The sequence below is a fragment of the Sinocyclocheilus grahami genome, unplaced genomic scaffold (genome assembly GCF_001515645.1).
Source record: "Sinocyclocheilus grahami isolate Dianchi unplaced genomic scaffold, SAMN03320097.WGS_v1.1 scaffold295.1, whole genome shotgun sequence".
Classification (NCBI taxonomy): Eukaryota; Metazoa; Chordata; class Actinopteri; order Cypriniformes; family Cyprinidae; genus Sinocyclocheilus; species Sinocyclocheilus grahami.
In genome coordinates this window covers 13,204-79,760 of record NW_015505474.1, presented here as the reverse complement: position 1 = coordinate 79,760, position 66,557 = coordinate 13,204, and the positions used below count along the sequence as shown (strand labels likewise).

The window sequence follows — 66,557 nt, the reverse complement described above, 5'->3', positions numbered from 1 at the left end:
TACTTTTTTGCCCCACTGTATATATATATATATATATATATATATATATATATATATATATATACACCAATATTTTGACAAAATCTAAAAAAACATATTTTTATAAAATAACTTATTACAATTGTTTCATTATATAATAATTATATAAATAATTGATAAGTCTTTCAGTCTTTTAAAAAATTTTTTTTATATATATATATTTTTTTTTAAACAAAAAGCAATGAAAAAGTACCATGATATCAAACTTTTTGGACATGTACCATGACAATACCATGTTTTTGTAGGATTCACACCATAGTAGTAACAATGTACCATGTTTTCAGTCATTTAATATAATCAGTCATAAATTTGAAATGTAAAGTCACATTTTATTAAACCATACTATGTTGTTTTAGGAAATGTACCTTTATCTACATCTAACTACCATAATTATTACCATCTGATACCACCACATTATCCATCATGTAAACATGTCCAAAAAATTTAATAAAAATAGCATGGTACATGAATAATGCGGTAATAATATAGTAATCATCAGAAAACATTTACATTGGTTAGTTTACATTAGTCAGCTATTAAACTAAAATGAAACCAAGAACAAAGAGTGTTTATGTTGAATGTTTAAAAAGACACTTTGAAGAGGAATCTGAGCTGAAAGCCAGTGTTTTTGTTTTGTTTTTTCTGATGTCTGATGTTATTTCTTTTATTGTGTCTGCAAACGTGCAGGGCTTTACATCTGTTTGCACACATTTTCGTTATTTTTTTCAAAAGCCAAAGCAAAGATCAAAAGATCAAAAACAAGTGAGAGATGATCTTCAGGGCATGAACACATCATTAACATGCTTGCACCTGAGCCTGACCTTCAAGGTTAAAAACACACACATAAACGAACAGAACAAACACATGCACTTGCAGGGATAGTGAGGTTTACAGGTCACGCTTACAGAAGCACACATACACACACACACACACCTGTCTGTTTCAGTGTGTCAGTGTTCAGCAGATGTCACATGATGTCAAACAGTATGTGGCTGATCATACAGATTAAACCCGCAGGTCCATCCGTCCAGATATCCTCAGAGACGAGAAGCACACCCTGAGATGATGCCATTCATGAAACACAGGAGCTACAACACATCAACACATGAACAAAGGCATGTGTGACTGGAATTTAAGTATTAAATAGATAAATAAGATAGGAAATTGTGTTTATATATTTTGATATACTACACAAAATCAACATTGTAACAATACACAATTTGATATTTTAATTTATATTTTTTTATATCATATGAAAAAAAACTATTTTATTTATTAATATTAAAAATAAAATATTTTTATGTGATATAAATAAAAATCTAAATATTTATAAAAATGAATTTATTTAATTTACATTATTCAATAATTAACGTTTAACTATTTATTTTTTAAGAAACAAAACATGTATGTATATATATATATATATAAATTTATATTTAAAGACATGGTCAACACAGGTAAGAGTCGGACAATGGCAGACAGGTATATAGAGGGCAAGACTGAAGAGTAATCCGAAACGCAGGCGATGGTCCAGGCGAGGGGTAAACAGTATCCGAACAGGGTGAGACGAGAGGGGTAATCCAAGACAGGCGATATACTTCAGGGCAGGCAGAGATCATACAGGCACGAATGGCTAAGGCAATAAACAGGAATAAACTAGACTTTCACTCAGAAAACTCGGAATGGCTCCGTAAAGCAGCTATCACTAGGAGAGTGATAAACGCAGAACAAAACTCGGCGTTGAATGGTGGTGTGAGACTGATTTATATAGTGTGTGTTATTGGTAGCAGCTTTGTGTGATTGGTTTCAGGTGAGCTTGCGATTAGTACAATGGAGCATGGGAAATGTAGTCCAGGGTGATGTGTAACAGTCTGTGTGGTGTGAGAGTCACTATAATGGGAGGGCAACATCTGGTGGCAAGCAGACGGAAGTTCATGGACAGGATTCGTGACAACTGTACTGACCAATCAGCTTTCAAGACCAGAGCTATCAGTTTTAAAATAAAATAAAAAAATTGTTTGTAAATACAACATCTTAAAATTCCAAGACAGAAAACGTTTTGATGCAACACAACTAAATACTTTTCTGCGCATATAATAAAAAGGCTAGTTTTAAAGATAGCTCTCAACAAGCCCCAAATGTCCCTTCCAGAAATAATATGAGCTTTTTTTTTTCAGATCTCCAATGAAGATTTCGGGGCTCGGAGAGGCGAACAGCTGTGTTTCTGCCCTGATAAATGACTCATTTAAATGAGTTTCATTAATGATACGTAGGAGTCTTGTTCAGCGCCACGCTATGTTTTGATGTACAACAGCCGTTATGACAGCAGGGGTTTGTGCGGCACTCCGTGAGTTAATGGAGTCAAATGGAAATTATTTGAAGGCTAACACATCTCTGAATGTAAATCTTCCTTGAATATTCAAGTTAGGCTCGTCGTATGTCGTCCAGCTATCAAATTATATATAAACCAAATTGCCTCATAAAATAGGACATGGAATAATAAATTAATTATTTGGCATTGATATCTCTTCCCGCTACTGAAACACATGCTAGGTTGAAATCGCTAGCGTGTGACTAAGTGTTTGACGATGTGGCCTGATTCGCGACCAGCTTTTCCGGTTTCTGTGCTGCTTAATTTGAGGGTGGTGGAGGTTTCAATGAAGGATTGAATGAAGCTAATCTTATTTCAGATCTGCGCAAACAAACACGCCAAAGCAAAGCCCTGCCCGAGGCAAACCGAGACTCAATGCTTTAATCATACAGATACTGTCACAAGTGCTATTTAACGGACAGATTTTAACATCCTTTATTAGAGTATATCCATTGCTCACAAACTTAAAATCAATGGAAGTTAGTCTTTGAATTTAGCACAAAGTGCAGCTTAAGATGAATGCTAATCTGAACACTAAACCAGTATTACTAAGACTTCAAACATGTTTCTTAACACCTGGGTTGATAAAATACCCAAGATATAGAGTAGAACTCTATTAATTCCACTAATCACTAGGTTAGAATTATGAAAATGTACCATATACAGTACCATAGCATTTCTGTCATATCTTTAGAAAGCTCATAGTAATTTATTATGGTTAGATCAATGTAACTAGCCCCTGAAGCTACAGCTAGTTCATGCTAATTAAGCTACAACTTGCATAAAGTAGTTGGTAACACTTTTCAAAATTTTTTAAGTACATGTAAATACACTGTAAGTACATGTAAATACATGTACTGTAAAATAAAGTGCAACCAATGTTTCACTTATAAAAATCACGGTAAGATCAATGCAACTGGCTTCTATGAAAACAAAATATGATATTTGGAGATTTAGCTTTTGAAGCTACAGCAAGTTCATGCTAGCTCATGCATTTCACATAAAGTAGCTGGTAACACTTTACAATAATGCTTCGTTTGTAAGATCATGGTTTGATCAGCTATCACATGAAATAATATATGAAATATGATATTTGGAAACCTAGCCTCTGAAGCTACAGCTAAATCATGCTAGCTCAGCTACATTTTACATAAAGTAGCCTAGTGGCCCTCTTGTTTAGATTGTTAACATGAGCAAACAATGAAAAATACTTCTAAAGCATGTATTAATCTTAGCTATTGTCAATTTCAACATTAACTAATAAAATCAAAACTTGTATCTAGTAGCATTTTGCAGCCGAAAATATGCAATCACTCAAATGGTTGATTTTTAAAAAATGATACTATCTAAACAAAATGATTTAGACTTAGCAATCCAAATAGACTGCAAATGACATTCCTGTGGCACGCATTTGATTTCTGCCTTAGTTTACAGTAAAACAAAAACATTTTAGCATTTTGTTATGCTCATTGGAAATGAGCGAAATGTTAACTTTTGAGTCATACATTGGGGAAAAATTGGTGTAGGATTTATTTTGAAATAATATTAACTCAGAAATTGCTAGTAAATTCACAAATAATGGCAAATAACAATGTTTTGAATATGGAAATGTATATTCTTGTAAAAACTACTTTTTATTTACAACTTTACAGCATAAAATTTTCTATATTGCATGATAAAACCAGTTTTGCTGTGTAAAACCACAATATCTCTCTATTGGCTGTGCACCTACAAAACAAATACTTCAGCATTTCAATTTTCATACGCCATCTTCAAGTACTGGATAACAAAATGCTACGTGCTCATGTGACTCAGCGAGTGAATTTCCATAATACGAGGTGAATTACGGTCAGAATTTAGTTCCCCTCAGAACTGAGTAGTATTTCAAAGGGCACTTATAAACCAGCACTCGAAAGCCGGCAGCTATTTCATATAGAAAATACAGCTTATCACCGAAACGCAGACCTGTACTCTCTTGCACACTCACTTACGACTGCTAGACGCCTCGGAGGAATGTACATTTCCCTGTGTTAAATTAATCTGCGGCAGCGTGCGGCATTTACTCAGAAAACAAAGTGAACTGAAAGGAAAAAAATGCTCTGATTTGATAAAAGTCTGATGTTTGCCATCATTGAGGCAGCTCTGGGAATGAAATGATCAACATTCAACATCACTAGCGCATTTTAACACTCAAATGAAAAAACACCAGACGGAAGAAGAAAATACAAATATTAGATATATATTTTGATTACAAATCTATCAGCCTGTTTTAGGACTAGAATAACCAAATATGTCCAGCATTGCTCTTATGTGCTTGCCTTTGCACAAACCCCATGAGCTTATGTTGTATCCATCACTGTCAGGACTAATTATTGCACTACACTTTTCTGTGAATCTTACAAACATACTGCAAGCTTCTCTCTCTCTCTCTCTCTCTCTCTCTCTCTCTCTCTTTCTATCATTATGTCTCGTTTTGAGGTCACAATGGCTGTCTTTAGTTTTAACAACCCCCTCTTTTATGTCTTGTGACCTTAAGGTGCCATGCGGATGCATTTAAAAGGCCATATTCCACAATTTAAGTCCACTTTTGATGCAAGTCAAGGTTTCTTGCACCAAAAATGAAAAATCATAATTAAGTTTCACATGACCATTTTCCAACCTCTCTCTGACTCTTAGAACTAAACAACCTGTTTTAGCTTACAATTTTATTATATAGGCTAAATTACCTGTATTGTGATTGGTTTAACCTTATCAAATACCCTGGACACTTTCTCAATTCTTTCTGACAATATATGAGAAAGTGAGAATGTTTGTCAATAGAGTACAAAATAATTGTTTTGTGGTAAGAAAGAAATGTATCGTAAAAAAATTTCCAAAAACGGTGTTATATTTTCAGGAGTTTGTCATTAATAATAACCAAAATAGTCATAATAATTTAATATTTTACTACTACTACTACAACAATATTTACTATTACTAATAACCATAATGTATATTATGATAAAAAAAATCTAGGTATATTTTTGTTATTAATAATAATAGTTTGTTCTTAATCATAATAATAATAATCTTTATTGATTATTATTATTATTATTGAAAGAAAAGTACAGAAATAGAGACAATTATTAAAATGAAAATAAACAGTTTTATATTTTTGTCATTAATAATAGTTTGTTCTTCTTCTTATTAATAATAATATTTATTGATTATTATTATTATTAAAGAAAATGAAAGAAAAGTAAAGAAAATAAACGTTTAAATAAATAATAAATCAATTAATCAATCAATAAATATTATTCACAAATTTGAAAAATATGACACAATTTTTCAACAAATGACAAAATAAATAAATAGATAAACAACAAACAAACACACATTTTATATAAGTATCTGTTAAAACTAAAAAAGGCACCAAAAATACCGTGGTATTACATGTCTGTTTAAAAGCATATTCTTGGAAGTACTTTGGAGTATGAATTTCACATGAATTTCAACTCAAAGTATTATAGTATTTGCCTGTTTGCCAATAAGGACAAGTACCATGTAAAAAGTACCATGGTATTACCATATGATACCATCCCAGTACATTTTTGAAGAGCTCTTTCATTGCAGCATTCACGGTGTCTTTATATTTCCTGGCTGTACACCCTTATGAATTGACAATGTAACTTATATTTCTATTTTTATTAAATTGTCAGCTGTACCGAGAGAAATTCACCCTACATTTCACTCTCAGTTAATAAAGTTTCTTATATTACAGGCCTAAAGTTCTCCGTGGTCCACGGGGAACGGCTGTCCGCTTTGGAATCGATTCAAGACTTCTGGAATCCGGCCTGCGCTGTATTGATTCACCGGTAACGCCGTAATGACTGTTCTGGCAGCAGATTTGAAATGCCTCAATGGTGCTTTGGGATGCCGGTCATTAAAAACATGTTGTTTGATTAAAATCAGGAAATGTTTTTCAACTGTACTGTGGTTTCAGAACAGGATCCAAATGTGAGATACAGTATGTTAGAAATGATCTCCGAACACAACGCACACACACACAAATGGAAATGCAACACACATTTCCGCCACCACTGAGGTGCGATATCATGATGGCAGTGAGTTTGTCACAGCACGGTGCAGGTAAGTGTGAGGATCTGTGTTTTGCTAACACATTAGCTCTGTTCCAAAACCTAGTGAGCTGCTTTGCTGTTTACAGCCTACAGTACATAGACAACCGAAAATGCAGCTCATAAACTGTTTGGGATGCTAAACTAGTCAGTCTACCTTAGTTAGCATTTAGCATTGAAGAAAGCCTTCTGTTAGTATGAATGGAGGAAGAAACAATTTGGTGTAGGATTTACATTGTTACTTAATCGCTAAAGAAAAAAAAAATTGTGTAGAAACAATTTTCACTCAAAAATCACTAATAAATTTCAGAAATAATTACAAAGAAAGACAAGTATCACATTGGATTAAATGTGAAATGTTGAAGTTGAAATATTCTATAATATATAGACAGAAATAGTACTCGACTAACAAAAAGTAACCAAAAAACTCTTGCAATTAATAAAAAGCAGCTATAATTTTGCTAATGAGGTGTTTTTAAATATGTAATTATTAGACAGAATCTTTTCAAGTAGTAGTATTAATCTACGGTTACACTTTACTTGAAGGGGTGTGCATAAGACTGACATGACACCTTCATAATCATGACATGACACATGTCATGAATATGAAGGTTTTTATTCATGTTTATGACAACTGTCAGTAAGTGTCATTCGCTCAGTTATGTCATTTTAATGCAAAGATTACATTGTTTGAGATGTCTTTGTTATGGGCTATGGTTAGGGGTAAGGGTAGGGGTAGGGTTAGGTTAGGGTTAGGTCAAATAATGTCATATTTGCATTAAAAATGACATAACTGAGCGAATGACACTTAATGACAGTTGTCATAAACATGCATAAAACCTCCTTCATATTCATGACATGTGTCATGTCATGATTATGAAGGTGCCATGTCAGTCTTATGCACACCCCTTCAAGTAAAGTGTTACCATCTACTATAGTAGTATTTTGCCACAAAAAAGGCCGTAAAATGACCTGCACACTGTGAATCAGTGAACAGTTTTTTGAAACGGTTCATGTAAATGAACAAATTGATTCACTGAAATGAATCAAACTCATTCAATACAGTGAATCAGATTCAAATGAGTGTTACCATCTACTATAGTAGTATTTTGCCACAAAAAAGGCCGTAAAATGACTTCTGCACACTGTGAATCAGTGAACAGTTTTTTGAAACGGTTCATGTAAATGAACAAATTGATTCACTGAAATGAATCAAACTCATTCAATACAGTGAATCAGATTCAAATTAATCAGTGAATTGTTTTCTGAACCAGTTCTTTTACATGAACTGCCCAATCTTACCAACAAAGTGCATGCAGAGTGTTGGGAAGTTTGATTCATTTTACTGAATCAGTTTGTTTGCAAACCTGTGCATCCAATTAGAAAAAAAGGCATTTTTCACTATATTACTACAATTGTAACTTGATACTGAAAAAACAAACAACCAAGCAACTGTTATCCTACTAAAAAAAATGAAAATTAAAAATGCTGCCTTGGCAACTAGCTGAAATAAAATAAGTAAAAAAAAAAGGTGTTCTTTTATTATTATTATTTCAGTTAACATCTATTTTATTTCCAGTAACTATTTTTTTTTAATGGTTTTAGTTTTAGCTAACGATAAGAACTCTAGCTAGTTGGTCCACAACAATAATTCAAATGGTTTGGCTAAAATAAAGCAATAAAACTCTACTTTCTAAGCATTAACTATACACAGCAAGCAGAAATACTCAGTAAATCAGTCCATATTTACTGTCATTTCTATTCACTTAGTTGGCCATATTGGATTTATTTTCTCAGCTTGTTGCAATGCATTCTTTGCTTTAAAATGCCAGGCTTTGGAACACAGCTAAAGTGTTACTAAAAAAGACAAAACAGGTCAGGCGGACAGAACCAGAAACAAACAGTCAGAGATGTTGGACACCAGGGCAAACGAAGGACGATTGGTCTGACAGTAGGAGTCAGATTACTGACAGACTCACTGGTACAGCAGTGCGCGGGTGTGAGGAGTGTGTGTTGTGTCAGTGCGCTTACCGCCTGCGTCTCTATTTGTGCTTGATTACACACAGCATGCCCACAGAGGCCATTACCACTTCTACAATTGCACACAAACACACTGAGGCCTTTTCTTCGCATTCGTCACTCTATTCCTTGCTAGTCTGACAAAGAATAATATTGTGAAAATTGCATGTTTAGAAGACGGCGTCATTATATCAGCTGCGGCCGGTAATGTCATATCAAGGCGGGTAAACTAAAGTGTCTTCTCATCTCCTGTGGCGCTATCAGAGGGTTTCAATTCACACAATCTACATATGTTTTCCCTGTCAGAGATGCTATCAGAGACTGGGAACAGAGATATGCGTATGTTTACTGAGCTAACATTGATTCTGTAATTGTACCTGTTAGGTTTGTAAACATGGGTGGAGTTAGCTAATAAATCTTTATTAGCCGTGCTTGCTAAAACTAACATCACTAGTACTATTGCTTATTTTTATGGGTTTAAATAAACTTGTTTATCTCATTCCACACCGTTTGTGCTACAGACATGAAATATACATCCAAACTTTATGAATTTCATTTGGCGGCCGACACTAAAACAACGCAAAAAATCTCATAGACAGACATACTTGAGCCATATCTAGAGACTTTGGACTTGGGTCATGCCTAGCAACCACCCAAAACACCCTAGCAACCCCAAAGCAATGCCTTGGCAACAACCAAACCCTACAACCCTAGCAGCCATATCACCCTGCAGGCCAAGACTGGTTGCCCACTGAAGCTAAGCAGGGTTGAGCCTGGTCAGTACCTGGATGGGAGACCTCCTGGGAAAACTAGGTTGCTGCTGGAAGAGGTGTTAGTGAGGCCAGCAGGGGGTGCTCACCCTGTGATCTGTGTGGGTCCTAATGCCCCAGTGTAGTGACGGGGATACTATACTGACAAAATGTCTTTCGGATGAGACGTTAAACCGAGGTCCTGACTCTCTGTGATCATTAAAAATCCCAGAATGTCCTTCGAAAAAGAGTAGGAGTGTAACCCCAGCATCCTGGCCAAATTTGCCCATTGGCCTTTGATCATCATGGCCTCCTAACCATCCCCATATCTGCTGATTGGCTTCATCACTCTGTCTCCTCTCCACCAATAAGCTGGTTTGTGGTGGGCGTTCTGGAGCACTATGGCTGCCGTCGCATCATCCAGGTGGATGCTGCACACTGGTGGTGGATGAGGAGATTCCCCCCTTCTTATGTAAAGTACTTTGAGTGCCCAGAAAAGTGCTATATAAATGTAAGGAATTATTATGCTGGCAAGCTAGCTTTGCGCAAGACTGTACTTAAAAAAATGGCATAGAAACAATTTTCACTCAGAAAATGCTAGTAAATTTCACAAATAATCACGAAGAAATGACAAGTAACATTGGATTAAACATGACATTTTAAAATTGAAAGACTACAACAGTATTTTCTTGTTTTTTTCAAGTTCTAAATAAAACAATATAGTGCTTACTTCACTTCTAGATAAACTTTCAGCATATTTACGCGTAAATGAACCACTGAGAGACTTCCTCTAATAAACTCTCGGTTTCTGGTGGCTGACACACTCAGAATACGCCTCTGGCAAACTGGCACCGTCCCGCACGTGCAAGTGTCACAAACCTGCCAAGAGAAATGCAGACGCTGATGATGTCTGACATTAGCGAACTCTTAACAGCACTGCTAATTACATGGAAATGCAGATCACCGCAGGCCTGTTTAACCCCGCGGCTATAATAGCTATAGCTGGAAAAACTACAACTTTATTCGAGTCCAGAGGAAGTTTTATCCAGCATGGACACAGATGATGATGGTGATGATATATCAATTAAGGCAGCGACTAATGATCTGAATTTGCTTGTGAGTGGCTAATTACACAAGGATACTTCGGTGCAGATTCTCTGTCAGTCAGAAGTCATGTGAATTTTTAACCATTACATTTGTGCATTTACATGAATGCTTGCTTATATACATGTGTGTGTGTGAGTGTTTTTCTATTGGCAGATAATCAACTGCAAAGGCAGCAGTGCAATTAAAGTGACAAATTGGCCGTGAGCATAAAGAATCTTCCCTGCATGTTCAAATTCTCCAGGGCCAACTACACCCGGGAACACACACACACACACACACACACACCATCTGAATGACTGCACATTTAATTGGTAGCCATGCTAATTGCAGACAGTACATCATTTTCACCGTGTCCTTTCAAGGGCCCAAGGCCTCGCAGAACATTAGCGGGTGAAGACCATGACAGCAGCACCACACCTCGAGAATTACCACCTTCACTTAAAACCCTTATAAAATCATTCAGTGACTTATTTATAAGGTGGATGTTTACTTATTTATGAGCACAATACAGAACAATACCCGCACACACCTGAATGAACTGTAGACAGGTTCACTGGGGACATCAAAAATTATGAAGAGAGAAAACTAATGTCGTAAAATAAAAAACATTCTGTGGGTAAATGGAAAAACAATTTTATAAGTAAGGACTGCATTTGACAATTATTTTGAGAGAAAGTATTATAATAAAAAATAAAAAAAATACACTGGGGATAAACAAGCAAAATTCTATATAATAGAATGTAAATATTATAATAATAATATAATAAGACATAAAAAAATAAATACAATTAAATTTAAATTTAAAAATTATCTGGGGGGAAACAGGAAGAATTTAATAAATAAGGATCTCAATTTAAGAAGCCATGAGAAATAAAATAAAAATGATATGGGGGTAAACGGGCAATAATTATAAACAAACATTGCAATAAACAATTATTTTGAGAGATGTAATAAAGATGTAATAAATGTAATTGGGGGTAATTAGATGACGAACACCTTCACCTCCAGCTCCCACACTCACGCCATCCTGAGAGGGGCTGAAAGAGAGAAAGGCAAAAGGCTAGACTTATGTGGAGATAGAAGGTTTTACTGTAAAGATTTAGAAATTTAAATATATTCTGGAGCGATGCTGTGCTAAAAAGTTCAGACTGACAGTTATCACAGTTAATGGATGTGTGTAACGGGTCATACCGCCAGTTAGGGGTGGCACACATGAGCACATCATTCAGAAGAAAGATTCGCCGTTCTTTTGTCTTAATGATCTCCCCACGATCGTTATAAACGGTTTCCACAACGTCATCAGAACGAATCAGATAACGGCTGCCGCTGCTCAGCAGCTGAGAGACAGGGAGAGAGAGATAAATGGAGAGAGAAGCAGAAACAGCAATAAAAGGACTGAGCTGGGAATAAAAAATTTAAGGGTCCTACTTTGTCACAGATATATATATATATTATACACACACACACACACACACACACAAAATGGTCTATAATATCTCTGAAGTCAATGTCATAACACTCAGTTTAGATGAGCCTGAATGTATGCCAGGAGTCACATGACTGAAGTCAGCAATTAGTGATTAGCTTCTACAGTACAGCTCTACTGAGATGACTTACACCACTTATACATTATATATATATATATATTATACACACACACACACACACACACACACACAAAATGGTCTATAATATCTCTGAAGTCAATGTCATAACACTCAGTTTAGATGAACCTGAATGTATGCCAGGAGTCACATGACTGAAGTCAGCAATTAGTGATTAGCTTCTACAGTACAGCTCTACTGAGATGACTTACACCACTTATACATGAGTAAATGCGTTTGAATGGTGCCTAGTTCCTATTTAAGACCAAATAAGAGTCTTTAACAGAAAAAGAAAGAAATATTCAGAAACTGTATTCAGCATTCTTGAATCCTGTAAATGGCTGAAAGGATGTACTATAGAATGAGTCTGGATTTAGACAAAGATCAGTGTGGAAAGATCAACGCTAGCATAATGCTGGTAAACAGCAACAAATCTGTCTTTCACTCATTTTCCCTCGCTGTCATTTTGAAAGGAGAACATCATAACAGTCCTATTTCTGTCTCTCTTGCGTTCTTTCACAAATGTACCTCATTTTATAATCGTTCTTTCATGCTGCCATCTGTATTTTCCATCCACAATTTTTCTTTTTTCTCGGTAATTGTTGGTGCATGAGGAATGCAGTAGTGTTTACATGCATAAAAAAAAGTTTAGTTTATTTATGAATGTCTCAGATTTAGGCCTGAAAAAAACTGCAGTTATATAAAAATATATACTTTTATCATTTACAATTTTACAATTACTTTTTACAGTTAGTTCTCATAATATTATAATATATTAATTTACATATATAATTATATTTTATATATATTATAAAACATACAAAAAAATTATATTTTGCTGCTATTATAATTATGGTTATCTCTAACATTCCTATTATTACTGTTTTTATGAGAGTGGCGACTTCTGTAATTTTTCTGTTTTTTAACAATGACAATAAAAGCTCTCTCTCTCTCTCTCTTTCTATCTATCTAAAAATGTATATGTAGAGTTGAATATAAAAATCAATTACTATAAAAATTCAATTAGTTTGTAAAAAATTATATACCAAAAAACTACCTACCAACGACTAACTACCATAAACTAACAAACAAACAAATAAATAAATAAATAAATATAAACTTTCATATTTTTTTTAAAACTAAAAGACACCAAAGTTATATGGGGGCAAACAGAAAACCAATATCAATTTAAAAAAAATTATTTTGATAATCAATTAATCTCAATAAGTTCTTAATAAATTATATATATTTAAATAATTTATACATATTTTCTGAGGACATTAACTGTACCGGTTGATCCATCAAAAAAGAAGAAAAAAAAACTTAAATATAAAAATCAGCTGATGTCATATTATTTAACATTATTAGACTATCAGAAATCAAAGAGAGAGAAAAAAACAGCTGCAAAACAACAAGAATGTCACGCTCAACTTGGAGGAAAACAACTAGGTTGTTTATTACAAGAGTAAATCATATGACTCATTTGCTACGGAAGAATCCGCTAGACTGTTTTAACTGGGTCCGCTAATTTGTTCGAAAGAAACACGCGATAAACGAAGTAGGCCTACGTAAACAACTGATCAAAAAATCTTCTACGTTTCAACAAACAGTGACATGTAAAACAAAAAAGACCTAAATGTTCACAATTTGTATTTTACAGGACTCCAGGATGTGGTGGTGAATGGTAAACAGAGACGGCAGGTCGAATCGTGCCATGAATGTTCCCTGATGGCGTACGCGTTTGTGATGTGCCGTTTCCTGAGTGAAGGGTATTTTTAGAGGTGATCTGTGTGTGAGTTTCACAGCGTGTCCTCTGTAGCTGCTGTCACACACGCCAGCCTCTGAGGAAACGCTGGATTTGGCCTCCATTACAAGTTCATTTCAGATTTGCAGACCTGGTTCTACTTGTTCAAACTGGTTGAGATTAAATTTAGGTTCACGAATAGGTCACCCAAAAATGTATATTCTATCTCATTTACTCACCCTCATGTCATTCCAAACTCGGTTGTTTCTTCTGTGAAACACAAAAGGAGAATTTCTGAAGAACATCCTCACTATTCTTGCTACGGATGCTCCACAAGGACAGCCCCTGGAGAAAACACAGCACATATTGCAAGTATTAAAAGTGATTTTATTTTTATAATAACAAAATGTCCAGGGCAATCAGCTTCTCAGTGACATTTGGCTGAGATGGTTAGATTTACTGCCAGGGGAATCAGATGGAGAGAGTTCTGTCTCAGCTCTCTTGATACAAAAAGAGTTTTAGCATAATTTATTTGTAGAATTATTCCCAAACATACCTTAAAGTCATTAAATCAAACCTTCCTTAACGTATTACAGTGCATGATTCATTAACTGACATTATAAAGAATCAAATATTTGAATCTTTCATCAATATGAAACTGATTGTTCAGTGATTCTTTCTGCATATTATCGTTACACCAGTAACTATCGTTACGTTAGAAACGAAGCAAAAGACCGGCTCATGTCATTCATTCAAATGATTTGTTCCACAACACTGATTCATTCCGTTATGAAACGCACGCTTCGAACTAGTAAACTAGTTAAAATTCACACTGTAACTAGCAAATTTGTTTTTAAAACATTACCTAATATTAAGTTCTTAATTACTGAACTATTGTACAAAAGCAGTGCAAAGGAAATGTCTATTTAATGCAGTATTGAAATGTGGAATAAGGCATAAACAGACTATTTATAATAACTATTTAATTATGAATAAATAGCTGATTTTTTGATGATGTACTAAATTTGCTATCCTTTTCCGGACCCTGCGGGAGCATCGTTCACTCAGGGTGAACAAACATGTGGACATATGTTCACACACACACACACACACACACACGCACATATACGTATACACAAACTACGGCAATAAAGACCCCATGACAGAGTCACAGCATGCAGGCCTGCGGGCCCCTGACAGGGTGATTAAGAACACTGCGTACATATTCACACACACACACACACACCAAATACACACTTCCCTCCGGAAAAGCTTAAGAAATAAGCCGCACCTCAAGACCTAGAATGTGTGTTTGTGAGTTTCTGCAGTTGCAAAACATTCCTGCAAATCTAATAGGCAATAGTTTTTCTTATTTGGAATAAAATTCTTGAAGATCATGTTTGATGTCGGTGACCCACATACACAAACACACTGACCCAGACAGTACCAAACAGTTTCCAGCTGGCACAGAGGGCCAAAATGCCACAATGAACCGCATTAAAGTGAAAATCCTCCACCTATCAAAAGTACACTTTGATCCAGTCTCACTGTTAATGGTCACATGCAGCGTCTGTAAAACACAGAGACTTACACACAGTTATTCTGGCCACACAGGTAGATAAAGAGACTCACTGAGAGCAGTTAAAAGCTGTTAAAGTGGCGGCATGTGAGAGCAGTTTACTTGACGTATACTGTTTAAGAGAAACTTCAAATAGTCACAGAAAAAAGTGCAGGATATAGAATGAGTGCCAACCCTGATGAAAACGACAACTTAAACCAGTTTAAGCTGGTTTGCTGGTCTTAGTTGGTCTCCCAACTTGGTCAGGCTGGTGGACAGAGCACAATATTATACATTAGTGTTAAATTTTACATTTTGGTTTTGTAGAATGTTTTACTTCATTGGAATGGTACGAAACTTGGTAAAGGTTTTGGCACTTGCTAAGTGAACACTAAATGAACAGACACACACACACACACAAGCACACACACAAAAATCATTGTTATGATTCGAAAAGGTTAAATGGTACTGATAAAAAGTCACTCTCGCACTCCTCGAGGTAAAAAATGACCATAATGGAAATAAATAGAAAGCAAATTTTATCTGGTGGAAACGTTTGGTATAAATCTTCATTTTTTGCAATATCAACCTCAAATTTGGAACACATCTTGATTTTCATGCAGTTTTAGAGCAAAACACGTTTTGAATTTTTTTTGTGCATTTTTCATAAGAATAAGCTCAAGCCTCTGAAACCCCCTCTCACTTTGGCTATAATCTGTGCTCCAAAGCATTCAAGATTTATTTTTAAGTTGGAAATTTCAAATTTCAAAAGGTCTTTGCTAAAAATAGTGGTAACAGGTAATACTGTAAATGGATTTTAACTACTGCATAAAGATAATTTAGTACCATAAAATTCCCCACGCAAGGCACACCAGAGTGTTAAATATACATATTTTGTAAATAGTATTGAAAGGCTAAGGCTAAACTAAAACTATCAATATATATGCACAGCTGACTGTAAATGCCCTAATATTAATTATTTAAATAAATAAACAGATAAAATAAAACACACACATTTTTGCATATGTGGTTTACGGGGACTCTCCATAGGTATAATGGTTTTTATACTGTACAAACTGTATTTTCTATCGCCCTACACCTAAACCTACCCCTCACAGAAAACTATGGCAATTTTTAAATTTCATAAAACATCTAGTATGTTTTTAAGCCTTTTGGTTTATGGGGACGCAGGAAGTGTCAGGTTGAGATTATTTATCTGTTGGCATTTGATAGAATCCATGATGCCATGTATCTGAATCAGACCCACAACATTCAAAATCCAGCAGTATATTTAACTGTGGGCATGGGGTACTTTTATCCCTGTTTGCACCAAACACATCTGGTGGGTTTGCTGCCAAAAAGCTCTTTTTTTAGTTTCATCTGACAATGGAAGCCAGTCCTGTTTGAAGTTCCAGTCTTGTCTGACAACGAAATATCCTGGAGATTGTTTCTGGATGAGCGAGGAGGAAACCCACCCGAACAACATGTGGTGATGTAGGAGATGTTTGATTTTTTTTTTTAGGCTTTCTGACCCCAAGACTCAACTAATCTCTGCAATTCTCCAGCTGTGATCCTGGGAGAGTCTTTGGCCACTCAAAGTCTCCTCCTCACCGTGCATTATGACAATTTCGACACACGTCCTCTTCCAGGCAGATTTGTAACATCTTTAGTTGATTGGAACTTCTTAATTATTGCCCTGATGGTGGAAATCAGAATGTTTCAATGCTCTAGCTGTTTTCTTACAGCCACTTTCTATTTTGTGAAGCTCAACAATCTTGTTCTGCACATCCCAACTACAGTATATTCTTTGGTTTTACTGGTGATGGATGATTAAGGGAATTTGGCCTTCATATTTATAATCCTCATATTTATAATCTTGTGGAACAGGAGCTCTGTATATATATATATATATATATATATATATATTATGTGCTGTATATATATATATATATATTAGGTGCTGTATATATATATATATATATGAATATTATACATTTTAAAAAACTGTGTATAAAAACTATAATAACCCTGTGTATAAAAACTATAATAATATTGGAGTGTGTAGGCAATCTTAAAGGTGTCGGGCAGCACAGCAGGGTGGGTATTGTTGAGGCTTTGCGCTGAGGGGGCCGTTTCACATTGAAAGGAAAACAGCTCAACAGAGGCTTTACAGCTGCTTTGGAGACATAAATATCTCTCTCTCTCTTTTGCTTTCTTTCTTGTTTTGCTTGCAGTTAATCACGTGCACTTCTGCAGACAGCTGGCCCAAAGCCAGACCTTAGAGAAATGTGTATGTAACCTGATCCGCTTTACAAACGTGTGTATATATATGCATATCCATCTGTGTGTAAGTGTGCGCACATACTTCAGCTCCTCCGTTCTGTCTGAACATCTGGATGGAGAACAGCCTCTCTAGCTGGCCTAAGGTCAGATTTCACATGTCGGTTTGGGGCGGTCATATATGTGTCCGCTGGTCCAGGTAAACACAGGCTCGGTCTCTCCATCTGGTTCCAGTAAAGCTGACGTCTGCACTGTACAGTGAATGATTACACCTCCACTGAGGGCAGCGGTCCAAACACAACCAAAAACATGACGTAAAGCACATGGTTGTAATCAGATCTTTTGGGCAAGACCTATTCTGTCTCATTTTCCCAGAGGAAATCAGGTAAACCGTGTTTTACAGGTGATTTAAAGCCTGTCTGAGTTAAAAGCGCCTGTTTTTTTGCTTTTTTACGTTTACTTTCGTAAAAACTGAAGTGAATTACCTACTGTTTTTCAGCTAACGGCATCCTTTCAGAAATCTAATCCAGTCGAGAATGTTTATGATTACGTTGTACACATTTTACAATGCAACATTTATTTTATTTTTGTCGTAAATAACACTAAATATGGCTCAGGTAGTGTGATAACTTCATTATAATAATAATAATAATTGGATTTGTTTTTATGGATGCACCAATATTAATATTATGGCTGAAACCAATATTGAAATTAAATATGAAAATACATATAAAAATTCTAGACTCTAAATAACTAATATATACATATAATATATAAAAAAATATTTTTTATTTTTTATTTTCCACACATGCTACAAGGGAATAGATATTCATTTTGAGATTACCTTTCACAGCATTTTTGAATTTATTTTATTAGTGTAGAATTAGATGACAGCACAGGCAATGTAAAAATAAGGGAAATGAGCATGCATAATTATAAAATATATATTAAATAATCATGTATGTGTAAATAAATAAATGTATGTGTGTATGTATGTATGTATATATATATATATTTAGCAGAGGAGGCAATTTTCGAGACACATTTTTCCACTAAAATATTTTCCATTATATGACCATGTAGAGCAATCATCACCATCACCATCATCATCATCATCATCTTATTTTCATCATCACAACTGCCATGCTATAATAGACCCCAGCAGAGGACATTGTAGGATGAATATACAACCTCTCACTTTCTCAAAATGCAAATCTATAATGATGTAAACCTTTTCATTAGATGTTTATGTTATTTTATTCATGCCACGTCCATAAATGTACATAAAACACATCTTGCTTCAACAAAAGTGGCTTTCTTTTGTATGGGAGATGCAAATGATCCTATAGTATATTTCAGTATATTGCTAAACTTTTGGTTTGAAATATGATCCAGACACAATCCTGACAGATTCCCGCACATAATTTAGCACAAATCGCATATCGAATGGAGTCCATATAGAAATGATTTGGTCTCAGAGAAAGAAGGCCACCCTTGACGCTGCTGATGTTCAGAGATGTCACACAACAGGCAGTTCACTTTTTTCCAGGGTATAAAGTTGTGGCATTCCGGCCCAGATATGTCATAAATGTGATATTTTGAAGAAAATGTCATCTCTTAACTCAATCCAGTTCCACTTCAGTGACTGCGGGTTGCTTCCAGATTGGTTTGCTAGATGATTCTGTCAGTCTGAGTAAACATTACAAAGAATGTCTGACGCCCCTGAGCCAGAGCTGCAGTGACTGTGGGTGGGTTTATGACAGGACTCTGGACTCTCATTGGTCAGCAGCTGATGAACTAGGAGGAATGCTGACACACTATTGGCTGACGAGTCGAGCGCTTCAGAATTGTTGAAGCCACAGGCGAGACTTGCTGTTGACATACAGTACAGTTCAGAATGTGTTCATTTCTGTGTGTTCTCAAACACATAACAGACTATCAAAATTGATAATAGACTATCAAAACTAACCGTTTTGTGAGTGGGAAAAATATATAAAAAATATTATTATTAATACAATTAATAAGCATAGCCTGATTTTCATGATCCAATCCAATCCAATCTACAAAAACAAGACCCGCCCACATTATTTCACAGACTATTATTTTTACACTAAAAAATACACTGCATTATAAAAGTGAAACGTATTTACAACATGTTTAATGTCTCCAATATGCATAAAATTAAATCAGAAAAACAAACATAAATGGGATAAAAAAATAAAAAAGTAATCCAGGTTTACGAACTACTACACCACAATAACGCAAACTAGGCCTATCTTCACTGCCAGTTACTAACTACTAATAAGCAGCAAATTAGGAGTTTATTGAGGCAAAGTCAGCTATTAATAGCGAGAATTGGACATTAAAATAAAGCGCTACAAAAATGTTCAATATAATCGGTTCTTTAATATCGGTTCTACCGATAAATGGTGATAAATTTTGGTGTGTTTCTAAAGAAAAGCACTGAACAACAATATTCACAGTTACAGAAAATTATTTTAAGTATTATTTGGATAATTTCCTATCTTTTTAAAACTTTGTGTTTTTTTTGTTTTTTTACTTAATTAGCTTCATAACTATGTCTATGAAGTACCACTTTAAAATGAAGAAATCAATTAATTATCAGGCTTAAATTTGTAATTGTAGACTATGGAAAGCTAGGTGTACCACTTAAAATTTAAATTAAATAAAAATTATAACTTTTAATTAATCAAATATCTATACTAAATGTCTAATTATTTGTCAATTTGAAGAAATTAATTTTATTGTTACATTTAACTGTTTTAAAACGATTTAAATAAGCAACTTTAAATATGTCTGTTTATTTGTACATTTCAAAAAGTGATTTCTTCCATTTATTAAGTGGCACTCTTATTACTTTTTATTACAAAAATAAAAGTAAATTTGACTATTTAAATCACAAAATGACTGAATAAATATAATGGCATAAATAACAACAAAATAAAAAATGAAGATATTAAATATCAGTTTTAAATATGTCCAATTATTTTAGAAGTTTTAAATGTGCAATTGTCAATTTGAAGTAATTTTCTTATAACATTTAACTGCACTGTAAAACATTAAGCAGTTTTAAATATACCTAATGATTTGTCATAAAGTGATTTATCTATTTACATTCATTTTTAAAAATAATAAATTGGTAATTGATTTCAACTTATTGTTCCTTCAAAAATAAAAAATACATTTGACAATTTAGATGACAAAAAAACTGCATAAATATAAAGATATAAATAAAAACAACAGTAATATTAACGTTGTATAATATTGTATCAAAAAAGCATAAACAAAACAAAAACAGGTTCTGAATCTTGCAAAACAGATACTTAAATTTACTTACAAGATCAGTCAAAATATCAGTTTATCTCTAGTTAAAACATATGGTTGATGACCAAAACATGAGGTTGCTCATTTTTCTGTAGTCAAAAACTGTAAAAACTTCATGATTTAAACTGGCATCCATGTTTCTTGTTGTAAGATTATCTAAATCAATCTAAACTCTAAATAACTATAACTGCATCTTTTGCACACATATAGCTATTTCAGGGAATGCATGTGTGCGCATGTATTTCTTGATGTTCCTCAGAGCAATCCTTACAAGTAAAGACTGAATTTGGGGTAGCAGGAAAAAAAAAAGATGTTTTAAAGTGGAGTTTCTCGGAAAACTGCGAAAAGGATGCAAAACAAACAATTCGATATGTTGTGAAACGAGCCAACGCATGTGTGTAAAGACTGGGTGTAACTCCATGACTTCAGAACCGACTGCATGAGGCCAAAGTTTTAGGTCAAAATATTGGCAAGACGAGGTGGAGCCCAATAAACGCATCCAAATAAAAGATACACACACACACACACACACACACACACACACACAGAGAAGAGTCCAGCTGGACAGCAAAACCCAGAATAAAACAGCTTGTACATTTGTGTGTTGTAATTGTGCCTGCTGGTTTTGATTATTGAAACATTAAATCATAGCACGTACAGTCCATCAAGAAGAAAGACAATTAAAAGTAATGAAGACGTGACAAGTTTGTTTCCTTGACAACCTAGTCGGAGTGTGTTTTTCCGTCTGGTGGGGTCGTGAAAGGGACGGTCGCTTCCTTTAACACACACACACACACACACATATATATTCATATCCCCAGCTGAGAAAAAAAATAAGTATATTTTTCTTCCATTCAGCTAGAAAAGCCTGTTTTTAATCGCAAAGAAGTAAACAAACCACAACATTTCTGCGGGGTTATTAGCGATGGATATATCAGGCGATTAATCTGACAATATTTGGCTGTTTTGAGATTATTGGCAGGTTATCTTGAGGTTAGTGCAAAACCCAGATTTACTAGCCTGGCTGATGTATCAATCTCTAATAAACCATACGAGATGTACACTGAGATTTTGTGGTTTGCGATTGAAAACAGACTTCCTTCCACAGAGTGCAAAACTGCTGCACAATGTGATGCAATCACAACCAATTATAGTTTTTTTTTTTTAAATAACCAATTATGTGAAGCAAGCTGTGGAATTTTTAATGCCAAATGACCTGAGGAAATAGTCAAATAAATGATTAAAATATGAAATAAATGCTTCACTGATACATTTCCTGTGTGGAAAGCCAAATATTTCTGATGTTTTTCCATGTTTTCAAATAAAACAAGAAAAATCACAATAAATGCAATAAGCTGTTGTAATTAGTGCAAGTAAATGTATGTTTATAAGTCTAAGTTTAATGCTGCCACCCTAATTCAAATCCTTAATATTTTGTGCTAGATTAGCTTAGCTAAGTTAGTAACTTGGGGTACGTTTACACAACAACAGCGTTTCGGGGGCCTGAAAACAAACTTTTGCAAATGTTTTGACAACATTGTCTGTACGCAAAACGTTTCAAAAATGCAAAGGAAAAATGTTTTCATTTTTAGTACATCGTTGTGTAAACGTAACCGTATAACTAATGTTTTAGTTAAATGCTAACTATTTGCTATTTGTAATTGCTAAGCTAAAACTAATAATTTTAGGTCGTTTCCCCAAAACTGATTTATAAATATTGTTATACATTTGTTAGCAGCTTGTAGTGTAGTTAACTACAGTTTTTAACGGGTAGTTTAACAGTAGTTTGTAGTAGTCGTTTAACAGTAGTTTGCTAAGCTACGAACTAATAATAATGTAAAGTATCAGAGATAAATTTCGAAATATATTTAGCTACTTATGCTAGAAGTTTGTTCACAAAAAAAAGAAAAATTTCGCTCAGAAACAGCTAGCAAATTACACAAATAGAAATCGCAAGTAACACGTTGAATTCAACATGACATTTTTAAGTAGTAAGACTACAATAGTATTTTCTTGTAAAACATAATCCAATAATCTTTATTTACAATTTTTTACAGTATAAAGTTATTAAATGCATACATTTATTTATAAGTAGCTTGTTTCTTGATTTATTCGTTTCAGTGTAACTTCCCCAACATTAAAATTCTTATAAATTATGACCTTACACAGGCAAATCCTTGTTTTTAATCTCCCACTTATAGTTTTCCTATCGGAAATATACAACACCTGAGGTTACACATCAGTGACAGGATATGACCTCATCAGATGACTTCCTGCATCCTGTGCGATTCAGCGGAAGGGAAGTGCTGTATCCGTGTTTGGATTTGCTCACTTCCCGACAGACGTGAAACACTGGAAGTTTTTTTAAGACTTCTAATGAAAAATACTATGGTTTTAATGATGGTAAAATGATGGTATTAGATGCTAATAAAATGGTACTTTGATATATAAAAGGGTACATGTTTAATACACCACAATGTGTGTCCAAAAACATGGTTTTACTGTCATAAAAGCATGGTAAAACTATGGTATATTTGCTACTTTTTGTTAGATATCAAGAAAACATCTATCTAAAAATACATATTTATTTTAAATTGAAAAGTCTTATAATAGCATTCAAGTGATGCTTTTTCACACACACAGCATACTTACACACATTTCTTTTATTAATTATTATTGCAACAGAGGCGTTTTCTCAGATTCATCTGAAGTGGCCATCAGCAGCAGCAGATGAAGATGGATTTGTGTACGATCAGACAATAAATCACAAATATTATGAGTTCAAAGGGTCGGCAAAAATATTCACACGCAGCCGAGTCAAATTTCATGTTTACTGATGAAATCAAATTAAATGTCAATCAGTGGCAGAAACTGAATTTCTTCCAAATTTAAATAAATGCCACTCGGTTTGATATTTTGCAATGACATTTATGCATTTTTAAAACTGTCCAAATACATGTTAGGGCCACTGTATCTACAATTCACGTTTCATTGCATATTAGAGGATCTAGCTGGGAATCTAGGGCAGACTTGAACAGAAAAAGACTGGAATACAATGAGGAAAGTGCACACAGACACACACTTACACCTCTTTTTTTTGTCGTTTGAGATGCATGAATGAGAGAAACCTGGCCAGAGAAAAGCAGAAACTAATCTGGAGAAGTAATAGAGAGAGCGATAAGGAAGAATAGTCAATGTTTCAGACCTTATAATTTGACACCGTTTCTATATCAGGCAGAGAAACATGTGCTCTGGATGGCTCGAAGCGTGAGTGTGTGTGTCTCACGGGTCATGAGGGTCAAAAAATCACCTCCTTTGACGTCATATATCCCCGCAGGCATCAGTAGAAGACCTACTGCCGTACAATGTTAGCATAACCTTCATAAACCGCTGAGAAATTGCAGTGAAAAGTTCCACATCCATGCAGCCAGTCCAATATGTTTCTGTTGTATAACTAGCAAATGCACAGTCATTTTAGTGAATCAGTTCGTTTGGGTGATTTGCTTCAATGAACCGGTTCAAAAAATTTAACTAGTGTTGCTGTGCGGTTGCTATGTTTTTCAGAGTGGTTTTAGAATATTGCTATGCATTTGCAAAGTATTTCAAAATCGCTTAACAGGTTGATATGCATTTGCTACAGCGATCTGAGTTGTTTTAGCACGTTGTGGTTGTTAAGGTTTTTGAGTCTTTTTAGTATGTTGCTGTGCAGTTGCCAATATTCTAATTAGTTTTAGTGTTGTAGTGAATGTTATTATATAGAATACAATAGGGCTGTCGCGATTCGTCAATTCTATTCGACTTTATAAAATTCTCGACTTAATTTTTCCTCGGTAACCAGCAAAATACCGGAAGTGGTGCATTTCACGGAAGAGAATCCATAAAACACATTATTAGGCTGTTTTCCAAGGCCTCATGATATATTAAACCCGTTTAAAAATCATAATTAAGCATAACTGTGAATTCACAAACACTACGATTTAATTAAATAATTATATGTGATGCAGTTATGTCTCACAGCGGCTCCGTTCACAGTAAATGCTGTTCCACAGGAACTGTTATCATTTACGTGTGTGGAGCAGCTCAAACTCCATCTCTGCATGTTGTTGTGAGTTTGGGTTTATTATAACGTTCATCTGGGAACGCAACGTGCTCCATTTCATCAGATTTGTAAGGTAAATCATTTATAAATCTAGGCAAACTCAGGAGAATACATCATTATCTCGCGGTTTCAAATTAAAAGCTCAAACTCTCACTCTGAGTTTACACTTTTTGATGTCCACATATTCATTAAATTACAGTGGCTATAGCATTTCTGTCGGAAAGAAATGTCCAAATATTAAAGATTAAGTGGACATTTTAATTAAATGATGCTTGGTAAATATTAAACAAGTATTAGATCGCACAGTAATGTGTAAAAACAATTGTCAGGCCATTGGCGCCTTCTGCAGGCCTTTGTTGTAATGCGTACTGTACATTAGCTCTATTCGCTGATCTATAATAGAGATTACATTATATTATTTTATAATTATATATAGATCAGTGGCTCTATTACATTATAATACAGTATTTTAACAGTTTTGTTCAATAAAACCATATGATTTCTTGCTTTTGATACTTTATTTGAACTAATTATTATTGCCTCATTGCTATTATATATGTATTTTAAGTAAATTTAAAAGGCTATTGTTCACTTAGCCTACATATATTCTTATTACCACAAAAATAAATGATTAATTATAATATTTTATTATTAGTAGACCAGAACACGTGGACATGTTGTCATTCTTACACTATAATACTGAACTTTGATTTCAGTGATTTGGACTATGAGATGGACACTTGCTTCTTGCACTCTATGTTGCACTTTACTTTTGCTTTAAAAAAGGATTTCATAGAAATGTGGATTTAATTTGGAGTTTCACTACTGAAGTCCTCTGTTCATTTTTTTCATCATGCTGGAGATGTCTGTTTAAATCTGTTGTTTACACATTTCTAAGAGTACTTTTAATACCTAAAATTTTAATACTTGATTCTAGTGGACTCTAAACATTGCATTTATTTAATGTGAAAACCCAACTGTTGGGGTTAATTGAAACATATTTTTTCCCCTTTGTAGTTGCACTCACAGCTGTAATGAACAGAAGCCCAGAACATTATTTTCTTTTTATTTCATTTTTATTAGGTTTGTTTAAATTTTTACCCTTTTAGTTTTACATTTCGTCAATAGCTTGTTTACATTTATACTTTTTTATGGTACACTACTGAATGGCAAAGTTGCAAGTTGTATAAAATGTTCTTTTGAAATTGTTGATTTTTTTGGGTGGGGAATTAATCGTTTAGATTAATCTATAAATTAGTCGATAGATTAATCGAAATAAAAATAGTCGTTAGTGGCAGCCCTAGAATACAATAAGGTTAAATTCAATATTTTCCATATAGATGGAAATATATTCCATAATCTATATAAATATAATATATACACTTAAATAATTTATACAGTAAAACAAAAACAGCAATTCTGCAAAGGCGATAAATTGCGATTAGGCAGACGCTGCGATTGTCATGCGAGCCTTTCAGTGAAGCACGGTTCTGTGATCAGCAGTAAATCTCCTTTCGAAGGCCAGAGGGTGCTCTCATGCGGAAACTCGCTGAAATACACCTTGCAGAAGAAACACAGGAAATCCCTATAGCTGTTGCTGAATAAACATTAGATTTAACGGCTTTCATTAATTCAACGTGACTAATAAACACATCTTATTATAATCTTATAATCTTCATCTTATTATAATTTTTATTATAATAAAGTATATAATAATGCAATGCTGATCGACATAGCCTTTATCACTGCTTAGAATACTATGAAATATTTTGCGTGCCTTATTCTGTGTAAGAAGCCACATCACCTCACAGAAGAATTTATTTCAAACACTCGACTGACGTTATGAAGTGAGTTTGGAGTAAAAAAACATGGTATTAAATGTGGTATTTTCACGTGATTTCAGGTGGAGCAGCATTTACTACACCGAGCCGTAGTTCACTGACAAGCTACGCAAACAGCTTTCATAATCGCAGAATGATTTCTTCGATTTCATAATCTCACGATTATGAACGCGATTTTGCGTAGCTTGTCAGTGATCTACGGCTCTGTGTAGTAAACGCTTCTCCATCTGACAGCACGTGCTGGAGATTTACTATTAATCACAGAACCTGCTTTACTGACAAGATGCGCATGACAATCGCATTCGATTAATCGTGCAGCCCTATGGTAAGTGATGAAAATATGCGTCTGTTACTTGATTCTAGCTATAAGTTTTACATTACTATGAACTGGTTAGCACTGGCATTACCCAAAGTTAGCACAACCAGGATATTTGTCTGGTTTACTAGTAGAGATTTTCGTTTACGTGTGTGCGTGAAGATAATCCTCATCTTGCAATGTTTTTATTTGCGCAAGTGAAGCGGAAAACATCCCGTAAGTAATCTAGAGCGACTATCACGATGCAAATATTCGCTTCACTTATGGTATGCATAAGAACGACCCCTAGTTCAGAAGAACTATTCGTCACTATTATTTGGTAGAATCTGCTCATCTAAACATTATCGCAGTGAATTTGCTTGGGTTTTGACCAAGCGGCAAACTCCCGCTCTCTCTCGTGAAGCCAACAAGGAAGTGACTAAAACTGCATTTCATCGACTGGGCGCTAGAGACTGGCTCCAAAAGAGAGTCAGTCCCATAGACTCCCCATGTTAAAATGCCCAACTTTAAAAAAACATGTTTACAGCCTGGTTCAAAAAATTATTTTGGTCTATATAGCTAATTTTGCCCTTCATGACAACTGTGAGGCAGCTGAATTTGTTTATAACTAATCCGTTTAAATTATATTAAGCCTTAAAGTTCTGCATAATTAAGGGCGTGGCCACTTGAGTGACAGGTGGATTGCCGCTGCTTTCACCACCGGCGAGCTAGGTGGGCGTGGTTTCAGCACCCAGCTCCCGCCTCTTTGCCCATTTTCGATTATCTGGGAGTGACGGGCGGTGACGCGCTGCCAAGATGGCGACGGCCCGCTCCGCCTACTTTGAGCTTCAAAAACACTCTTCGGAAATCTACGGGTGATGTCACGGACCCTACGTCCATGTTTTTATACAGTCTATGGTTTTGACACTTTTACTTCAAAACAACACTTATGATGAAACACAGCTGACAAATTTTTAGTATCTCAGGGTGTAATAAGTCTGTACACCCAAAAAAAGGAAGTCACAGACACAAACTGTTTTTAAACATTTTTCTTTTGGATTATGAAACACTAAAGCTGACTAATACTTTCCATAGAAACAAAGACAGACGTTGTTTATCGGTTAGAATTCCAATTTGTTGTCATGGCCTCTGGGCTTTGACTGTGCTTCTTTTTAAACTGATAAACAGATTAAAATAGTGTCCGTCGGCACCTTAACGACGGTTTCATCACATCTGTGTCTCTAGGGAAACGAGGAATAGATTGGAGAACATGTGTCTGCAGAAACTCTAAAAACACGAACATTAAAGCCGTTTCCTGAGTGTTCTCCTCAGGTGGAGTGAAGCTGTGTTATGATGGAGGACCAGCTGCATTGCTTCATCAGTCTGTCCTGCACTGGACTGGAGAAGCACATCTGTCCAGAGTCTCGGACGTTAGACCATCACACTGCAGCAGCTTCTGGCCAAGAACCGCCCACTTAAGTCATCATGTGACATACAGAACATCCAAACCACAGCTGTGGCTGTCAAACAAAACTGTTTACAGCCTTTCAAACTATTATTTTCTCCTCTGTGTTGCTATGTGGTCGCTAAGGTGATGAGAGTGTTTTTTAGCATGTTGCTATGAGGTTGTTAGGGTGAACTGGGTGGCTCTAGCATGTTGCTATGCGGTTACTATTGTCATTTGAGTGGTGTAGCATGTTGCTATGTGGTTGCTGAGTATTTCTAAGTAGCTTTGACGTGTGACATGTTGCTATGTGGCTGTTAAGCTTTTCGGAGTGGTTTTAGTGTGTTGCGATGCGGTTGTTAAACTTTTCGGAGTGGTTTTATTGTGTTGCTATGTGGTGGTTAAGCTTTTCGGAGTGGTTTTATTGTGTTGCTATGCGGTTACTATTGTCATCTGAGTGGTGTAGCATGTTGCTATGTGGTTGCTGAGTATTTCTAAGTAGCTTTGACGTGTGACATGTTGCTATGTGGCTGTTAAGCTTTTCGGAGTGGTTTTAGTGTGTTGCGATGCGGTTGTTAAACTTTTCGGAGTGGTTTTATTGTGTTGCTATGCGGTGGTTAAGCTTTTCGGAGTGGTTTTATTGTGTTGCTATGCGGTTGTTAAGCTTTTCTGAGTGGTTTTAGTGTGTTGCTATGCGGTTGTTAAGGTTTTCTGAGTGGTTTTTAGTGTCACTATGTGGTGGTTAAGGTTTTTGGAGTGGTTTTAGTGTGTCGCTATGTGGTTGTTAAGGTTTTGGAGTGGTTTCAGTGTGTCGCTATGTGGTTGTTAAGGTTTTGGAGTGGTTTCAGTGTGTCGCTGTGCAGTTACTAAAGTTTTCTGAGTGGTTTTAGTTTCAGAGTAGTAGTATTTAATGCATTACTCTGTGGTTGTTAAGGTTTTTGGAGTGGCTTTAATGCGCTGCTATGTGGTTGTTAAGGTTTTTCTGAGTGGGTTTAGTATGTTGCTAAGCTGTTGCCAAGGTTTTTGGAGTGGTTTTAACGTGTTACTATGAGTGGTTGCTATGCAGTTATTGCCAGACTGGCTGTTCTGAAGACTTGGTTTGGATATCATCCCACCTCCAACCTCTAACATCCAACCTCTATACAGTCTCTGGTTTAAGACCAGTAAGTTTTAGAAGAACAGGAGCAATTTCTTCCAGCCCAGATCCAACTCTGGCACCAGAATTGGCACCCCAGCGATGGAAAAAGTCTGCATTTGATATGAGAAGACAAATTCAAGCTTGTTCCCAAAGGTTATCAGAGGTAAAGAACATTTAAGATGGTAGGATTTAAAATACCCCACAGCTCAAATCCCTCAGTTTTCTCCTAATTCCCTCCTTTAATGGCAAGCTAATAGCTCAGCAGTGAACAAACAGAGTGAAAATGAAACACAGGGAGTTATTCTGCTGAGCCGACCACAGAGAACGTGTCCATATCAGGGTGGAACTCAACATCCGCAGAAATGAGGTCAACAAACCCTCTTGCTTATTTCTAATTTCTCCACAATTGCCAAACATCTTGCAGAGGCTCCCTGACCAACCGTTCCCAAATACATCTGGACCACAATGAGCCAGAATTTGCTCCTAATCCATCCAGTTTTCCTTGGCTCCGAGGATTTGCCACAATACTGCCAAAAACCATAAAACAAATAGTAGGTTAAACCCCAAAATCTCCTATTGCAGACATGACAATCCAAAAACACAGCGTTTGCCCTGTCTAACAGAAAGAGAGGGAGATGTCTCAGATTTGCACAGATTTAGACGCAATCATGTCAGAGACGCCATCAGATTATTGATTAGCGGCTGGCAGGAGCTGATAACATCCTGTGACGGCTCGGATTTGAGCCCACATGGCATCCTGGATCACTCCTGCCCGATAATATGGGATTCACCAGTCCGAACGCTCCCAGAGAGTTGCTGTCATTGTTGATATAAGGGGATATTGCAAACATGTCACGGACAAATCTGATATCTCTTTGTTTATTTCAGGTGCACTCATTAAAATACCCCGACCGGATCCCTCCCGCCTCAGATCACTCAGCTCTTCTCCTCTTTTCCTCCGTCTCTCCATCCCTTGAGGGCATAATAATCTTTCCAATCTCAGAACACATTAGCATCACAATTAAAACCATATTTAACCCTTTAACACGCAACATATTCTGCTGTCTGGAGGGAAGGGCTCACAGCTGAGAAAGATGCAGATGATTCAGATCCATATTTGCAAAAACAAGAGGTTAAACAAGATGATTGTGTTTGTTAATTAGAAGACGTTAAACATGAGGATTATATTTGTTAATGAGAGGTATTGGGCACTTTCTGTGCATAGGGTACAAAGTAGTGTCAAGTTATTTTCTTTAAAGCAATAAAACCATCTCACCCCCTCCACCCCCCAAACACCCCCCCAATCTTACCACATCACAAAAAACTGTCCGAAACATTTCTGAACAATTCGAAGTGTGCTACAGGGCCTGTACAAACCACCTGTAGAAACACACTCTTCTCTATGTGCACTAGACACTTTTCACACACACTGCTTTGTGTACATAATCCCACAAAAGACTCCATATTGTGTGTTTACATGCTCATGCACTACAAATCATCTTGCACTGTTCCCCAGCCAGCTGCTTGACTTACGATGTTTCTCTTTCCACATGTACAGTATTATGTGAAGCATCCGTATAGTCTGTTTTTTTTTTTAAATTTATTTATAGGTAAACATTTATATCTAGTATATTCATGTCTCACCTGGACCACCAACACCAGGTCACTCTCCAAGAAGGCACAATAGCGCCTACACTTTCTCCGCCGGCTGAAAGAGCAAGTCTCCCCCATATATACATATAGTATATTTATAGTCAAAATCAGTCAGTTAGTACTGTTTTACTTTATTGTTGTATGCCTGTATTTATGTAGCACCGTGGTCCTGTGAGGCACGACATTTCGTTCCACTGTATGTCCCCACATGTAGCAGAATGACAATAAAGCTCAACTTGACTTGAACTTGACTTGATAATGACCCGAGCGAGTCTCTGTCAAGCTTTTTCTCTGTCGCTGCATTTTGGTCCATCACTCCTCGCTGGGGTGCGGGCAAAACATGCGTCATTTCACCAGAAAGTCTCTGTTAATAATAAGAAATTATATTTGAAAAAAAAGACCCTTTTAAGATCACTAAGATTTTTGGCATTGCAACACTATTTTCATGGAAATTAAGCATATTCTCATTCGAGAATTATATTCTTTACAATATGGTAATGTGAATTCAGTGTTGCTATTTTTAACTAAAACTATCAAAAATGTATTCCATTTAACATTTTCGTTAAATTGAATAAAGCTGAAATAAAATTGAAAGTCGAAGTACTAAAAATACCAAAACTGAAATAAAGTTTAAGCTAAATATAAATGTTTGTCAATAAAATTAATAAAAATGAAAAAAAATGACTTGAACTTAAACTAACATTAAAAAGCAAAAAATTTACAAATAAAAGCTAATTCAAAATATTAATAAATATTCCAAAAAAGTATTTAAATAATACTACAATAACTGAATTAAGAGACGAAATATGCCTAATTCTTAAAAAACAATATCACAATGCCAAAATAACTTAATGGACCTAAAAATGGTTTTCATTTTCTTTAAGCAAAATATAATTATTTTTGTCTTATGTTTTTGGCATGAAATATGACCCCAGACATGTTCTTGACAGGCTTTGTGATATTCGCTCCAGGAATTCTTTGTTTCTCGGACAATCTCTCTCTCTACACGATCCCATTATGATAAGAGACTCCTCGCTAATAGAGTCATTAGTGAAAAGCGAATGGTATTATCACACATACATGCTATTTATTCCAACATACGACCTCAGAAATTAATTTGTTTTGAAGGGTAAAGAAAATCTCTCAGATAATTACAGACGGTCACATCAGCAAATATCAAGCAAGACACAAACATAAACGGTTCAATCCCCCAAAGGCTTAATATTCAGTCATTGCAAATTAGCATGACCTTTAAGCACCACACACGTTTACCTCGTTATCTATGACTATCTAACTAGTAGGGGTTGCACCGACTAATCGACTAGTCGACTTCAATGCTCTGCCATGATGCTTTAAGCTTGACATCGACTAGTCGCTGGTCCTATAGAGGGCGCAACAGGATAAGAAATCTTTGAAGGACTTCCACATTTACACTCAGTTTCCAAACAGTTAAAATGAGAAATAAATGCATACTCTGAAAGCGCTCCACAAGACATGTGTGATTATATTAATGGATGCTCGAAATTTAATTAATTCACACATGCAATCGCTCTCACTAATGCATTCATATGAATGTAATCTTTACTGTGCTACTTTATCTGTATCTGATTTAGAACGAGCAGAAATCTGTAAGAAATATAACGACCCAAAGACAAAAGAACTGATAAAAATGAGCTGTTATAGGAGCAATAGCAAAATATAGCGCTGTGTCATATGCCATAGCTGTGCACAAGGTGTTTATCACAGCTGCAGACTTATTTGTTCATTAATGACGTCATCAGCTACTCGACTTTCATCACATAAGTCGTCTTTAAAAAATCAGAAGTCATTAAACCCCTACTAACTAGTTAACTTATCTATCCAGTGTATCTAAATGAGAACTTGACACTTTTAAATTAACATTACTTTTATGCTTTTAACATGTAATTTTCTTTTTTTTTCAGTTTATTCTTTCCTTAAGAATAAAAACCAGTGACACTGGCGATGCTATCGCTATGCTCTACTTTTCAAGCAGGAACACTATATTATTAAATGAAATGAAATTAATTGAAATAGAATTTATTAATTATAATATTAAGAATTAATTAATTAAAATAATTACAAAAAAATACCTCAAACCTTATGCTTAATAAAAAAAATGGCAATTTTTAAATAAAAACAAATGAAGCTGGTGTTGCTAGAACTATGCTCTTATTTTCAAGCTACAGAAACAATGTATATAAAATAATTGTGACGACAAACTACCTCAAAATGTATCGTTAATAAACATTTGCACATTTTTCAAATAAAAGCTCTACTAAGCTCTACTTTTTAAGCTACAGGAACACTGTATATGATTAGATTAACTAAAATAATTTGATTAATTAAATAATAATATTTATTATTATTATTATTAATGACTACAAACTACATCAAACTTTATCCTAAAAAACATTTTTAATTATTTAAAATAAAAATTACTTAATTTATTTTACTTTTGAGAAATTATAAGAAATAACATTTGAAAAAGATAATTTTCTTTGCATTGTCGTATTATTTTAGTGGAAATTTTGCATATTTTCCACAAAAAAATCTCATTACTGAAGGTTTTATTTTTGCTATTGTTGTTATTTGCTAAATTACCATTATTTTCAAATTGAATATATTAGATAAAATAATAATATAATATATTCAATAAGATGCATACTTTTTGTATGAAACAATCAAATTAACTTTTTATGAATAAAGTATGAATAAATTAGTTTCTTTGTTAAAAATAGGTCAATAACATAACACAGAAACTACCTAAAAAAAAGTGATTTTTTTTGGGGGTACAAAATGATGAACATTTAACGCAAACCTCATGAATAATCATATACAGTCACATCAGAAAACAGAAAGAAGAGTTTTTACACAAACTCACACTTTACCAAATTAGCAAGACCTTTAAAATGGAAACCACACACACGTCACGTGTCACACATACAAATATTCATAAATATAAATTGTGCTTTCTCAATGCACATTCGAAGTATAATTAATAGACTCCTAATTAAAATGACAAAATTAACAATCAAACAGAAATGAAATGATGCGTGAAGGAGTTTGAATGGTTTGAGTCACAATGCTAATGCTCACACTAAGCGGGACAGGTGTGTATCAAACTCTTATGTGAACATCTCTCATACACAGAGGCCAAAGTGCAGAGCAGATGACAGAGATGAAGAGTGAGAGTGAATGTGTGTGTGTGTGTGTGTGTGTGTGTGGCCAGAGCAAAAGGCAGAGACTATAGCATATGGTCAACTGACTGCCCGCTGTGAGAACATTTACCATTGTGTGTGAGCTAATGATGGCGTCCTTCATCCTCTGTAATCTACAGTGTGTGTTTACCAGCGTGAAATAAAGTGTTGTCTTCAGTCAGGCATACATAAACAAGCAATGAGTCACGTAAGGGATCATGTAGTCAGCCGTTTAGTTATTAACTTAAAATAAATCCCAATGTGAGGTGGAGAGGCGTCGCATGATTTTGAAGTAGAGTTAGTAGCTGAGAACCAGTTCTTATTCAGAACGGTTGCTTCTGTTAATTCTCGCACTTGCTTTCTTCCACTGATGCGAACAAAACACCATATTAAATGAGCCTACTCTGATAAAGTTTTGACGGAAAATATAAATCTCCACCAGTCTAATCACAAAACTAGTGATTTTTATTATCCAGTTCTTCTTAGGCAATCAAAAACATACTGCACGACCGGTAGTTTTATTCCTGAATGAATGATTCTTATGATCCTGCTGTTTTAAGTGATTAAAAAACACACAGTGCAACTAGTGCAGTCCGATTCCTGAAATAATAATTCTGATACGGTTTTTTTATGGAATCAAAAACATACAGTGCAACCACTGCAGTCCAATTGCCAATCTAATGACTCTTGAGATGGTTCTTTTTGGTGAGTCAAAAATATTTAGCTCAACTATGCAGTCTGATTAAAGTCAACTATGCAGTCAAAATATGTAAGATTTTTTTATTAAAATATCCAAAATCCACTAGAACAGTGTTATATATTTTGCTGACTTGTGTACTTACATTATCCCAAATGTTTAGAAGAATGTTTAAATCCAGAGAAATAAGCAATTTTAACTAGCGACACGGATAATGACGTCATAACTAGAGGTTTTGCCGATTAATCGGCACCGATAGTTTTTTGCTGGAACTATCGTTATCGGCAAAAATCCATGCCGATAGTTTTCTGGGTTGCGTCCGTTGCTGGAACGGCTGAGAAGGGTCTGCTGTCATTATACAGTGCGAGAGCGGCCTCTAGTGGTTGAAATCACTGACAGCACATGCTATTTGTTTAGACACGTGATACTGCACACTGAACAGAGCGGGAAACTTCAGACGCGGATTTAATTGCAGCCGACAGAAAATCCTGCCACGCCACAGAGCGCCATTCACATAGCTTTCCATTAAATTACATTATATTTGTCCCGAATTCTTGTTTATGCTTCATTTATAGAGCTATAATATAGATTGCGCTTTCTCTTTCCATTTGCTCCGTTTTTTAAACACCGAACTTCAAACTCATCTATGCCTCATTGTTCATTCATTCTTGAAGTAAACTTGTGTCCATTTGGTGATTAAATAAACTGTTTTAGACCGCTACTCGAATTGAACGCAACGCGTCCGGAGTGTGTGTGATACCGGTGAGTTCTCCTAGACTCAGCGCTGCGCTTTTATTTTGATTAGATAATCATCAAGTGTTCAAGAATAGAAGCAGTTAAAGTGTGAGAGTATACAATATCCATATGTATATAATTTTAATGCTATGGCTTTTGAGTATATATTTAAAGATGTGCATCTTTAAGCATGACAGTTGAAATGAAATGGTAACACTTTAAAATAAGAGTCCATTTGTAACATTAAGATTAATGAAAGCTGTGTAATGAAAGTATTGTTCCTTGTTAGAGTGTGTTCATTTCAACATTTTTATTATTACTACTACTACTACTACTACTACTACTACGGTTCAGTACTGTTTTTTTAATAAAGAATTATTTTAGTTTTTGTTCAGTATCCATTTTAAAAACTATCGGTTAATTAAACGGTATCGGCCAGTGTGGTCCAACCTAGCTATCGGTATCGGCAAAATCGGTCGACCTCTAGTCATAACCCCTCGATTTCTGGTTTTGTTTTGTAGAAAACATGGAAACACCAAAGACGCTTTTATATGTTGTGCGTTTTATTAGACCGGTGACGACCGCACAGAGTAGCATTATAACAGAACTTTCAAATGTATCTAGTATGATAAAACAGCGCTGCTTTACCCCACATACGCACGACCGGAAGGAGCGGAAGCAGTCGACTGTGGCATAATAAAAGCTCCGCTTTCGAGCCGTGTGTCCCGCTCGTTTTCAGCGGCCTCGTTTCACTTCGATGGCTTTCAGCCTCACCCTGCTTCATTCTACTACGTTAATAAATCATTAGCTCATCCATGAACATGATTTCTGCCCGAGTCCCTTCGGAATGCATCGGCTGTGGGGATGAAGACGATAACTCCCATGATTACACACTCAGTCACGGCGTCATCAAACTACGCCTTTGTCTCTTTGCTTATTTTGAATATGCGCCCTCTAGTGGCGAAAATTACATATTGTGCCTTTAATAAACGAATGACTCCTATGATTTGGTTCTTTTAGGCAATCAAAAAGATACAGCGCGACAATGGAAGTCCAATTCTTGAATTGAAGACTCTTATAAGCCGGTTCTTTTTAGTGAATCAAAACATACAGCGTGAAGTGAAGTTCGGTTCCCAAATGAATGACTCTTATGATCCAGTTCCTGAATCTAAAACATACAGCACGACCAATAGTTTGATTCCCGAACGAATGACTCTTTTGAGACAGTTCTTTATGGTGAATCAAAAACATAGGAAACAGCACAACTAGTGCTGAACGATCCTGAACGAATGATTAGGCTACTTATCCAGTTCTTGAATCAAAAACATACAGCGCGACCAGTGTAGTCAGATTCCCAAACTTATGATTATAAGACTTTTTTTTTTTTTAGGGAATCAAAAGAGCAACCACTGTAGTTCTGATCCGGAACAAACGTTTCTTATGTGCTTATTCTTTAAAAAAAATAAAATACATACAGCATTACCACTGTAGTTCGATTCCCGCACAAATGACTCTATGAGCTGGTCCTTTTTAGTGAATCAAACCAGTTCTTTACGATTGCCATCCCTACTCTGAAGAGGTTTGTGTGCGATAATGGCCATTACTTACTGTACATTATCACTACTTAACAAAAATATAATAAAAGCACACAAAACAGTTGTTTATTATGTGAGAAGAATGAGTGCGGAGCAATATGAGAGATATGAGCTTGGAAGCCTGTAATAACAGTTAAATATAGAGTATAGCGTCATTTTATTCAAATATCTGACGCAGAATGTTTCGCTTGACCAATCAGAATCAAGTATTCCAGAAAGCAACGCTATACGTTTTAAATACACATACATATATATATATATATATATAAATAACTCATTTCAATATTACAGTTTAACTGACATAATTTTTTCCTTCAAGCATTTCAAAAAGAAAATATTTAATCTAATTAAACGTTGTATGCGAGTGCAGGATGACCTTTGAGGCCGAGTGCAACTTTGATGTTATAACTCTAAGTAAGTTACTAATATAAAATGCGTACAATAAACACACGCTCATAATGTAAACTCCACCGCTCTTCGTCTGCCTTTGGAAGTCTGTGAGCGTTTAATTGTACATGTAGCTCTTCTGCTGCGTTCTGCCTTTGTGTTCAGAGGTTTTGATCACACAAATCTACACACATACACACACAGTGGCTATTGTCTGTTTCCTTTCCTCTGTCTGTATTCTGCAGCTGTGCATGACTGATTTTCTCAGCCTCAGGATTTACAAAACAAAGCTTTGCAGACAGCACCTATTGATTCTGCATCTTGTGTGTGTGTGTGTGTGTGTGTGTTTGGGTTACAGGAACACGGAATGGGAAGTGACATTTCTATCACTTGCGAGACACTTCCTTGGGAAGAAACTAGTTTCAAAACCTAGTGAGCTGCCTTGCTGTCTTTTCCCTACACAGGCAGCACCCTAACTGAAATATAACTCTTAAATTACTGTTTTGATAGTATACAAATAGCACATGAATCGGACTCTTGCCTGATTTCAATACAGTTTGAATGCGATGCTGTCATAGAAGACTTTTCTCTCGCAATTCTGAGATTCTAGACTCAGAATAAAGTCAGAATCGTTAGATATAAACTTGCAGTTACAAGGGGGGAAAATCAAAACTCTGACGTTTGTTTCCGCAAATAAAATAACAAATATTGAAAAGGTAATTGTGACTTTTTATCTAACAATTCTTGTCTTTCTTGACCTCGCAATTTCAAGTTTATGTCTCACAATCAAAACTTTTCTTCCCAGAATTGCGAGTTTATAACTCACAAAAAGATTTTTCTTCTCAGAATTTAGTTAATATTTCACAATTGATAGGCTAATAAATAATAAATATATTATCTCGCAATTCTATTTTTTTCTCAGAATTGTGAGTTTATATTATAATTCTTCTGAGTTTAATCATGCAATTCTGAAAAAACTGGAATATTCAGAATTGTGAAAAGTGGGAATTGCAAGATAATTGAATTATTTGACGTTTGTTTCCGCAAATAAAATAACAAATATTGAAAAGGTAATTGTGACTTTTTATCTAACAATTCTTGTCTTTCTTGACCTCGCAATTTCAAGTTTATGTCTCACAATCAAAACTTTTCTTCCCAGAATTGCGAGTTTATAACTCACAAAAAGATTTTTCTTCTCAGAATTGAGTTAATATTTCACAATTGATAGGCTAATAAATAATAAATATATTATCTCGCAATTCTATTTTTTTTCTCAGAATTGTGAGTTTATATTATAATTCTTCTGAGTTTAATCATGCAATTCTGAAAAAACTGGAATATTCAGAATTGTGAAAAGTGGGAATTGCAAGATAATTGAATTATTGATATTACACTCTAAAAAATGCTGGGTTAAATACAACCTAGTGCTGGGTAAAACAGGGACAAACCCAGCAATTGGGCAGTTTTTTTTGTTAGCTGTTTTTTTTTTTTTGTCTAAAAAATGCTGGGTCAAAACAACCCAATTGCTGGGTTTGTCCCTATTTTACCCAGCACTGGGTTGTATTTAACCCAGCATTTTTTAGAGTGTACCTTTACCAGTGAACAAATCTTTTTAGTGAACAGTTTCAAAAGATTTGAGTCTCTGCAATGAAAATCAGTCATCCGTTTTAGAGTTCAGCAGTTATTGTGGTTTCAGTTTGAAACAATAAATTAATGTTTAGAAATTGGTTATATATATCGACATATAATATGCTCTCCCTGCTCTCTCAGATTTTTAAATATTTTAATACCTGATTTAGTTTTGCGCATTCACTTTGAATGCAACTGTTCTCATTTTGTCTCCAAGTAAATCCACAACAAAACATGATAGAAATAACCAAACGAAACATCTTGCGTCAAAACTCATGTCACAGCAGCTTCTGGAGCTGATGAATTGAGCTATTTCATGGAAGTCTTGCTAGCCTCTTTCCCTCAAGGCATCATGGTTAGGCAGGTCAAGACAGAAACAAAAAGCACAATAAAAGTCAATCACCCATGCGACCCGTTGCTGATCTTCACTTAGGGGCCATTAAGAATGGAATTTCAATTAGTGCCTGTCTTATCAGCGCTGTATGTGCGTTTGGGTGTTTGTGTTTCCAGCAGTGGGACAGGATTTAATTTCCTCCCTGACAGGTGTTAAAGCGATGCGTGTGAATTCACACAGCCTTCTCTATAGAAGTTACCGCATACGTGGCTCAGAATAGCTGTACAAACAACTATATTTCAATATGAACCCAATGTGACACTGTATCCTATCTGAGACACACACATGTCACGCGTGACCTTTAACCCCACAAAAGCAATAAAACACGTACAAAGAGGTTCAGGCCTGAACGTATTGATTTTTTTTTTTTGCTGGAATCCCAAAGTGCTAAATGGTTTTGAGTTTCTGGATTCACCCAAGAGTGAAACGCAATTCGTCCGGAGATGTTTCGAGCGCTACATATTGGTTGACATTTCATTTGTCATGTACAGTAACCTTGGTCGATTAATGCAAAATGGGAGAACGACGGCGGTGACATTTATGGGTACCTGAGCACACACACTATTAAATCCCAGCAGCCGTTCGTTTCAATATTTTCGTCGAATATTCAGAGGTGTTAGAAAACAAAACCCCAGACCAGACACAACACACTGACGGTTCTTGTTATCGAATCTCCGTTGTTCGCCACCTCTGACATTACCCATGACTGCAGCCGTGTGTTCACACATTAGAGCATCCGGTCAACCAGAAAACAGCCACCAGAGATACACACGATACTATTGTAGCTTAGCTAGCTTATTTGGGCAGGTTGGCTGAAGTTACAACTCTAAAATTTGAGTAACGGATACAGAACAACTTTTTGATGTTAAAAGCATTTAAAGTCATAATGTATCTAGAACTTGACTGGAATTACTAAGGAAATTTGCGGTATTCTTAGTGATTTTAGCATGATTTTTTTTTTGCATTTGCGAACACCACTAAACAGAACCATGATAATATTGTGGTTTTTCAGACATGCATACATTTTTTTCCAACCCTGCTCCAACGCACACACCATGTAGTTTTCAAATAAGTCTGAAGAACTTGATTAGTTGGATCAAGTCTAAAGTCAGCAGGGCTCCGGCCCTCTAGGAATTGAGTTTGACACTGTTGTAAATTAATATGATTTTTAAACAAGATACAATTTTCATTTAAATAGAAGTAGAAGTTTATATTATATAATGTAATTTAAAAAATATGTAGAAATTTAATCTCGCAGATTTTAAAGTACCATGTAAAGGTATGAAAAGTACAAAAATATTACCATCTTATATGGTCACTGTTCCGTAATACTGCCTTAGTACTATTTTGTTAGAGATTTTCTGAACAACTGTCTTTGGTTTTGTTCATAGCACCATCTGACAGGCCTGTGTTATCATTCATCATGTTTTGTCTGAATATATTCCATGTTTCTGTGTGTGATATATGAGCTATCATGCGTAAAGGAAACACTATTAATGTGTGTTCCATTCAGACGCTGCTGTAATGAATCACTTTCACTCTGCGTTGTCTCAAAGTAACAACAAAGCACTTTCACAACTCACACAATTAATCAGGGCCACAGTGTGTGTTTGTAATTGTCTGGATTTATCTCTGCCATAGCAGTCTGTCAGAAGCGAAAATGCCGCCTGATGCTCTTGACAGTAAAAGAGTCTGTGTGTTTAGTGTGCATTCACACAAAGACAAGATGATGGTAAGGAGAAAAGAGTGAAAATTCCAGCCTTGACTGAAGCTTGTCAATGTGGCATGTCTGTACCTGAACCACAGCTTTCATATTCAGTAGAATAGTGTTCACATGAAGACTTTTTGATGCCATATTTGTCTCAGGGAAGCTTCATTCATTGTTTTGAATTGCATAAATGTATATAAGCACTCCACTTTGCATCAGTGTGAGTTAATGTATGCAATATAAAAATGAAATAAGCGAAATAATGCCCATATTTTGGCTCAAAATGAGTAAAATGAAGCCAGATAGCTCTGAGCTGTAGGCCTGTGAGGTTTATGAATGGAGGCTCCGGAAAGGGCTGGGTGAAGGTCATCTGAAGGTCATTTCCTTCCGCGAGGGGAAGTGACCCGAAACCGCGTGAATGAATTTGAGGAACACACAGGAAGAGATCCGAAGCCCAAGGCAAAGTCACACATACTCGGAATGTAATAAGGAATGAGTCATTAGGAATGAGACAATAAATCTCAACTGCATGAAAAAATATCTACCGGCTTTATGAAAATCATATTTCTAAAAAATTACATTTTAAAAAAGTAAAATTTAAATAAATATGTGTGTGTGTGTGTGTGTGTATAAAAAAGGAAAAGAGGAAAAGATTTCATATCAAAAAGATCCGTTTTCATTTTATTTTTTCATTTATTTTTAAGAGAAAAAAATAGATAATTCAATAAATATTATGCCAACATCAACAAAAACAGACATACATGGAACTCAACACACAGAAGGCATTAAAAAAAGTTACAGACATCCTACATTAGGAAACATTTTGTTTTTTAACAGCACCGACACATTTCTCAACATTTACACACACCAAAATTGTTTAATACTGCCTATGTCAAAACAAATTGTGTAACACAGTCAAGGAAATTCTCTCTGACCCATTAAAAACAAATGTAAAAAGACCGTTTTTGTTTGTTTTGCGCAAGTTTTAACGAAAAGTGCAACTACAGACATGCAGCAAAAGAGACTTTGCAGCTAGCATCAAGCTTCTGAAGATTTTGTTTTGAGAAAATTTAGCACTACAAAGGTGAGACTCATTTTTCCCATGGCTCTGCAAGGCAATATATTGAGTCGCAACAAATTTTTGTTTTGAATGAGAAAGTATGTGTATTAATAATTTTTCTCAATCCTCTCACATGTGTCAGAAGCAGACTGCATAGTTTAATAGAGAGAAGAGCAAATTCGTTTCTTGTTTTTTCTTTCCTGGACTGGGCAGACAGAAGTGCAGATTTAACATGACCTTGAATTTGATGTTTGATTGTTTATTCATTATTTCAACAATTGTGCTTAAACAAAATTTCACAGATGTCAGAAAAGGCACAAATGTTGATGAAACATTTTAATGATAATAATGATTTACAATGAAAGGCTAGTTTTGTGCTATTTTAATAGCGTTAAACAATCATGATTTGTTACTCCAGTAGTGGTGTTATTCTAATGCGGCATTCACACTGACAGAAATTAAATCACTGGGTGTCACCAACCTGCTATACTCTTGGTTTCTAATAGTTTGCTCATATTAGGGATTGGTCACAATGATCAGTTGTCTGAAAACTGACTGGTTGTTTAGTAAGTTTAATTAGTTTAGCTAGATTTTGTCTGAAATATATTACATTCATGATATTTTTAGAAGTAGTGCTTAAATTAACATGCTAACAGTGTACTGTGCTTTAGCTGTTAGCCAGATACTGCTACACCAAGACATCTTTGGCCATTACGTAGCATCTTGCACTGTTTTTTAACGGTGGAGTGGGGTATGAGTGGTTATGAACGAATTAATGAAATGCATTTGTCCGTGTTTCACTCCCGTCTCGAATCGCGCTCGCAGCAAGCACTTGAGAAACAGTTGCGCGGCTCGGTACGCTTTCAACTCATTTTTTTTTAGTTTTGAACAAGACTGTATGACATTCACGTTACATGATTTGACTGATTTTTACGTAGAAAGGGTGACAGCACCCCGCATTTAAAGAAATTATCATTCATGTATTCATAACCGCTGGCCAAATAAAAAAAATTCCCAGGTGTTTCGGGGGCCCTACGCAGTTTGCGTATTTTGCGTATAGGGAGGATTAGCTCTGGTCCCACCCTAAGTATTTTTCCAGATTTGAATAAAGTTGAACTCTAAACAGTCTGGCCTAAAATCACCAGCCCTCATTGCAAATTAATGACTTCCAGATGCTTTGTCAGTGTGAATGCCCCTTCAGGGATAAACCAAATGCAAATGAATACTAAATGGTCAGGTTAATTCTCAAAGGCCGTATTTGCACTTCCATATACCCAGTCTATAAAGACAAGAAGAAACATGTTCTTATAGAACCGTGAAAGAAATTCTCATTGACCCACCAAAACCCTCAAATACACATCCATCACGCACTTCAGAATGTCAAACATTGAGTCATTCGACTTGAAAACCTTCCAGTTCTTTGGTTTTTCTTTTTCTGAATCTTAATGAACCATAAAGTGATTGAGGAGTTATACAGAAAATGGTGTGATTTCAAATATACCAGCGGTGTATCCATGGTGACAGTTTTAGCTGAGCTTAGCATAAGAAAAAGAAAACCACGCACACACACAAACTCGTGCTCTTGGTCTACAGAAAGAACAAAACAGGCCAAGGAGGATCGAAGGAGGAAGTGATCCGTAACCACAGTGATACACTCTCAAGAAAGAAACGAGAGTTGTCCTTATCCAAAATTTCGCCATTTTGGAAGTCATCTTCCTCGTCATAGTTCCGTCATATGACTGTTAATACCAACCATAACGTGCATCTTTTAAAAATAGCTGTGAGGCAAAGCTCAGCGGAAGTTTGGACTCAATGGTTATGTGATTCTACTTCCTCCTTCCTTTCCTGCAGGAGAAGCTTCCAGAAGGAATCCTCCAGAGAGGAAGCAGCTTCATGTCCAGGAGCAGGAAGGAAGGCCTCCCATTGGCCGAGAGTGGGGTGACATCCTCCTGCTGAGTGGATAAGTTTAGGAGAGGTGGTTGGGGCCTTAATATGGGTTTACGTCCATATGTTTGTTGAGTTCTGGCAACAAGAAGTGCATCCCTCAAACCGGAGAGACCTTCAGGAACATTGAGCAAACACTCCCACTCTCCACTTTTGCTTTGTCTTTGGAGGCAATTCCAGACCTTTCTTGCTTCCACAGTCCACCCTCACCGCTTCCCAGAATGAATCTTTCCTCCTGAACTCCTTGCATTACATTACCGTGCAACTCTTTGCTTTGTCTTTGCGTAGGTCTGTTGCCACGGCAGCTAGGTCTGGTCGACTGGGCATATGTGAGATGCGTTTGGTGGAGCGTGCCGATTTGTTGCGCTTGATGTTTTTGCTGTTCTTATTTACGCAAGCCAATGTTGCGACATGGAAAATGTCCCGCACGCTGTTTTCTGACTGCACTGCGGAGCATTCGATATAAGGTGCAGATATCTGCTTAGCCATAGCTGAACCCTAAAAGAGAAAGAGAGGATTATGAGCTTTGATATGAAACAAAACCAGCAATTAGCAGTAAAATCACAGTTAGCAGTCTAATTGTTATGATTACCGCTTGCAATTTCATCAAAATGAAGTTTAGCTTTGTGCTCAGGAAGATTTTACTCTTTATCACTCAGACATTTAATGCATGGATTAGATTAGTAACCTAAACCATTGCCATGTTGCCGAACTGCCCTTGCTGATAAACGTAATTACTGGTAAAGTAATAAGATTGGTGTTAGATATCAAGCCAAATCTGAAGTTGAGTGTCTCAGTGGCATCCAACCAAATTGCAAAAGGAGTTTATGAGAACCGCTCACCTGATCATATGACACCGGTGTCTGTCTGTGATTAGACAGCTCCACCAAAGTTGTGAGGTCTGTTCTAAGGTCTGACTTGCATCCGACGAGCAGCATCTTTGTGTTGGGACAGAATTCCTGGATCTCCCCTTTCCACTGTGAGAGAAAGAGACAAAACCAACAGGGAAAGATAAAACCATTTGGCCTTGATCCATCCCTGTCTGAGAGACGACAAAAGACTAGAACAAGTGTTTCCTGTTCCCATTTTCTAAGCATATCACATTCCATCCCATCCCTTTTTTCACAAGAGTATTAATCTTCCTTGCTACAGGTGAGAGACATGCTTCCTGCGAGGATAAAGCCTGCACTGTAATGACTGCTTTTCAGGGTGTGTATCTGTGTGTGCGTCTTCCCAACAATGCTACAGGTGATCTGCATTCCTCTCCTTCCCAAACAAAGCATTTTCTGTGTTGGTGTGGCATAGAATCATCAGAGTTAATCTGGCGGGAGACAGGCGGGTACAACACAGTCATATGATTGTTCACAGGAACACAAACACCCTACATTCCCATGATCCTTCTGTGCTCACCTCTGGCTCCTAGAGGCCTCAAAGTTCCGGAAGACAACACTAGCTTATTCCACCAGGTACCCACATGTAGCCTGACTGTATTTCTGATTCTGCGACCTAGATCTCAACCGTTTTAAGACAAACCTCCCAGCTGAACTTCCACTCACATGGTCTAGCTAATGCCAGCATGATACTATCAAAACAGGGGTCCACCCTGACCAAGTGAACCAGAGCCACAGGCCATTCCAGACACCTGACACCAGACTGAAAGTCTACAAGATGATATCCAAGCCTACTGAACAAAGGATGACTTTATTGGAATGCTACAAAGAGTGGGCAAATCACAATGAAGTTGTAGAAGAATTTCTCTGAATCACAAGCAATGCATTTAAAAGTCAATTAGACTGTCAAGAACCAGAAAGGTCAAGCCTACAGTTTTATATCCAAGAAACTCCCAAACTTTTGTGCACCACACCCAATGTATTCTGCCCCCAGATGTCAACTGCTTAGACAATAATTTTCTTTATTAATTTCCTTTATCAACAATGTAAAATGAAGGTGTCTCCAATCATGATTCTCAAGAGGTCATTTTGGAGCCCTAAAATTTGATTGGTTGATGGGAACGTTCTTCAAGACCCCAATCCCAGTCCTAAAATCTGATTGGTTGATGGGAATGTTCTTCAAGACCCCAATCCCAGTCCTAAAATCTGATTGGTTGATAGGAATGTTGTTCAAGACCCCAACTCCAGTCCTAAAATCTGATTGTGTGATAGGAATATAATTCCAGGAACAACAGTGGATGTTAATCTAGGAATATCCTACTTGTTAAGCTCACATTAAGTGTGTCAAATCAATTATTACAGGTTGGAAAAAACGTTCACCTTCTTTAGGACACTGTCCAGGGTCTCTGGTCTGCTGATGTCAAAGCATATGATGACGGCGTCGGAGTCTGGATATGAAAGCGGTCTGACGTTGTCATAATACGGGGAGCCTGTGACACAAAAAGGTGGATTGGTCAGGAAGAACAAAGTTCACTTAAAAACAAGCATGCACAAAAAACTAGACAAGGATAGTGGGACTGTCTGGAGGGCCATCAATATATTACTTAACCTCATTAAACTTTCACTCAGTGACGCAGTACAGACAGTAATTTGAAAGCATTCATGAAACCACTTAAACCACTGAAGCCCCTTTTCAGACATACTAAACATGAAACTTTTACCCATAAATGCACACTTTTGCTTTCAGAAGTAATAAAGCCTTTAAATAGGTTTTTACTTATAAAAAAAATCTCAATACACAGAACACTTCCAGTTCTTTGTCACTGTTGCAATGCTAAATAATGATTTATAAGTGATTTACACAAGCACAAGATAATTCTTCAAATCCCTTACTCAAATAAAAATACTGATGCTTGCCTTAGTAAACACATTGCTAATAATTAGACCCTTGCCTGATGTAGCATTTCCTTCCTGGCTAAAACTCTGGAGATGTTTTTCTTTGTGAGGACGGTATAGTCCAGGATTTACTCTGACAGAACGAAACATTCCCGCTAACTCTGCCAGACACGCTATGTACAATCCACACAGGACAAACACATTTATAATGTGCCAGATTCCAGGACCGAGGTGGTGTTTATGAGAGACAGAGAGAGACAGAGTGAAGGGAGGGCTGTTTAGTTTGACAGAATGATAATTTCCAGTGCCAGAAGTTAAGTAGAAAAATGTGAAGTTGAAAACACATGCAGCCACAGGACTTTACAGCTCACATTCCAACCACAGCTACAGGCCAAAAAACAAGAACAACTCGGACAATAACGTTTCACGAGAGGTTTGATAGGTGTTTTTTTTTGTTTTGTTTTTTACAGTTAATCATTTAATCTCTAATTTGTAATGTCAATAAGTAACTACATCTGTATGTAGATCTAATTATCAAACTTATTTTGAGTTCACAGCGTTTGAATAAGGTTTGTTATTTTAGTGTATATATTGAAAGGTGATTTATGTTAGTGTAAATATACTTTTGTTATGACAGGTTATGTGGAAAAAATATACAAAAAGTAACATTTTGTTGTTGTTAGTGTGGTATTCAGCCTCTTCTGAGAGACACACAACAGATGCCCACACACTAACCACACACAGTTTTCTCTCTAAAGCTTTCATTAAACACATTATTTTGTTTCTCTGTCCAATGCATGCATACTAAACGCAAATCCTGCTGTGTGTGTGTGTGTGTGGTTGTACAGTATTTGTGTAAATAATAGCCAACTAGAATGACACACACACACACACACACACACACACACACACACACTTGTGGAACACCATAGCTATCACAACATAATGTGTGAAGGATACGACAGCTGATGGATTCCCCGAGTGTTTAAATGCTTCTCTAAAGATGTGGTGACCATGTAAAAGCACACACACAGTAAAGAATTCTTTGCCATTGGTGTTTTTGGCTTGGATCCCTCAGTGTCTTCCTAATCTACATCAAAATAAAGCAATAAACAGACAAAATTCTCAGCAAAGTACATTTAACCCCTAAGCTAAAATCCCTTGATACTAATTCATGCTTTGAAATATTGCTAGCACACCATTACAAACTTTAAGAAAGTCTTTTCGAACTCTACATCAGTACTTGAGTTCCTCCTGAATTAAATTTCCTCCATGACTAACAAGGTAAGAATAATTTCAGAGAACATAACGGTTCACATGGCGCTTTTTTTCCCTGGCAGCCTACCGCACAATAGCTGCTTTGTGGAGTACGAGAGCAAACCTTTCCTGAAAGGAATGTGAGGCATGCAGGCCCAAATCGTCAAGGTTAGAAATATGATCCAGCCGACAATAGTTGACCAGCTTTGAGGAGTGGGTTTGAGAGAGCCTGTCCCAGCAGGAGCCCATTGAAATGATCCCGGGAATGTTTTGTTTTCGGGGGTCAGCTGATAATGAGGTCTCCCCTTGCTGATAATAGTCAAGGGTTGGATTAAGGAGGTTATATAGCAACGTCGTAGATCAGGACTTTGAAGGGACATGCAATAGCTGAATGATACTAACTTATTTACAAATTAACAGTGAAAAGGATTATGTTTTTGAATGTACAAACAAGATTAAGAAGTCATGTATTAGCAAACACTTTACATAGATTAATTTATAATTTTACCTCAAATGCTGAAGATTTCTCTTTATTTTAGCTTTCAAGGCAATGTGAAATAAAAAAATATTATTCATCCTCTTAATAAATGTACCTCGTGTAACTATGCATATTTGTTTTCATCTTTAATCAAAATAAAACTAGATTTGACATATTGCAAAGAAGAGTGGTACTCGCGAGCGTGTGGCGGCACCGGCGCTGACCCAGATCGTGAACGCACGTACACAAGTAGAGACGAAAACGTGGAATAAAGTCGTTATTTTTGTTTTCTTTGCACAAAAATGTATTCTCATAGCTTCGTAACTTTACAGTTGAACCACTGATGTCACACGGACTACTCTGTCGATCATCTTGGTACTTTTCTGGACCTTGAATGTGGTAGTTACCTTGCTGTCTATGGGAGGGTCAGAGAGCCCTCAGATTTCATCAAAAATATCTTAAATTGTGTTCCGAAGATGAACGAAAGTCTTACGGGTTTCGAGCAACATGAGGGTGAGTAATTAATGACAGAATTTTCATTTTTGCATGAACTAACCCTTTAAGCAAAAATATCACGGTTTCACAGTATTGTGGTTATTTAATGAGAAGCGGAAGTACGATGTGACGTCAAAAAAAAAATCTTTGAGCCGTTTTGGCGGAAGTGACGAACTGCAAGCTTATGTCTTCTAAATGCAAATTTTGTCACTGTTTTGGAGCACACTGCCTCATAGATAACCTTAAGACTAACATATTGATACTAACACCCACAAAACTTTAATTTTGATTTCATGGGGACTTTTTGAGAGATGCAAGTAATGTTGCACAACAGCAAAGACATCACTCATGATGTTTGTCCTGTTTCAGTTCACTACATGTTATTAATCTAGTAGAATGGAGTTATGGTGCACTCTTACCAAATTGCTCTTACCAAAATGTGATTTTAATTTTATCCAATTTCAGTTACTGGATTGCGTAGGGGAGACAATCATCTATCACAATCTCGGCCATCCCCCACCAATCCCTATTCCATTAACAGCCTTCTTTCCCTCTTATGGATATAACACACTGAAACTTTGTTTGTGCTGTGAAGGACATAGAGTGAGTCACAGACTCACAATGTCTGATGATATAAAGGAATGGAGAAGAACTTTGAGGAAGTTAAGAAATATCACAATTAGGCATGGGCCGGTATGAGATTTTGACGGTATGATAACCTTAAGCAAAAATATTACGGTATTGTCGTTACAGCTCTAAAATGTGTTATTTTTAAATGACTGGGTAAAAAAAATACAAAATTAATTTCCGCTGAACACAATATATTTCGTTTTAGAGCAACATACAGAATATTAGGAACAGTAGAATTTGTTTATTTTTTCTTTGATTTGTTTCTTAAAAAGAAGAAAAATAAAGACTGACATCTTTATTTAACCTAAATCTGAAATTACAGTTATTTAATTTTAGTTATATCATTCATATACATATCATTTCATATCATTTAGTTATAGAATTTCATATACCCTATACAGAGACGAGATTAAAAGAAAATACCACGTAAACTTTTCTGTTTAGTTTTCTGTTTCTGTCAGTTCCCCTCAGAAACACATTCATATAAACCCTCAAATCAACATTGAGGATATTCTTCCAATAGTTTGTGCATCATGAACAGTGAGTGATCTGCCTGCTACAGTATTTTTCTCTTTGCATCCGTCTTCAGCGTCTTTGGCCTGTGTTAATGGGCGTTTACAGACTTCATATTTTCACATAAATGACATTTTGGAAAATGATTGCATTGCAATGCAGTTTGTGCAAGTCCAGAACAGAGACGAGCTGCAATAAGACAAAAATCGGCCAGTTGCCGATCGCGTAAGTTCCAGGGGAAGCTCCTTAAGTTCGGCCATCCTACACACACGTGACTGACCACGCTCGCACCAACAGAAGGAGAAGGGTCGTGTTACTCTCTACACTGCACTCAACCTGATGGATTCCTACACTTTCAGTCTTTGAGGAGACATAAAAAACAGCGCATACCACAGGAACGGTATAACAGAAAATATTAGTGGTTTTGAAACTGTGAAATTTTCAAATCGCGGTATAGCTTGAAACCGGTAATCGGCCCATGCCTAGTCATGACAGCATATCCGTCACCGGCCCTAGGGGAGCAAGGAGATAGGATGATTGAGGAACAATGGACTGAATTTGGCACTAGTTATCCGAGACGATATGCTTATTGTAAAATGTACAACTCACAAAGGAATAAAAAGATCCCAAAGCAGAGTGTGCGTATATTGATTGATCATGGTCTGACTGGTGGATAAGGAACCCTTTGAGACAGACATGTCAAGATCCTGGCTTCACATCTGCAGGGGGTTTCTGGTCAATATGTGTCTGGAAGAGCGAAGCTGGGGGAAGGGGTCCGATTCCATTGAGGATCGGCTATTAGGGGATATACACACACATGCTCATGGCCATCAAGAAGATCAGAGAGCATGCGGTCTCTTGTCTCCGGTAGGGTGTTATCCTGACACTTGGCCTCTTGTGTATCACATAACACACAATACATGCACATACACACTTGAGTTTCAGATTTAGAAGGACTTACTAAGACCTACAATCAATATACATGAGAAAAGCCTAATGAAACATTCATGCAGCAGAATGGCAGCAGCACTTTGACATTGGAATAATGACCAAAGAATGCTCGGTTTTTCATTGCCATGAGTGGGAATCATTTGAACAAACACAACAATGGGCAACAGTCCTAAAAAAGATGTTACGCAAGACTTGAGCTCAGTCAAAAGTAAAACAAACAAAAAGAAACACAATTGCATTCCCCTCTTTTCTATTCAACACAAAAAGTCTTGGTCGTACTCTTTCGGAAGCGAACTGTTTCAATTCCGAATGGTACGCATGTACTCTACTGTATCAATGGGTTCCATGGCGGATCAGTGACGGATGCTGCCAGCTGAATGGTGAATGGGGTCGTGACTCAACAGCTGATTGGTGGACAATGACAGGAGCAGCCAGTCTGGTTGACGGGGGTGGCAGCTGTTGCAAACAAAGCAGCACAAAGAAGAAGTGCCAAGAAACTATCCATTCAGGCAATTCTGGGAGCAACCCCCGGATTCACAGACTGTTCAGAAACTCTCAAGACAATGAATTTATGATTATTCAAGGGCAAACATCCAAGGTTTCCTAGTCCACATGTCTATTTCTCTCATTATCTGGAATGTGCTCAGGTGTGTTCAGAACTTGTTAAATCCAGGACTTAGGCTTTTGAAAGGAAAGACCACACACACACTGGGGAGACCTTGGAGCCTGGCTCTGACACAATAACTTACACTGTAATGAACAGAATGCTGGAAGCCCACAGCCTGACACAAGCAACTAACTACATATCCAAAAGCCAGTATAAGACAGGCGGCCCTGCCCGCAGACGCCCACCGCAGACATCTGTCAGCAGAACACACTCCTGTACTTACATCACGAAACAAACTGAACCAACATGCATTGAATTATCATCATATATAGTTCTAGTTTGAGCTTTAGGGATTTAGGAAATGATTCTGGATTTAGACTATAACTCTAGATTTAGCACTTGGCTCAAAATGTAGGCAATCGCTTCCAATTTAGGACAGACTCTGATTCAGGAAATTAATCCAGATTGAGCACACGACTCCAAATGTTGTAATTTTCACTCAGGATTGCAGCACATCCCTCTAGTTTTGGGGAATAGCTCAAAATTTTACATTTGGATTTATGATGTAGATTCACATTTAATACCATTCATATTCAGAAAAATGTGAGATTTGACTCTTAATTAGCTCAGTTCACTAGATCTTGGACTGATTCTACCATGCAAAAAAACTAGCAAATATCCTTTTTTGGCATTGCCAGTATTGCCATGCTGTTCACAAGTATCAAGTTTTGCTGGTTAAGCTAGTTAAGAAGCCTAGGCCTACAACATACCAGCATTCAAAACACAGCAAAGGCTAGTGACCAGCAGTGCTAGCATTTCAGCAGGTCAAACTAGCACATGGTTCTTGATTTAGGAAATTACTCTAGAAGAACTGGATCCAGATTGAGAATATGACACTACATTAAAAAAATTACTTGAGATTTGCAGACCCTGCTGAAAAGACCAGTTTCGCTGATTTGGTGTAGCTGGCCAGACAATTTGCAAAATGTAGCTGGTAAAATTGATCAAACATAATACCCTAGCATGATGGCTTAACATATACTGGAAGGAGATATTTAGCACATAAGCACATTAGAATTCAGACCACACACAGCACCAAATAACCTAAAACCCAGGTTCAGGTCTGAATGCAGTTTACCCCAGATCATAGCTGAGCTCCAAACAGGTCACAGTCTAAAGCAGTCTGTCTGGCTGGCTGCTTTATAGGGCCTGTGATTACCTCCAGACAGCAGGTCTGAACTCTCCTGGGTGATCCGAGCGCGAACTCTGGAAACATACCAATACCCTACAATCAGACAGAGTGAGCCAAGACCCCACTCTCATTTGCCTGTGTGGTCACAGTTGTTTGGTTTTGTTAAATGTGTGAATTGCAGCAAGACCCCAGCTGTGGCAACAGTTTCCGTTTCATGTGTTTATCCAAAACCTCACTTACAGCAACATTCCCCGTGATGCCATCCTAACATTCCTTAAAAGTGAGGTGTCTGTGGATCATATTCCACAGATGGGTGGAGTGTGTGAGAATGTATTAGCAGGGTGTGTGTGTGTGTGTGTGTGTGTGTGATTAAACGCTTGGCAGGCTCTCGTACTGACTCAACCGAGAATCGCTCAACCGCTCAGAAAAATAAAGAAAAGCTATTAAACAAACCCAGATTTTCCTCCAGGCATAAACGTAAGCCCTAGCAATTACATCATTACCCTGCACAACACAATGATGCATCAAAATAATGATGTGTTCACTGGATTTATGAAGAAAGACAACAAGTCTGGACATGTCTTGAACCAACAGCATGTAAATGAACTAAACGGACATAAAATATACAAAATTAGGAAATTATAAAGCAAAACAATCACTGCATAGGTCAAACCCTAACTTTTTTAATTGTAACAAGGCCTCTTTTTACTGACTGCACTGTATATTAACAGCCACAACGTTCATTACAGCATTATAGTGCATATAGCATATACAGTTTATTTACTCTGCATATCAATTAAACTATTTATATACACTATAGCAGGGGTTTTCAAAGGGGGTCTGTGATGCTACTGAATTATATGTGGATCTAAAACACATTATATAATTATATATTAACATGTACAGCTCCAACCAAATCTAAAAAAGCTAAAGTTCAGCATTAATATATTGATAATGTAATATATGCATAGCATTATAGAGGAGGTTTAACATGCAACACACAGTTTTATAAAATATGTAACAAGGAGTCCAAGCTCTGGCTCTCTATCCACCAACGGGTCCTATGAATGGTTAAAGACTCCATACTATAGTTTATATATACTGTACACATAATATATTTGCACTATAAAATGCAATTCAATCTAAATGATCCAGATGTATATAGTAAAAAACATAATTTGAGACTCACCTGAGGTGTCCCACAGGCTGAGCTCTATTCTCTGCTTGTCAATCTCAAAACTTGCTGTGTAATTCTCAAACACAGTGGGTACGTAATTCTAGGGAAAAGGCACATGAAAGAAAATTGCAAATATTACTAAACATGTCTATTTTAAGAGTTTAAAATGTGAAAATGAATGCACATGCTACAGAACTACAGCCTATATCGTAAAGCGCAGTTGCGCACCCACTGGATTTTACGCATCTCACCTCTGGGAAACAGTCCTTTGCAAAAACGTGGAGCAGAGCGGTTTTCCCACACTGACTGTCCCCCACGACCACGATCTTACATTTGAGGCTCTGACTCGGATCCATTCCGGGCTGAAGGGACAGTTTCTCTATAGATCTTCTCTCCTTCATTGATTGTCTTTACGCGCAAGTCCGAGGAGGCGCACAACGGAGAAGACGCGCACAAACGCACAGCTTTTCTATAACCCCTTCCCTCTGCGCGGATTCCCTCTGCTCGTGTCCTGAACTCTCCCTCTCCCTCTCCTGCAGAGATATACATCAACTGCTTGAATTCCAGTCCTCTCACTTTTGGGGTATGTGCTGTGTTTTATATGAGCCCGGTAAACCAATGGCTGTCTTTGAAGACACCCAGAGATCCTCCCCTTTCTTTCAGTAGGGAGAGAGAAAGAGCATACCCTACAGGCCTTAATAAATATGTCTTTGCTTCTAGCTCTATGAAACTCAAAGTTCCAGTGACCAAAAGAAATAAACAATAAACTGTAATACATTTTAAATATATTGTGAAATTCGTTTTTTGGGGCTACTTTATATAGTATTTTATACCAGAAACATTTCAAATGAGTGAAATCTATAATACAGTATGGTTAGTTTACAACATATCTTGTCCAGAATTTCTGTGCTGTTACAAATTTATTTTCAAATACTCCATGTACTTTCTCTCTCAATAATTTGTTTTTTTTTTTATGTGAAGCAATCGAATATAAATTGATCACAGGAGAAGGTGTAGGTCTAATAATCATATCATGTTGGCTGAAGAGCAGTTACCCAGGTGTGGAGGCACTGGAGCAGGAAAAGACATGGAGTCAGCATATATTATCTGCTACATATTTGTAACACATTCATTCCATCAGCATGTCATCAGCTCTTACAGTAGATGATGTGAATGTGTGTCAGGCTGAGAGAGAAAGAAAAAGTGAAAGAGGGTGAGTGAGAGAAAGAGAGAGAGAGAAAAGTACCAAAAAGTACCATGGTACCTCCATGTTTGTTTGGACATGTTGGACATTCACCATCTTAATATCATTATATTTGGGGGGGATTGGGGTACTGTAGATAGATAGATAGATATATAATGACAGACAGATAACTGTTTTTCTGTTGTCTTCAGTTTAAAGAAGTCAGTTATTCTCTGTGCAGATACACAGCCAATATAACAAGATCCGCTCTGAGAATCTGCTTACCCACAACCCCACACAAACCCCTGAGGCCTGATGACTGTAGCTTCTGGTTCCTCTGTGTGTGTGTGTGTGTGTGTGTGTGTGTTGAGGGAAGGTCATTGTATATTGACACACATGTTCATTCAAGTTTGTTCTGTGAAATGAGAACAAATATTGACCCAATGTACTTGCTAATAATTTGAAATCAACCTTGCTCCTGTATCCAATGGTTACCGTATGAAACCCCTCAACTGTAGCATCCATTACACAACTGTAACATCTCTTGTCGCTCTGTGAGGTGAAGCAGCGTGGTCTGACCCGTCTCCGCACATCCCAGCTAAAAGATCATTATATGTGTCAGCAATGGCGCTAATTAAATCGTGATTTTGGGAGTCTAACGAATCTACCCATGCACTAATGCCATGACCACATGTTCTTCCTGCAGGTCAAAGGTCAAAGTCTGAGAGAGCTGAAATAAACCCCCTTAGCTGTCCTAGCTGAAACACACATGAAACAATGTACATTTGAACAAAACACAGAGTATTCAAACAACACTATAATCCTGTGTTGTTATTATTATCAAATAAGGTTGATTAGATGAAGATAATAGTGTATTTTAATATTTTCTAGTGTACTAAAAAACGAATCTCTTCTTTAGAAAAAAATGTGTGATGCTAACCCAACACAAAACATACCGCCACAATGCAAATGTGTTCTGACTTATTTCTAGGGTGTTGCTATGTGCTTGCCAGGGCATTGTCAGCTCATTCTGGGTGTTTGCTAGGTGACTGTTTAATAGCTGAACTCAGAAGAGACTCTAAGTATTAACAATAATAATAGTGAAGCTTAGCAAAACACAAATAGAGTATTCAAGCACTGCTATAATACTGAACAATTAGCACAATTAAAAGTTAACGGTTAAACAACTCCTGTGTGTCGACTTTATTATAAACAATTTTGTATAGTATCAGATAAAGTTGATTAATATCACTGCATTTTAATATTTTTGTGCACAGTATACTTTTAAATCTGAAATGTTATCGATGCTAACCCCTCCAAAACTTATCACCACAATGCTAACAAATTCAGAGTGGTTGCTAAGGTGCTCTGGATGGTTGCCAGGGCATTCTAGGTGTTTTTATATGGGGTTGTTTACTAGCCAAACTAATACCCCTGTTGAAAAAAACAGCATATGCTGGTTAGGTATGTTTTGACGCTGGGATGCTGGTTTAAGCTGGTCCTTTGCTGGTTTATGCTGGTCCTTTGCTGGTTTAAGCTGGTCCTTTGCTGGTTTATGCTGGTCCTTTGCTGGTTTAAGCTGGTCCTTTGCTGGTTTATGCTGGTTAATGATTAAACACAACTCCTGTGTGGTTGACATATTAATCATATTTGTATTAGTATCAAATAAGGTTGATTAAGATATGAGTGCATTTTAATATTTTGTGTACAAATCTTTAATTGTAACTTACCGCCACAATGCTAACATGTTCAGAGGGGTTGTTACTATATTGCCAGGGGATTCTGGGTGTTTTATGTGGCTGATTAGCTATGCTAACAAGAGTCTGCTAATGTTAAATATTAGAAATAGCAATAGTGAAGTTTGAATGATTTGATTGTGACCGTCTGCTCAATTTAAACACCCTTCTGATGGTTTTATCGCAGTAAGCGACTTAACAAACCCGTCTCATACTGTTATTTGTTTGTTTACGTGGCATGTTCATTGACTCGTGTTTAGCGATAATGGCTGATTGCCGCGGTGAAGCAGCGACACAGACTGACAGTAAAATGGCCCCTTTCTTCTTAAATTGCTTTCTGCTTCACAGACCTTTCTGTCAATAGTCGTTCAGGCAGAAAGCACCCTGACATTTTCCTCCGGCTAACGCTGCTCTAATACTGCTCGCTTTAAACCAAAGACTGATTTTCCTGGAGTGGAGGTGACTGCAAGAGAGAGTGCAAATGAGATCAGGAACTGCGACGAGGTACATTTCAAACGCACATCAGTGAGTAACAAGTTGATACACACAACGTGAGAATGAAATGGAGAATTGTGGGAAATACGTTGCCATTTGACATTTCCCCTGAGCAAGACCTCCTAAACAGCCTCTCACACACACTCTTGTTGGTGCCTGTCAACTTTAAAAGGTGTCGGCTTGCACTGGGAATGGGAAACACATCTTATGTATCACTTCGGAGGGTTGTAAGTGGGCCAACCAGTCGTTCAAATGTACAGAATTAGAAGTGGAACATGAAATCAAAACCGACACCATTTGTGCTGTATGTAAATGCTGCTGTCTATAAATAAATGAAAATAAATGCTTCTTAATAGAATTTTTAGTGTTTGAGAAGTAAAATTAACAGATAAATTAATACAGTCTGAAACAGAATTAACAGTGAAACATGAAATATTGACACCATTTATGTTCTAAATAAATGCTGCTGACTTTGTATTCATCTGTGCTTTTTCTGAATAATTTTAGTGTGTAATAAAATTTATACTTAAATAATAAATTATACATGTAATAAGCTAGAGAGAGAGAAAGAGAGAGAAAAAAATCCCTTTCAATTAATAAAACAAAATCTATCTATCTATCTATCTATCTATCTATCTATCTATCTATCTATCTATCTATCTATCTATCTATCTATCTATCTATCTATCTATCTATCTATCTATCTATCTATCTATCTATCTATCTATCTATCTATCTATCTATCTATCTATCTATCTATCTATCTATCTATCTATCTATCTATCTATCTATCTATCTATCTATCCATCTATCGGAAATATGTTTTAAAAATCCTTTTAAATTATAACTAAAAATTACATTTAAAAAAATTATGTATATACATAATATAATATATGTACATAAAATGCAATAGTGTGGGAGTAATAATATTAATACATGGCATTAAATAATATATTATACATTTAATATTAATACTTATGTATAAAATAGGACAACTTTTATTATGAATAAATAAAATAAATTAAAACATACTAAATATTTACATTTTATTATTTAATATCATATTGTATTATCTATCTATCTATTTATAGAAAATATATTACTTTTACCTAATAAATAATTTTTTTTAGTAACAAACTTCTCAAATATTATTTATAATATGTAAACTGTAACAGAGTGGGAGCAATACTATTATTACTTGACATTAATACATTATAAAAGTAATACTATTTTATAAGTGTAATCGATAAAAGAAAACATTTTTACACAATAAATTAATATAATAATTATTAATAATTTATATATTACCATTAAACCCACAAGTGTAGACATCTGCTATATTTCTCATTGAATCATACTTGAGAAAATGTTACATTATGGAATTTATTTCTGTTCTAAATGGAGGTTGTAATGCCGTTCTGCTTCTTGCTCTTGTCAAGGATGAAGAATCCTACAAAATATATATAAAAAAGAAAGATTTCAACAATCATACAGTATTCTCACACTTTACCTGATCATTTATGGGTATTACTATGATACAATCTTACAGTATGTTTTTACATGCGTTTGTGTTTTTAGGGAGTGTGTGGTACAGAATTCTTCTGTGACTGTGGAATGAACCCAGAGGCGTTTCACTGGCTAATTATTCCACCCGTCAATCACAGAGTAAGAACAAAAGACTAAAACCTGTACCTGCTGGCTTTAAAATCTGTCCTCAGAGGATGAACTGTTCATTTAAATGTCATTAACAAGAAGCCAAGTTTCATCAAGACATGAAACAAAATGTAAATAAGCAAACGCTGCTCTAAAAACCTGTCTAATGAAATTAAATACAATGTGTCAGATTGACATATGAGCAACTCAAAATATCCCCCAGGTGTTTACAATAACTACGCTTTAACCCTGGAAATACTGCATTTCGGTGCAATTTATCCAAAAATTATTTGGTTTCACAAACGGTTCATAAACTGGGTGGAAGGATTCGATGAAAGCAAAGTATTTTAACATAACCAAATACAAAATACAAATACAATTTTTAACAAAAGCCAAATCAAACCATCAGGATTTGTCACAGAAGTCACTGCAGTCGTGTCTGTTGGTGGCTGGTTAGTGCAAATTCCCCGTGATCATCTACATATGTGGCATGTTACACTTTTGATCAACAAAACATGTGACAAACTGATTGGAGACTTCATACAGGGCTTGTGAGTTATGCCAGTGTAACAATACTTCCATAATTCCCTGGGTGTGGACAGTAGTGACAGAGGGGAAAGTCTTTTGTGGTAAATCTTTCCCTTAGGTCTTTGATGTAGTGTTGAGGATGTGTCGTTTGTCAGTGTCACAACAATAAGAGCCAAATCTCATTACCGGCCCATTCAGATCTCACTGTAGAATGTCGACTGCATCAAACCGCCGTTGCAAAGACGATTGTTGGCCGCAAATCTGGGAGCCCAGGACTGAACCTTGCGGTACTCCAGAATGAGGATGCAAACGATGTGGAGGTAAATGTCTGTGGTAAATGCCATAAAGCTGCAGTCCGTGAGAGAGCAAGTCGACAGCTGCCATGCAGATTTGCGATACCACACACCCAGATACAAGAGACAGAAAGGAGCTCGACCCATTTCCACCCTGACACACAAGTAACATGATTCAATAAATGCAGCAAAAAATTTACTGCTTTCTCCACTGAATAAGTCAAATAAGTATTTCTGAAATTGAAAACTGTCATCATTTACTCACCCTCATGTCATTCCAAACCTGCATGACTTCCTTTTGTCTGTTTAACAAAAAGAAGATTAGTAGAACGTCCAGGCTGCTCTCTTCCATATAATGCAATTGGATACAGAATGGGGCTGTCAGGCTCTAAAACGGTTAAAAAAGTATCATAAAAGCATGATAAATGTACTCTATACATTGCATTATATTCAGTTTAGATTATAATAAGATTTAACTTTAAAAATAAGATTTTTTAATAATGTATTAAGCAAAACTACATTTTTACATAAAAGAGTTTCATTTATGGACTCATTTTACAATAAAAAGTATTTAAATATCATTAAATATAATTATAAATTATATTTTGGTGTTTATACTGGAACTTATTAAAACATATGTGTATTACATTAAATTATATAAATAGTAATATTTATATAGGCTAACTATAAAATCCTGACTTGTTTTCCAAGAAAACATATTCATCATTAAGAATGTTCTAAATTACATTTAGGTGTTTTTACTGGAAAAAAGACTAATTAAACCTATAATAAATTATATATATATATAGAGAGAGAGAGAGAGAGAGAGAGAGAGAGAGAGAGATTTGTGTGTACACACTCACACTAATATTTAGATAATGACCTATATTGTATAAAACCAGCAGTAAATTATAGAAATAATTACAACTACACATAGAAAGTGTATATATAGTGTATATTTATACTGTAAGTATTTAACTGATATTAGTAGCTTTTAAAAATGTAGGTATTTTACTGGAAAATAAGCCAAAAAAACCCAAAAACAAACTCATAACACATTATATAATAACAAATTATTTTACGGAAAAAGAGTCAAAAACACCAAAAAAGCCTAATTAAAAACTTTCAGTCAGTTTTTGCAGCGTAATTGTGATGCTAGCTGGACTAACTTAACCAGCGTGGCACTGTGGCGTGAATAATTAGTGCAGTTAATTTTTTTTTAAATTCACATTTAGTGACTTGTTTCGTGATATCTGTAGTCCCTCTTGACCAGTTTCAACTGGCACAATTCTTCTTCTTAACACTCTATTCTTGTTCACTACTTTTCTTTCCATCCATTGGTCTTTGTTTGTACCGTTCTTTTGTTTCAGATCTTTCTGTGAGCTACAGAGGGGGGCCGTTCCCTCTGGAGCAGCAGCGTGCCAGTCCCTGTTGACGATGGTGGCGGTCTGCGTGTGTTTAAGGGGCTCAGTTGCGGTTCACGCGCCGGGAGATCACATTGGCATGCAGCCTTTGATCCTTTAAGGGTTTTTAGAGTGTCCTCTGGTTTTAGGCAAGTGTGTGTGTGTGCGCATTAGTATAATTAAGTTATAGCTCACAATTGGAAAGGGTCAACATGGGTCATGGTTTTCTACGGTCTTCTACGTTTCTCACACACAAATTCTGTCAACACACAAACCTCAATAAGACAAGAAAGCCGAGGAGAAACTTTGTTCCAAACCCTAGAGAGCTCACTAAGTAGGCAGCATTTTAAGATGGCGAACTTGAGAGAAATATAATTCATTCAAAACCAAAATTAGTGATACAACAATAGTTCAATCCAATTCAAATGTAATAATACAACTATTTTAGCCAATCTCGGTGTGTTTTTATGCTGATTAGAGTGTCATATAGTTAGCTTAGCAACATGCTAACACCAAACTCTATTGAACTCAATTGTAAGTCAAGCCTCCTGTGATAAAACCTAATTGTAGACATAACCAACGTTTCTACTAGTTGAGTTGCTGTCTTACCTGGCTGCAGACAGCAATGCAGCTCGCTAGGGTTTGGAATGGCGTCACACTCTCTGTAATTCTCTCCATAAACTCCATGCTGCGATACAGATGCTGACGCCACATGATGTCAGGGCCTGTTTTAATAAAGTCACTACAGTATCTCTTTGAACTGCTCTTTATGATGGAAGGTCCTCATTTAATGATTTCACTGACATTTCCTGTAGCTGCCTTCAAAGGCCAAACAGTTTACTCAAACAGCTTGTCTTTATGTGCTTGCCCTGTGCATTTCTGGAAAAGAAAAAGACAAGAATTTGACTAGAATTGTCTGTTAAGTTATTTTGTAAATATTTATTTTTATTCTTCACAGAGGTGTCAAAAGCTGCTAAGAATGTCTTACATGAGATTTTCAATTAAGTCAGTCACATTGGTGAAATTTTGCACAAAAAATTTAAAAAGTCTACCGTCTATTGTCAAAGTGCAGCAATGTATGAAGCACAGTCAAACCAACAGATTTCTGTTGGTCAACACGGCAAATTCTCATGACCAACTGAATTTTATACAGGGAAATCTTTCACTTTATGCTATATGTTGGTCTGTGCCACATATTGTTCCTAAACCAAATGAAATAGCAGAACTAGCAGCAATGTTTCCATAGAAATTCACTAATAATTTCAATCCAAAGCTAAGGCCGAACAATCCACGTTTCAATTCAAATATATAAGCCAATACTATACAATTCTTGGATTATCCCCAAACATTTGGTCATTTGGCTCTTGCAACACCCAATCTGGTCCATCGACAGCGGGGGACAACTGGGAAAGCTGTCTCGGGGCTAATTGCTCGGGCCGGGACCCCCCAAGGACCTCCTTTGTGGGACCCACCCACAAAAAAATTTAGTTGTGAGCAAAAAGCTGTCAGTACAAACCTTAAGCAACAGAACAACTTGAATGATAAAATCATCTGCCAAATGAATTAAGTTTAAGGATCTGGTGTTAAGTTACGTTTTCTTTTAGCAAAAATAGATATGGACAACATGTCAGCCATTAATTTCTCCCTAAGTAGCACTCAGTCTCTCACACCGAATATTTCATTATAAGCCAATTAGCAAGCGTATAGTCATTTATTGAATTAGCAGTTATGAATTCTGTGTACATGCAAAGGAGCCGCAGCGTGGGCGAGTTTCGCTCGTGATAAATAACAGAACTCTTAATGTTTTTTTTTTTTTCATGGTTAATAGTTCTGAGAGACACCTTATGAACAGCACGCACACAAAACCAGCCTCAGATGAACCACACAAAAACGATGCTTTTATGCAAATAACGTGCTGATGCTCGGTGCTTTTAAACTCGTATAAGGAGTACTTTTAATAACTCTGTCCCATTTACAGAGCATTTGGGAGAAGATATTAACACGGCAAAAACACAGCTGTTTTAATCATATACTGAAACTCAGAAAAGTACTCTAAAGAACTTGCATCAAATTGCTGAAAATGTACTCACTCCCAGGCCATTCAAGATGTAAATGAATTTGTTTCTTCATGGGAACAAATAGGATAAATTTAGCAATGTCATTTGCTCACAAATGGATCCTCTGCAGTGAATGGGTGCCGTCAGAATGAGAGTCCAAACAGCTGATAAAAACATCACAATATTTGTTTAGGACTGTTTTAGACTTTTGTTTTGTTTTATTTATTTTTGCTTGCAAAGGGGCTCTTGATTTGTGCATATTTCTCTCCTGATTCAGACGAGACCACTTTTTCACTTGTGAAAGCAATATTATGGATAGATGACTCATATTTCAGCCAGACACAACAGTTAGAAGTTAAAAATGTCTTAATAATGAGTTTGTTTCTTACAGGCATGCAGCTTTTCACTTCACATTATGTTAATTGATGGACTGGAGTCATGTGGATTACTTGTGGATTATTGTGATGTTTTTATCAGCTGTTTGGACTCTCATTCTGACGGCACCCATTCACTGCAGAGGATCCATTGGTGAACAAGTGATGTAATGCTAAATTTCGCCAAATCTGTTCATATGAACAAACAATACCCATATTTCCAACTGTATCCCATAATGCACATCCAAAAATAGACATTTTTTACACAATTTTACATAAAATGCTTAATAGCTGAATTTTAAAGTAAAATTTGAGGTCACGTGAACTCATATTACTATTCAAAATGGCTATTGGCGCATATGAATACTTTTTCACATACTATAAAAAAAAAAAAAGTATAGTATCGTAAGTATAGTGTATATTGAAACACATTCGGTTAGCAGCAAGCTAGCAATCCTTTCCGAACATGCTCCAGTCGTACCTTGTACGACAAAACAACATGCCAAAATGTGTTTGTGCTCTATCAGGCATTCTCATTAAAATCTATCATCTGAATCGTACCCTCCGTACTGATGCATATTGTCCTTGGTATTCCCTGTAAAAGTCCTGCCTTTGATTTTCCATATGGCTTTGGCATGTTAACATCATTACACTAGAAATGTTAGCCTGCAGCTATGGGCATTAGCAAAGCAGGAAAATCCTGTCCGTCCAGGCTGGCTGCCAGTCGCCTGCAGATGCATCTGTGCAAGCTGTTTTCCAGACAACTAGTGATGTCTCCGATTAAATCTCTTATTGTGATGTTTTTATCAGCTGTTTGGACTCTCATTCTGACGGCACCCATTCACTGCAGAGGATCCATTGGTGAACAAGTGATGTAATGCTAAATTTCGCCAAATCTGTTCATATGAACAAACAATACCCATATTTCCAACTGTATCCCATAATGCACATCCAAAAATAGACATTTTTTACACAATTTTACATAAAATGCTTAATAGCTGAATTTTAAAGTAAAATTTGAGGTCACATGAACTCATATTACTATTCAAAATGGCTATTGGCGCATATGAATACTTTTTCACATACTATAAAAAAAAAAAGTATAGTATCGTATAGTATAGTGTATATTGAAACACATTCGGTTAGCAGCAAGCTAGCAATCCTTTCCGAACATGCTCCAGTCGTACCTTGTACGACAAAACAACATGCCAAAATGTGTTTGTGCTCTATCAGGCATTCTCATTAAAATCTATCATCTGAATCGTACCCTCCGTACTGATGCAATGGCGCATAGTAATACTTTTTCACATACTAAAAAAAAAAAAAAGTATAGTATCGTATAGTATAGTGTATATTGAAACACATTCGGTTAGCAGCAAGCTAGCAATCCTTTCCGAACATGCTCCAGTCGTACCTTGTACGACAAAACAACATGCCAAAATGTGTTTGTGCTCTATCAGGCATTCTCATTAAAATCTATCATCTGAATCGTACCCTCCGTACTGATGCATATTGTCCTTGGTATTCCCTGTAAAAGTCCTGCCTTTGATTTTCCATATGGCTTTGGCATGTTAACATCATTACACTAGAAATGTTAGCCTGCAGCTATGGGCATTAGCAAAGCAGGAAAATCCTGTCCGTCCAGGCTGGCTGCCAGTCGCCTGCAGATGCATCTGTGCAAGCTGTTTTCCAGACAACTAGTGATGTCTCCGATTAAATCTCTTCTGGAGATGAATCGTCTCAGATAGGTAGTTGATTGAGCCAAAAACTGTTAGGAAAGTAGTATAAATGTATTGTTGTTAAGTGCTTCAGGACATTTGTACAATATGTGCTTTTGACATATAGACATTTAGATGCATTGTGACTGGGAAAGAAAAAGTTCCTACCATCCTTACCCATCTGTTGCCTCAGGAAACGGTCTCATTTTTCTTTTTTCCTCTGCTAGATTTCTGTGCAGACACAACAGAAAAATACTGAGGCA

At 36.3% G+C, this 66,557-nt stretch overlaps 1 protein-coding gene across 1 annotated transcript; it reads right to left on the bottom strand.

The window, feature by feature from the left end:
* Positions 1-43,706: 43,706 nt before the first annotated feature.
* LOC107600972 (rho-related GTP-binding protein RhoE-like) lies at positions 43,707-55,416 on the bottom strand. The gene is made up of 5 exons (XM_016292971.1): positions 55,106-55,416; positions 54,867-54,954; positions 47,039-47,148; positions 45,611-45,745; positions 43,707-45,266 (listed from the first exon to the last, which is right to left on the bottom strand). The coding sequence occupies exons 1-5, from the start codon at positions 55,253-55,255 to the stop codon at positions 45,018-45,020; spliced, it is 732 nt and encodes a 243-aa protein (XP_016148457.1). The 5' UTR covers positions 55,256-55,416; the 3' UTR covers positions 43,707-45,017.
* Positions 55,417-66,557: the final 11,141 nt, after the last annotated feature.

Coding starts and splice junctions, on each gene's coding strand:
- LOC107600972 (XM_016292971.1), bottom strand. CDS start 55,255: ATGAAGGAGAGAAGATCTATAGAGAAACTGTCCCTTCAGCCCGGAATG. Junction 47,149..54,866: donor CAGCCTGTGGGACACCTCAG/GTGAGTCTCAAA, acceptor TTTGTGTCACAG/GCTCCCCGTATTATGACAAC. Junction 45,267..45,610: donor CACCGGTGTCATATGATCAG/GTGAGCGGTTCT, acceptor TTTCTCTTTTAG/GGTTCAGCTATGGCTAAGCA.